Source organism: Bufo bufo, chromosome 1, assembly GCF_905171765.1.
Source record: "Bufo bufo chromosome 1, aBufBuf1.1, whole genome shotgun sequence".
NCBI lineage: Eukaryota > Metazoa > Chordata > Amphibia > Anura > Bufonidae > Bufo > Bufo bufo.
In genome coordinates this window covers 819,825,176-819,897,264 of record NC_053389.1, presented here as the reverse complement: position 1 = coordinate 819,897,264, position 72,089 = coordinate 819,825,176, and the positions used below count along the sequence as shown (strand labels likewise).

Here is a 72,089-nt window from a genome sequence, read left to right as displayed (position 1 = left end):
CTTAGTGTGGCCACAATGCTGCAGCCATTGTTGCTGACCATATTGCCCAGTTGGAGTTGGCGATGAGACAACCATCAGAATGTTTGCTGCTTGATGTACTTCAGCCAGACCGATCAGCTCCAACACTGCATGGCAACGTTTGACTTGACAAATATCATAGGAAGGAGGGGGAGTGAGAGTAACTCTGCCCTCTTGCTGTTGGTGATGGCAGGGTGTCTATGAAGGAAGAAGTGGAGGAAGCGGATAAGTGCCTGGTGTGGAGGGATCAAAAAGACCTGGCCTTGTTGCTGGGGTGTCTACTGTGTGGTGCACAGTGACAATTGCAAGGAGCAGCCCACTTTCTCAGTGGTGCGGGAGTACAAGACAGGGGTGGCTTTTTGAGAGAAATAACACCAGATAAGTATCTTACAGCAAGTGTGAACACATGCCATAAGCTCTCTAAAGGCAGCAGACTCTATTAAATGGTATGGCAGTGACAGCACCTCCAGCAACTTGGCCAGGTGAGAATTAAGCTTGTGCACCAACAGATTGCTGGGCGTGTAAAGTTGTTTTCTGGCCATATATTGATGGCTAACAATGGAGTGGAAGAGAAGAAATCTAAATGGAAGAGGTAGAAAGTGATGTCTATGATGTGAAAGACACCATAATGCCCATGTATGTGGCCTGATCAGGAAAAGGAGGAAACTTTTCTTGCAGTAGCTGGCAGCCACATCTGAAGGGGTGATGCTTCTTCACATGGTTCAATAGTGCTGTGGTACTTATGTTTTTGACTGCCCACAGCTTATTTTACCCTTTAGAGCTTGCAGAGGGCAATGCTTCTGTCTTCTGGCTGGAGAAAAACAGCCAGATGGGAGATACTCATGAAGATCTATCAGCGGCTGAGCTTGATATAGCTCTGGTAGGTTTTGGGTCTAATGCACCCATAGTTTCAGCGGCATCACCAGATCCTGAAGCAGATATGACCCTGGCAGTTCTTTGGAAGGTTCATCACCTCTGCTCTTCATTTCTGTCGCTGCAATCACCCTCCTCCTCTGATGTTGCCTCCTCCTTAGCACCCCAATCTTGCTTCCAGATCCTGTCCAACACAAAATCATCATTGGAGTCCTCATCCTCCCTGCCAGTATTATCAGATTGTGAGATATCATGGTGGGCAACTTCGCCCCTCTCCCCTACCCTACTCTTCCCTGACTTCTGCTGTTGCTGCCCCCACGCCAATTTAGTAGCTATGGGTGCCACTCTTACCACTACCAACACTGCTATGCATGGGGTCCCCAGCTTCCTCCTGAGCCTCCTCCTCAGGGCAGTCCAAATGCTGATTGTTCTCACACAAGTCATCAACAGGGAGTGAGGTTTTCTTGCCACTTCTTAGGGAAAAAAGAAGGGGTCCCACTAGTAAGGAGCAGTGAAGATAGACAGGACTCCAGTTAAAGGCTTCTCTAGGGATACAAGTAGAAGGAACAGGAGGAATGCTGTGACCCCTGGCTCCACAGCACTGTGATAGTCTCAGAAGTCACCTCCACATCATCCCGCTGTGACTGAAAGGAGGAGTAAGCCATCCTATCCACTATCTGGTCCTCTTTCTCCTCAATAAAAATGTTGTACCTTTCCAATCTTCTCTAATCTCCTCCTGGGCAGAAGATGTGTTTGATGCTGAGGAAACGCCTGAGCTAGTTGTCCCTCTCTCTCTCAGGAGGCCAGTGCCCTCCCTGGTCAAAGGCTGGAGGCCCATGGTCTGTACAGTAGCTCAGTAGTCTGTGTGGCTCCTTGGTTACAGGGCTGGTGACCCATGGTCTGAGGTCCAGCGTCCCCATCTCAGCGTCTTCTTCTAAGTACTCATGCAGACTGGCATGAGTCTCCCCCTCCAAGCACTGGCCCCTAACTGCAAAACACTAGGGGCTCTGACTGCTCTCCTTTTATACAGTTTCTGGCTGAACTAGAACCTTCTAGTATGAGGGGTGTAGTGGGAAGTTCAGCACAAACATTTATAAAGTTATATTCTCTTCTGTCATAGACTTACATTAGAGCTTAAATTATACTCAATGGCAAAGGCATTTTTCCCCGACAAAAACAGCTATTCAGACATAATAACTGGTGATAAGCAAACCCAGACCGCCACGTTCGGGACAGTACAAAGCATTATGATGGTACAAAACCCGAACACGGACTTTGGTGCCAAAATCTGTGTCCGTTGTTCATAGTTCAAACCCTTCCCGGCACATGACGTAATAGTTCGTCATGGCGGCAGATGCTTTTACAGCTATGCCGGCGATTAGCCCCTTCTATGCTGCAGTCAGTGCTGACCATGGCATAGAAAGTATTTGCGGCAGGCGAGGGAGCCCATCAGGTCCCCGCTGCTGTGGCGGATACCAGATGGGTGAGAAGACAGCCCGATGCCTATCAAGGCACGGACCTTCCTTCTACAGAAGCCAAGGAGATCCAGCCCTAACAGGCAATGCATTACGATAGAGATGTATTGTAATGCATTGCAGGGGGGGATCAGACCCCCAAAAGTTGAAGTCCCATAGTGGGACAGAAATAAAGTTTAAAAAAAAAAGTTCAAAAGTGTTTTAATAAAAAAAATAAAAATTCAAGTAAAAAAAAGTATGCATATTAGTTATTGCCGCCTCCCTAATGACCTGCTCTATAAAAATATCACATGACCTAACCCCTCAGGTGAACACTGTAGAAATAAATAAATAAAAACTGTGCCAAAACAACCAACTTTTTTGTCACCTCGCCCCATAAAGTTTATGATCAAAAGATCATATGTACCCAAAATGGTATCAATAAAAATGTCAACTCTTCCTGCAAAAGACAAGCTCCTACACAAGACTATCGGCTGAAAAATATAAAAAATATATTGCTCAGAAAATGGAGATGCAAAAACATATTTTTTTTTTCAAAAAATTTTATTCTGTAAAACTGAAACAAACAAACAAACAAATTAAGTAGACATATTTGATATCACCACGTCTGTAACAACCTGCTCTGTGAAAATAGCACATTATCTACTCTGTCAGATGAACATTGTAAAAAACAAAAAATGCAAACTGTGCCAGAACAGCCATTTTTTTGGTTACCTTGCCTCACAAAAAACGTAATATAGAGCGATTAAAAATCATATGTACCCCAAAATAGTACCAATAAAACTGTCACCTTATCCCAAAGTTTCCAAAATGGGGTCACTTTTTGGGAGTTTCTACTATAAGGGTGCATCAGGGGGGTGTCTAAAAACCAGTCCAGCAAAATCTGCCCTCAAAAATCCATACGGCGCTCCTTCTCTTTTGCGCCCTGCCTCATACCCTTACAGAAGCTTGCACCACATGTGGGGTGTCTCTGTAAACTGCAGAATCAGGGTAATAAATATTGAGTTTTAATTGGCTGTTTACCCTTGATGTGTTAAAGAAAAAATGGATTAAAATAGAAAATCTGCCATAAAAGTGAAATTTAGAAATGTCATCTCCATTTTACTTTAAAGACGATCTTTCATGCGATTTTATTAAGGGAGCTATATACCTGTACTTGCAGGGTACCCCCCGCTGATGCTGCCACCCTGCATAATTTTTTAAAATATGCCTCCTATGCCCCGCTGTGCCCTGCCGTATTTCTCCTGCTCAGTATGCTAATACTGAGCATCGGAGCAATGGGGAGGAGACACAGTCTTTCTCTGTGGGCGTCTCCTTCTCCCCTGGCTGTAGCGCTGTACAATTGCAGCGCAGAGCGTGACAGCTGCGATTGGACAGCGCTACAGCCAGGGGAGAATGAGACGACCACAGAGAAAGACTGTGTCTCCTCCCCATTGCTCCGATGCTCAGTATTAGCATACTGAGCAGGAGAAATCCAGCAGGGCACAGCGGGGCATAGGAGGCATATTTTAAAAAATCAAGCAGGGTGGCAGCATCAGCGGGGGGTACCCTGCAAGTACAGGTATATAGCTCCCTTAATAAAATCGCATGAAAGATCCACTTAAATTTTTGTGGAATATCTAAAGGGTTTACAAAGTTTGTAAAGTCTGTTTTGAATAACTTGAGGGGTAAAGTTTATACAATGGTGTCATTTATGGGGGTTTCTACTATGTAAGCCCCACAAAGTAACTTCAGACCTGAACTAGTCCTTAAAAAGTGGGTTTTGGAAATTTTCTTAAAAATTTTAGGAATTGCTCAAAATAAAAATAAATATTTTATGAGGTATCACTTTCTGTTTTAAAAGCAGAGAAATAGAAATTTTGAAGATTGGTAAATTTGGGATTTTTTTTCATAAATAAAGGTGAAATATATTGACTCAAGTTATGACTGTTATGAAGTACAATGTGTCACGGGAAAACAATCTCAGAATGGCTTGGATAAGTAAAAGTGTTCCAAAGTTATTGCCACATAAAGTGACACATGTCAGATTTGCAAAAAATGGCCTGGGCAGGAAGGTGTAAACTGGCCCGGGGTAAATGGGGTTAAATAAAGCTTGTTGAAAGGCTGCAGCTAGGCCAATCAACAATGTTTAAGCTGTGGGCACTTGGACGTTTTCACAGTCATGCCAGAAATGGCATGGCTGTGATTGGCCGGCGCACCATGTGACCATGCCTGCATAAATACTGGATCACATGATGTGCCGCCATTCTGCTCTAACTAGTGTAGGACAGGACGCTGTTACAAGCAGAGAGAGGGCTAGGCTTTTATTATAACTGTTCTAGTGACATTATTGATGGGTGCAATACAGCTCCTCTGCACCAGTGACAGGGAAATCCAATAGTTAATCAGTCTGTTAATTTTGTCGGTGAGACCTACCAATTTTTTTTTGTGGTGCTAAATAGTGTTGATCGCGAATATTCTAATTGCGAATATCGCCACTTTGAGAATTTGCGATAATGGGTGAAATCTCGTAGCAGCTCTGGGACTAGCCGGTTTGACGCACATCCCTTGCCTGGCGCATGTGCTGAATTTGGTGGTGCAGAAATTCATTCACAACTACCCCGACATGTCAGAGCTGCTGCATAAAGTGCGGGCCGTCTGTGCGCACTTCCGACGTTCTCATCCTGCCGCTCGGCTGTCTGCGCTACAGCGTAACTTCGGCCTTCCCGCTCACCGCCTCATATGCGACGTGCCCACCAGGTGGAACTCCACCTTGCACATGCTGGACAGACTGTGCGAGCAGCAGCAGGCCATAGTGGAGTTTCAGTTGCAGCAAGCACGGGTGAGTCGCACTGCGGAACAGCACCACTACACCACCAATGACTGGGCCTCCATGCGAGACCCGTGTGCCCTGTTGCGCTGTTTCGAGTACTCCACCAACATGGCCAGTGGCGATGACGCTGTTATCAGCGTTACAATACCACTTCTATGTCTCCTTGAGAAAACACTTAGGGCGATGATGGAAGAGGATGTGGCCCAGGACGAGGAGGAGGAGGAAGAGGGGTCATCTCTAACACTTTTAGGCCAGTCTTTTAGAAGTGGCTCAGAAAGAGGATTTTTGCAACAGCAGAGGCCAGGTACAAATTTGGCCAGCCAGGGCCCACTACTGGAGGAGGAGGAGGATGAGGAGGAGGATGGGGATGAAGCATGTTCACAGCGGGGTGGCATCCAACGCAGCTCGGGCCCATCACTGGTGCGTGGCTGGGGTGATACAGAGGACGCAGACGATACGCCTCCCACAGAGGACAGCTTGTCCTTACCTCTGGGCAGCCTGGCACACATGAGCGACTACATGCTGCAGTGCCTGCGCAACAACAGCAGAGTTGCCCACATTTTAACGTGTGCTGACTACTGGGTGGCCACCCTGCTGGATCCCCGTTACAAAGACAATGTGCCGTCCTTAATTCCCTCACTGGAGTGTGATCGGAAGATGCGCGACTACAGGCGCACGGTGGTAGACGCGCTCCTGAGAGCTTTCCCGACTGACGCCGGTGGACAAGTGGAAGCACAAGGCGAAGGCAGGGGAGGAGGAAGAGGTCGCCTACGCAACTGTGTCAGTGCCAGCACCTCAGAAGGCAGGGTTAGCAGGCCGACATGTGGAAAAGCTTTGTCACCTCGCCGCAACAACGGGCCCCAACTGCTGATATGGAGCGTGTTAGCAGGAGGCAGCATTTGAACAACATGGTGGAACAGTACCTGTGCACACGCCTACACGTACTGACTGATGGTTCTGCCCCATTCAACTTCTGGGTCTCCAAATTGTCCACATGGCCAGAGCTTGCCCTGTATGCCTTGGAGGTGCTGGTCTGCCCTGCAGCCAGTGTACTCTCTGAACGTGTATTTAGCACGGCAGGAGGCGTCATTACAAATGAACCAGGCTTGGATCCCTCAGGACTTGTCTGTACTTTGTGCAGAATAGACAGTTTTAACAGTCTCAACCATCCATCCTTGTACTCAAGTGCACTTATTCCTTTTTTATATGTCCCAATATTTTGGGGGATACCCCTATGTAAAAATGCAAAATAACACACATCTGTGTTGGCTACCTATTCCTCCTTCGCCGCTGCTTCCACCTAGACCGCCACGTGAGCCTACACGGCCACATCCACCCATTCACCGCCTCCTCAACCTCTTCCTCCTATGTTCTTTATTTTTTTAAGGTCTTTTATGTTTTTTTAATTCATTTCCCTATCCACATTTGTTTGCAGAGCATTTGCCATGCTCTTAAGCACATTTTGCTGCCTTTTGCAGCCCTTTAGCTCTTTCCATGACATTTTTACAGCCTTTTTAGTGCTCAAAAGTTCGGGTCCCCATTGACTTCAATGGGGTTCGGGTTCGGGGTCAAGTTCAGGTCAAGTTCGGGTGCCGAACCCGAATTTTTTTTTCAAGTTCGGCCGAACCTGCCGAACCCGAACATCCAGGTGTCCGCTCAACTCTAGTCCTGAGACATACAATTACATTACCGCCAATCTATGTACCCAAGGGTCTTAAGACCACGTTCCCTTATCTCATGGGGGTCCCAGCAGTCAGACCCCCATCAATCAGACACTTATCACCTGTGGTGTCATAGCTGTTTCACCTTTTCACATTCCCTATCCTTAAAGGTTTTCTTTGGGTGTAATTTTTTTTAAATTAAATTAAAATAAAAAATCTAACAAAATATGTGTCAAACTAAACTAGAAATGCTCGCCTGTTAAAGGGCCTGTGTCCACTTCTCTAGTTATCCTCTATCCACAGGATCGGGGATAACTAAGTGATCCGTGGGGGTCTGAACGCTGGAGCCCCCACTGATCCCCCTTCTTGATTGAATGGCAGGTGGAGCATATGCCCTGCCTCTCCATCCATTATCTATGGAGTCGCTGGAGATGGCGGAGTACAGCACTGGCTAATTCCATTGGTCCCGAAGAGAATAAATGGAGCAGCAGGGTGTATGTGTGGCCTGCCACACCATCAAAAAGGGGGAACAGGACCCGTTCCTGGGATCAGTGGGGGTCGCAGAATTGGACCCCACTAATATAGTTATGCCCTATGGTGTGGAGAGAATAACTTGAAAACCTGCACAACCCCTTTAAATCCTCCACCACTCCACCACCAGTATCTCTTTACATGGCAGCAGTGATGCCTGTAAATACGGAATATCATCACTGCCGCCATGTAAACCATACGTGTCAATACTGGAGAGTGTGACGCACTGTGCAGAAATTTTCAGTCATAAGTCCAACCCCCTTTGCAAGTCACAACCTTTAACAAATCCCAAGGGGGAAACTATAGCAAGCTGTTCTGAAACTCATCTGTTTGGGGCATAACCCACACCGCGCAGGAGCCGTGGGTGATCATGGAAGAACAGACGATGAGTGGTTGGTGCCAGTGAGCCCCAAGTCCGGCCTGGTGGTGTGCGAAAAATTACAAAATATTGTAGCACCTCTGGGCCTAGCTGGTTTGACACACATCCCTTGCCTGGCGCATGTGCTGAATTTGGTGGTGCAGAGATTACTGAAAAGTTACGCCGATATGTCAGAGCTGCTGCAGAATGTGCGGGCCGTCTGTGCGCGCTTTCGGCGTTCTCAACCTGCTGCTGCTCGCTTGTCTGCAGTGGAATGTAACTTCGGCCTTCCCGCTCACCGCCTCATATGCAATGTACTCACAAGATGGAACTCCACCTTGCACATGCTGGAGAGACTGTGCGAGCAGCAGCAGGCGATAGTGGAGTTTCAGCTGCAGCACGCACGGGTCAGTCACTCTGCGGAACATGTTAGAAATAAACATGTCAGAACTAATTTGCAGATGAAAATGCTGATGCAGCTGTGGAAGAGGTGATACAGTTGTACCATCGCTAGCGCTCCTATTTTTCCCATGTCGTTGCTTACGAAGCGCAATTTCTCCTACTTCTGCCCGAACTATATCTGCAATACACATAAAGGCCAGTAGATCTCAATGTCAACCTAAAGTAGTAATGACACTACACTATACTATGCCCCTTTGACTTGCTCCTCTGTAGATAACAGCTGCTAGTACCGACAATGAAATGAGAGTTCCCACGGGCATATGAGCCAATAACAGTGAAGTTCCCACGGTCATATGAGCCAATAACAGTGAAGTTCCCACGGTCATATGAGCCAATAGCGGTGAAGTTCCCACGGTCATATGAGCCAATAGCGGTGAAGTTCCCACGGTCATATGAGCCAATAGCGATGCTGTATCTGTAACTAGATATGAGCGAATTTCTCAAAAATTTGATTCGGATGGTTCATCGAATTTCCCCCAAAATGTTGATTTGATCCGAATTTATTTGTGATACCCTGATAGTGACATCATCACAGTGTGCTGACCCACCCCCTCAGTTGATGACTTAACTGAGGTCAAAGGTGAGGTCAGATCAACCATAAATAAAGGTGACGTCCATTATTCACATGTATCATCTGTGGGGATTCGATCTGGTAGGCAGGGTAAGCGGACGCAGTACTGAAGCACAAAACACAAGTTCAGTGTTTATTCACACAAGCAGGTTAACAAAAACAAAAGTCACCTTAGGTTTTTAGTCCTGGTCCTCAATTCACGCCATGTCGCGGGTACCGCTTAAGAAGGTCCAGTCCAGGTGTTTTATTCACACTGTGCTGTGGGTACCACGGAAGAGGGACAAGTCCAGGTGATCGTCAAACTGTCCTCCCAGACAGGCCGCAAGCCGACATCCAGCCACAGGCCTCACATACCACCTACTGCTGTCCCGCTAGCCTTTTAAGACAGTCAGCTGTCAGCAAAGCCCGGACGGGCATATGAGATCCGGTCCGGTGCTTTACCTCACCTGGGTGTTAATCAGTCCAGCAGCACATGCTGGGAGGAAAATACCTTCCTCTCCTCATCACACATCACATTTCAAAAATACATCAAATACATCAGATAAAACAGAAAGAAATGGCTCATGGGGTGTGGTATGTTGCCGTTACATAGCCCCTCCCAGCCTCAGGATGTATTCCAAGATGGAGGTTGCACGTGCAGGATGCGGCCAGCGCTGCTGATGGAAGAGGGGAGCAGACCCGGCCGAAGTACTGGCTGTGGCACATGCACACAGTTAGATGTTGTCACGGCAGACAGGATATAGAAACAAAGATAAATAAACAAACAAGTTTCTAGGCGAGAAGCTGGGGATCAAGGTCACCTCCTGATAAATCCCTACCAGTTCTCCCTATACTGCTAAGCCCACGTTCAGACCCATAAGGTGGGAATAACGTGTCCTTGTGCCTGGGCTGAGAATACCCTAAAAATCCCTAAGATGATGAAAGGGGAAATAGAGGCAGCCTGCTCCGTCCGAACCTTGAGGGGCAGGCGTCTCTCTGACAGCCTAGACAGCAAACCACAAGAGAACAAAAACCAACTTATCTTTTGAGCAGGAACAGCCAATCCTTCCTTCTTTGCAAACACAGAGCCAGACAGAAGCTATAACCCGCAGTGAACACTGGGAGTGGGTGTGATTTAAACTGAAACCAACGACCCCACCCAGTGCACCTGAAGGGAGGCGGATCTAGCTTGACTCCAAAACAAAACAAAAGGCTAGACAGGTGCTGCTAATCTGGCAGACCTCCGCACATAGCCTGAGCAGGGCATGACAGATGCAGCTCAGGAGAGGATTGCGCTTGTGCTGGGTATAGAAGGGCGGTGCGTTCTCCTTCACATGTTAGAGAATTGCTGTAGAATTCATATACTATATGCATAACTGGGGTTGTAATAATCACAATATTAAAGTGTTATTTGCGCTTGTGTAAGGTCACAGAGAGGGAGCTACACGTTCTCCTCCAGGATTAATGGCAATATCCATAGGTTGCCAGGGATGCCAGCTAGCGTGCTCACTAGGACAAGAATAAGGGGAATCAACAGAAGTAAAGCGCTAGTGATTACAGTATAAAGAACTACATAATGTGACATTTATGTGTTATTATTGGCACAATATGGCGCTGTGAAAGTATGTAATGGCAAATTATGCATAATATCAGCACTGACCAAGTGCAATAAAACAACAATTATGATTCTGGTGGTCACCCGACGGGTTAGGGAGGGCGAGTAGGGACTGGTGGTTCCCCCTTTCCCTATACCTCTTTTAAGGGGTGCATCCTGGCCACCGTTTGTGTCATGAAAAGGGGTGGTCAGGGAGGTTAATGGCCGGATCCTCCTGTGCTGGTTAAGGGGGGGCAGGTAGCCAAGCAGGGCATATATACCCCTGCCCCTGCATCTTCACTTTGTCTTTAGCGGAAGCGTCGTGGCCCTCCCTCCCCCTTATGGTGTAGGCGTAGGATGGAGTTTTTTCTTTTTGCTGGTTTCTCATGTTTTGGATTTGGTTGGGCTCATATCTGCGGTTTGTGGCATCCCCTGGTCAAGTTCATGAAGTCACAGCGAGCGGCAGGTGAATACAGTGGATAGGTGTTGGAGACAAATTGGGGTATCTTCCCGCTGGGGCTGGCAGACCGCCCTGTTTGGTTATGGTGTTCTTATGGTTTTGCCACTTTAATAAATAGCTGTGGCCGATCACCACCCAACAATAAAAGAGTTAAAGACAAAGAATGGTTGCCGGTGTCCTTTGTTTTGGGCTGGTATGGGAGGGGCCAGGTGTAATAATAGAGGTACCCCCCCTCCTTTTTTTTCCCCTTGGGTATTACCAACAGTCTGATGAATACATCAAGCCTTGCTGGCGGTTGCATGCCACTGTTGCTGTCTTTTTGCCTACCATCACGTTTCTATGCCTGCTGCTGCCACCATCATCATGCCAATGCTGCAACCTACCAACTATAATGTTCTGTACTGCTGCTGCCTCCATCATATCACTAATGCATTTTGCCAACATTCAAGGTCTGCATTCCTGCTGCCGCCGCCTCCATCGTGCTACCCCTGCCATCATGCCACTGCTGAGACCTGCTGACCATCATCTACTGTAAGGCTGCTGCTTCCTCCATCATGTTTCTGCCTTTTCAACAACATGTACCATATGTCTGTTGCTGCAGCCACCACGTCTCAGCTGCTGCTTCTCCTCACTGTTAAAGGGGTTTTCTCATCATAGACAATGGGGGCATTTTGCTAGGGGGCATATTGCCAGTGATGGGACCCGCACCTATATCGAGAACGGAGCCCCACAAGGTTGTGGCTGGAGGACTCCGGTCCGGCCACCACCAAGCCAGCTCCCTATAGAAGTGAATGGCAGCGCACCGCGCATGACTGGACACTGCTCCCATTCACTTCTATAGGCTCTACGGAAATAGCCGAGCCAGCGCTATTTTCTCGGCCCCATAGAAAATGAATGGAGGGTGGCTGCGCATACGCAGTGCGCCCTCCTTCACTTTTGGGACTCCATTCTGGATATAGGTGCTGGTCCCAGCAGTGGCGATATGCCCCCTAGCAAAATGCCCCCATTGTCTATGATGAGACAACCCCTTTAACAGATTGTGTTGCAGAGCTTGAGGAAGGGGGAAGGGGAGGGGGAAACTTCATAAAAAAAGAAAAGAGAAAATAGTTAAGATTTCCCCACAATTTTGAGTCCTATGAGGCTAGAAGGGCTTATATGCAAACTTTCAGGGCAATTGGAGCAACTTCGGTTTGGCCCAAATCGATTCAGGTCGGATTCAAACTTTTTTTTTACAAATTCAGCCAACCGGACCCAAAACAAATCTTGACAAGATCAGTCATCTCTAGCCCGAACCAATTTGGGTTTGAACTGGACATTTTTTTTTTAAATTAGCGAACCTGAACCAAACTTAATCTCGAGTGGTTAACTCATCTCTAGTGTGTACAGTGGCTTAACTAGAGTGTTATGGGCCCCAGTGCAAACTTTGGATCGGACCCCCCCATTTTTACAAAGAGGCGGCAGATTTTCTTTACACTAAGGGCTCTTTCACATGAGCGGATGCTGTGTGGGTAATCCGCTGCGTGAAAGATTGCCAAGCCCCGCTCCGGTCAGCAGAGACACAGAGCATTATAATGCTCTGTGCCTCTCTGTGAACAGTGAGATAAAGTTGTCACCATGATTTTGTAGCAAAAAGGTCACAGAGAGGCACAGAGCATTATCAATCATGTTAATGCTCCGTGTCTCTGCTGTCCGGAGCGGGGCTTGGCTCGCTTTCACGCAGTGGATTACTCGTACAGCATCCGCCCAATGCATGGCTACACTCACCCAGTCCTAATAAAATCTGGTCCTACCTCATCCAGGGTGTTGCTGCGTTGGCGTGATGTCCACTCGATCTCCAAAACAAGGTCCCTATGGTGATAGAGAAAAAAAGAATAATCACATAAGGCAGGGATGGTAACTGCCCCTGTGAAATCACCAGCAGGGGGCGCGGTGCTGGTCCAGTAAGACTGAGCCATGCCAATGTATAGCAGGGTAATCTAGGACAAGTTCTACCACACAGTACTAATGCCCACAGTGGTTATGGCCAGATATGTGCCCCCTCACAGTGGTTATGGCTAGATATGTGCCCCTCACAGTGGTTATGGCCAGATATGTGTCCCCTCACAGTGGTTATGGCCAGATATGTGTCCCTCACAGTAGTTATGCCAGATATGTGCCCCTTCACAGTAGTTATACCAGATATGTGCCCTTCACAGTGGTTATGCCAGATATGTGCCCCCTCACAGTGATTATGCCAGATATGTGCCCCCTCACAGTCGTTATGCCAGATGTGTGCCCCTCACAGTAGTTATGGCCAGATATGTGCCTCCTTACAGAGGTTATGGCCAGTTATGTGCCCCTCACAGTAGTTATGCCCAGTTATGTGCCCCCTCACAGTTGTTATGCCAGATATGTGCCCCCTCACAGTAGTTATTCCAGATTATGTGCCCCCTCACAGTAGTTATTTCAGATTAGGTGCCCCCCCACAGTAGTTATACCAGATTAGGTGCCCCCTCACAGTAGTTATTCCAGATTAGGCCGCCCCTCAATAAAGTGCCCCACTTTTGTGCCACCTCACTCTAGTTGTTTGCCCCCCTTTTGCAGCTTTATAGAAAAAAAATAACACATACTTACCCTCTTCCCTGAGACGCGCTCCCACACTCACATCGTGCTGCTGGCTGTGCTGGAGGCCGATTCCTGGACCTTCAGCGCTCCTCCCACAGCCAGCAGCGCGATGTGCGGCCAGCAGGGGGAGCACCTGAGGTCTCAAGAACAGTGAACCAGGGAGCGAGAGGGCTCCCTGCTTCACTCTGAAAACTAACAGCCCGGCAGTGACAAGAACTCCCGGGCCAGGTGAGTGCACCCCCCTCCTTCCTTGCCTCTGCGCCCCCTCATGTTTGAAGAGCACTCTGACGGGCCCAGAATTCTCACTGTACTTCATGCAGGATCCCGTCAGAGCACTCCCATTACATATGAGTGCAGCGGGCCCCCTTCCCCCGACGGTCGCGGTCGCACCCTCTGCGACCACGATCATTATGCCCCTAAGTGTGAACCAATAATTTTCTGAATAAAATGTGTTTTTCTAATCAAAGTCCACCATAACTGGAAATACAGAGTATTCTGTAAGCTTAGAAGGAAATATGCCTTCAATGGGAAAAAATGACTCAGGGTGGGCCATTTATATGGATACACCTTAATAAAATGGGAATGGTTGGTGATATTAACTTCCTGTTTGTGGCACATTAGTATATGTGAGGGGGGAAACTTTTCAAGATGGGTGGTGACCATGGCGGCCATTTTGAAGTCGGCCATTTTGAATCACACTTTAGTTTTTTTTATAGGAAGAGGGTCATGTGACACATCAAACTTATTGGGAATTTCACAAGAAAAACAATGGTTTTAACGTAACTTTATTCTTTCATGAGTTATTTACAAGTTTCTGACCACTTATAAAATGTGTTCAATGTGCTGCCCATTGTGTTGGATTGTCAATGCAACCCTCTTCTCCCACTCTTCACACACTGATAGCAACACCGCAGGAGAAATGCTAGCACAGACTTCCAGTATCCGTAGTTTCAGGTGCTGCACATCTCGTATCTTCACAGCATAGACAATTGCCTTCAGATGACCCCAAAGATAAAAGTCTAAGGGGGTCAGATCGGGAGACCTTGGGGGCCATTCAACTGGCCCACGACGACCGATCCACTTTCCAGGAAACTGTTCATCTAGGAATGCTCGGACCTGACACCCATAATGTGGTGATGCACCATCTTGCTGGAAAAACTCAGGGAACGTGCCAGCTTCAGTGCATAAAGAGGGAAACACATCATCATGTAGCAATTTTGCATATCCAGTGGCCTTGAGGTTTCCATTGATGAAGAATGGCCCCACTATCTGTGTACCATATACCACACCATACCATCAATTTTTTTGTTCCAACAGTCTTGGAGGGATCTATCCAATGTGGGTTAGTGTCAGACCAATAGCGGTGGTTTTGTTTGTTAACTTCACCATTCACATAAAAGTTTGCCTCATCACTGAACAAAATCTTCTGCGTAAACTGAGGGTCCTGTTCCAATTTTTGTTTTGCCCATTCTGCAAATTCAGATCGAATTTTCAAAATTGCATATCGAAAATAACACCTGTCACATTCTCCGTCCTGGCAGGAACAAATTCCTACCCAAATTCAATTTAGCACATTTGATTTTTCCAGGGCTTAGCTTCTTAGGAGCACATTTATTAAGACCCACGTTTTAGACGCCAGTCTTTATAAAGCCCTAAACTGGTGGAGGATCGAATGAGGCGCCAGTTTCTACACAACTTTGGCACATCCAGAACCAGTTCTAAACTTAAGACGGCTTCCCAACTGTCTTACATTCAGACCTTTTTTTATGAGACTAAAACGGGCATAGAAAATTTTAGACCTGGCGTGAGTGGGGCAAAGTCGCAGATAGCGGAGCAACTAACTGTTATGTCGCTATCTGCACCTGAAATACGCCTAATTTTTTGGTCTGTCTGTTCAGAAGATGAGCTACTGTACTTCTGAGTACACAGATTTTGTTTTACTTCTTACTAGTATGTGTTTCTCATCTTTTCTTTCTCTGTGTAAAACTTGTCTGCTAAAATGGGGAAATATTAAGCAAAAACTTTAATTTTAAATTCCCCAAAACTAAAGTTTATAGGACTGCGATCAGAGGAGATAAGGATGGGGTTTTTGAACTTTAACGTACCTGATCCTTTTGTTCTCGGGAAGATAAAGACTTGGCCACAAAAGTCAGGCAGCAGGTTCCTCCCCTTTCACTCTATTAAAAAACATGTGTGCGGATGATGACCGCTGTTTGACTGTCAGTTATCTCATGAAATATAGGACATGAGCACTAAAGTGAAAAGGGCTGACTAAACTCTAAGTTTGGCACCTAGCACACAGTATGACTGCCTAATACTGATGATTGGACTGCGTGGAGGAGCACACATTGTCAACTATAGCATTACATGAAAGAACACAAGGACCATGCCATTAACTACTAAAATATACATTGCATGCATACTAAACTTTTACATGCCTATTAACTTATATATTATTAATAGAGATTAGCAAATTGATTCTACCAATTTGGCATTCATCCCAAATTTCTTGTGATTTGTTTCAAACAAATTACACAAACAGAAAAACACGAACATGAAATGCAACACTGTTAATGTGATGCGCAATCCAGTTCCAAAAGGACAAAGAGTACTAGGTGTCTCAAGAGAAAACTGCCCTGGTTAGCTGAGTGGCTTTGTGGGTACTCTTAGAGGCTTTGAGGGTATTCTTAGTTTGTTTTTTTTTGCATACTAATTGACACATCTTTTGGATTTCTGGAAAATATATTTATATTAGGCTAACAGTTGCATATATGTTTCCTAGAAAGGAATATCAGCAATACTCCTCATGTATACTTGTTGGTCTCTCTAATAAGAAAGAGCACCCCCCAATAGTACCCTCCAAAGCCACTCAGCTAACTAGGGGCATTTTCTCTTGAGTTACCTAGTACTTTTGTCCTTTTGGAAGTAGAGCTGGATTGTATGTCTGATTCAGTGAATAAGGATATTGAGAAAATCAGTCCTTTGTGAAGAAGAACCGGATTGTTTTTTTCATTTCTAGTGGAGTCTTTTTTTGCTCTTTAATTTTCTAGAGCCCATATTTATTCTCAGAAAGGGTCTTAAGTGAATAGTAACTATACCCATTTTCATTGAAGCATATTTGTTTCAGGCAGAATCAATTAATTACGAGTCAAGTTTTTAGAAAAATTTGTTCATCTCTGATTGCTACTCCTCCTTACAGGAGCTCTTAACCAATGAAATCGTCTAATTCACTTATATAAGCATTTGCACTTACATTTTTAGCTGTTTTCCTCACATCTCCTCTCTTCCATTTTTTAGCACATTATGCACCTTTTTTTGCTTCTGAGAGCCCATTAGCTATGAACAGTATTGCCCAAGGGAAGTCCATGACAATCTCTTGGCTTTTGTTGAAGCAGTTCAGCATTAGAAAGGGAACATTCTTTTTCTCAGGACAGTGGGTAGTCCAAACCAATAGATTAGGTATACCAAGAGAAGGAAATTTGCATTTGAACACAAAATGGACCAGGTATCACGGTTGCTACTGGTTTCAGTAAATGTAAAATATGTATGGAATTGTCCCGGAGCTCCATTAGATATGAAATATAAATGTACCCTAGAACAGCGGTCCCCAACCGCCGGGCCGCGGCCCGGGACTGGGCCCTGGAAGATTGTTTGCCGGGCCGCGGCAATTAGGGTGGCCAGACGCTCCGCCCCGCACAACTCTCTCTCTGATTGGAGGCTGAATATAAATTCAGAATGTCTATTGGTCTCTGCAGCTGTCAATCACATCAGAGCGCCCTCACCCCTTCAATGTGCAGCAGCCTAAAGGACTCGCAGTATGCATGAGCCGCTCTGAGTTCCTCCCACCTGCTGAGTACATTCTTCAGACCAGCGTTAGCAACTGTCACCGAGACGCCGCTCACTCCCGCATCATGTGATGAGGATGGCCCGCCCCTTATATTACCTGTCATATGGTCAGTCACGTGGTCCGGTCATCTGCTATGAGAGCCATTATATCCATGGAAATGAAGATGTCGAGAGCGCGCGTGTCGCCTGTAGTAACCAGTAATGTGAGCTGTTGCAAGTATCTGTGGGGAGCATAGTGTGGAGGTCTCTGTGGGGATCATAGTGTGGAGGTCTCTGTGGGGATCATAGTGTGGAGGTCTCTGAGGGGATCATAGTGTGGAGGTCTCTGTGGGGATCATAGTGTGGAGGTCTCTGTGGGGAGCATATTGTGGAGGTCTCTGTGGGGATCATAGTGTGGAGGTCTCTGTGGGGATCATAGTGTGGAGGTCTCTGTGGGGATCATAGTGTGGAGGTCTCTGTGGGGATCATAGTGTGGAGGTCTCTGTGGGGATCATAGTGTGGAGGTCTCTGTGGGGATCATAGTGTGGAGGTCTCTGTGGGGATCATAGTGTGGAGGTCTCTGTGGGGATCATAGTGTGGAGGTCTCTGTGGGAAGCATAGTGTGGAGGTCTCTGTGGGGATCATAGTGTGGAGGTCCCTGTGGGGATCATAGTGTGGAGGTCTCTGTGGGGATCATAGTGTGGAGGTCTCTGTGGGGATCATAGTGTGGAGGTCTCTGTGGGGAGCATAGTGTGGAGGTCTCTGTGGGGATCATAGTGTGGAGGTCTCTGTGGGGATCATAGTGTGGAGGTCTCTGTGGGGATCATAGTGTGGAGGTCTCTGTGGGGATCATAGTGTGGAGGTCTCTGTGGGGATCATAGTGTGGAGGTCTCTGTGGGAAGCATAGTGTGGAGGTCTCTGTGGGGATCATAGTGTGGAGGTCCCTGTGGGGATCATAGTGTGGAGGTCTCTGTGGGGATCATAGTGTGGAGGTCTCTGTGGGGATCATAGTGTGGAGGTCTCTGTGGGGAGCATAGTGTGGAGGTCTCTGTGGGGATCATAGTGTGGAGGTCTCTGTGGGGATCATAGTGTGGAGGTCTCTGTGGGGATCATAGTGTGGAGGTCTCTGTGGGGATCATAGTGTGGAGGTCTCTGTGGGGATCATAGTGTGGAGGTCTCTGTGGGGATCATAGTGTGGAGGTCTCTGTGGGGATCATAGTGTGGAGGTCTCTGTGGGGATCATAGTGTGGAGGTCTCTGTGGGGATCATAGTGTGGAGGTCTCTGTGGGGATCATAGTGTGGAGGTCTCTGTGGGGATCATAGTGTGGAGGTCTCTGTGGGGATCATAGTGTGGAGGTCTCTGTGGGGAGCATAGTGTGGGGGTCTCTGTGGGGATCATAGTGTGGAGGTCTCTGTGGGGAGCATAGTGTGGAGGTCTCTGTGGGGATCATAGTGTGGAGGTGTCTGTGGGGATCATAGTGTGGAGGTCTCTGTGGGGATCATAGTGTGGAGGTCTCTGTGGGGATCATAGTGTGGAGGTCTCTGTGGGGATCATAGTGTGGAGGTCTCTGTGGGGAGCATAGTGTGGAGGTCTCTGTGGGGATCATAGTGTGGAGGTGTCTGTGGGGATCATAGTGTGGAGGTCTCTGTGGGGATCATAGTGTGGAGGTCTCTGTGGGGATCATAGTGTGGAGGTCTCTGTGGGGATCATAGTGTGGAGGTCTCTGTGGGGATCATAGTGTGGAGGTCTCTGTGGGGATCATAGTGTGGAGGTCTCTGTGGGGATCATAGTGTGGAGGTCTCTGTGGGGATCATAGTGTGGAGGTCTCTGTGGGGATCATAGTGTGGAGGTCTCTGTGGGGAGCATAGTGTGGAGGTCTCTGTGGGGAGCATAGTGTGGAGGTCTCTGTGGGGATCATAGTGTGGAGGTCTCTGTGGGGAGCATAGTGTGGAGGTCTCTGTGGGGATCATAGTGTGGAGGTCTCTGGGGTTAATAACTACTGTGAAGTAGGGACTGCTGAAAGGGGTAAATAAATACTGTGAAGACTGCTGAAGGGGTTAATAACTACTGTGAAAGGGAGAAGTACCTTGTGTTTTGTTGTGCACATGAATCAGTGAGCGCCGACCAGCACACGCTAAGCCCCGCCCACCCCATAAGCCCCACCCAAGAACCCCACCCGGTCCCTGGGAAAATTGTCTTGCATGAAACTGGTCCTTGGCGCAAAAAAGGTTGGGGACCACTGCCCTAGAATACATCTCTCATCAGTTGATTGATGATAATGTCCAGAACCTAATGTTATGAATGAAATCCACATAATGTAGGTTGGCAGAAGGGACATAAGTCACATCTTGCTTCTCTGTGTGAAAGCTGCTTCAATTGAGCAACTAGTGTGACACATGGAGCGTTCTTCTCAAGCTTCCTGGTCTCCCAGGTTCAAAGTGAACTTTTGTTTAAACACCATCTGTGACATAGTCTATTATACATTCACATTTAAGAATTACATATTTATTTTAGAGATGAATAGTTATTTGAATAGTCACTCACTACTTATAACTTCATATAAGTCCTAGCATATACATTGTTATGTTGTCAGCTGGTGAGGCGGAACCACTAACTGCTTCTCCAGTAGAGCTGTAGGTCTTGCAGTAGCACAGATAGGCTGTGCCATATAGCAGGGCTCTAGGAAGTATTGTAGTAACCAATCGGTAAGCTCGGATGTAGCTAAGCTGAACTCTAGGATGTAGCAAAGTCATATAGTAGAAATGAAGGGTCATCATTGAAGAGCTGAAGAAGTGCTGCAGCAGAGCTTTGAGGACTGGTTTAGCAAAGTTGGATGGCTGGTGTAGAGTGAGATAGCTATTCTAGCAGAGCTGAGCTGGAGAGCCAACGTAGCAGAGATTTGGAGAGATGACGTAGCAAAGCTAATGTAGCAGAACTGAGATGAACAGTATGAATTGCAGAACACAGGAACAATCTGTATAATCAGATGACATCCTCCACCTCAGCTAGGTTTATATAAAGAGACTCACATGGTGCTGGATCTGGGACTAGTTACTAAAAGCAGTCCTCTTATTTATTTATATTTTTTCTGAACGCTGTATTACACTGGCCGATATTTCGGACGATAATCGCTAAAGAGCATTCGCCTGAGCGCTTGTTAGCAATCATCTTGAAATGTAATGCTACCTCCGATTGCTTACAAATGAGTGCTTGCCGGTGACAGATCGTGCTAATAGCGATGCGCTTCTGGCACACCATTAGACAGTATGGGGATGAGCGACAGAATAGCGATCTCTCCTCCTCTGCTGTGGAGGGAATCTTTCCCCCCAGGCTACTGATTGAAATCGAGCATACATCGCACCCCAAATCAGTCCATATACACCAAGTTCATACTGCCGCCACCTGTTTAATTCAAGGTAATGAAAAAAAACATAATCTGCTCCCCAGCAGTCAAACAACTAACTATTCTGTGAATAGCTATGGATTCTTACAGCACAAAGACTAAACAATGCTAAAGTTTTATGCAAAATGGTCAGCACTTAAAAAAGTTCAAAAATAAAACAATTTATAAAGAACTGCCATCACAAAATAAACAAGAGAAATAATGATGTACTTTACACTTACAAGTTACAGCTTCTTCATTCTTGAGGATAATGGGACACACTCAGTCTTGGCTGACCATAAAAAAGTGAACTCCAATTATTGTTTTTAATGTGTTTTATAATTTCATTTATTGGTTAATATTTGAGAACCACCAAGTAATGTATTAGGCAAAACCTGAGATAATAATAGATAGTGAATAATAATGGGGGAAGTCCACAAATACTAAATGTCCCCACAATAATAAGTTGGGGGATGTAGACAAAAATATGTCCATTTGCCATTCATAGACGTTTATGTAAACCAACACTGACCCCCCCCCCCTCCCATGCCTGGATCCGCAATACTGACAGTAATTACCTGGTCCTTGATGCCGGTTTCCTTCCTAGATTGCTCCACGACCATCTTGTCAGCATTGTGGGTCGGGGCATTGTAGAGGGGGCTTGTTCAGTGTTGGGTAACCCTGTTAAGTGTTACACCTTGCACTTTCTATTGGCCAAAATACAAATCCCCGCAGCTTTTGCCATATTGATCATCACACGTGCAAAGGTTTATTGCCTTTTCTCCAGAAATTAACAATTTTGTGGCCTACGACATATAGACATGATACTTTTGATTATATGGTTACATTAGAATAACTTATTCAAATCTATGTCTTTTAATAGTAATCACAAAGAGAAATACTAATATGGCAGGGTGGTAGAAAAAATGCAATGCTGAACATAGAGTAAGGAGATTGAAGCTTTTGAAGATATGATTTTTATTTCAATTTTGCTGGTATTAAATGTCAAACCACATTTTTTTTTATCTCCTATGAGAATTGACTTTTAAATGTCCCAAATGCTTTAATGATGTGTGAGTTTCTTAAGCTGTATATCACTGGATTTATCAATGGGGTCCCAACAGTGTACAGCAATGACAAAAACTTTTTCATATTCAGTAATTTTCCTTTGGTTGGAAGTATATAAACACCAAATAAGGTTCCACAGAATATGAAGACCACAGTGAGGTGGGAGCTACAGGTGGAGAAGGCTTTCTGTCTACCAGTAAATGAAGGAATCTTTAGAATGACAATGATGATATAACTATAGGACATAATAATTATTATGAAAGAACTGAGAAGAACTGGTCCAGTTATTAATATAATTTCCAACTGGACACCACTGGTATCTGAACACGATAGCTCGAGTACTGGAGGCATATCACAGAAAAAATGGTCGATTGTGTTTGGTCCACAATATTCTAGCAAGGATGTTGATGTAATTTCAACTGTCGAAAAAAAAAAACCCAGCAACCAACTGATGACGATCAACTTCAGGCACAAATTGTGATTCATGATGGTGGTATAACGTAATGGGTTACAGATGGCCAAATACCTGTCATAAGACATGACTGTCAGAAGAAAACACTCTGAACCTTCGCAGAGGGCAAATATAAATAACTGGGCAATGCAGGCATCAAAGGAAATGATCCCAACTTTATGCAGTAGAACATGGAGCAGACTAGGCACAATGTCTGTGGTCAGCAAGACGTCAGCTATAGATAGTTGTGTGAGGAAAAAGTACATGGGCTGGTGAAGTTCTCTGACGTGTGTCACCAGGGTTACCATGAGGAGGTTTCCACATAACGTCAGACAGTAGACAATAAGGAAAATGGTAAAGAGAACATAATTTAGATTTTGTGAGCTTTTAAATCCTAACAAATGTATTTTAGTAATCATGGAAATATTTGGTCGGAACATGGCCTGAAAATGAATTAAGCATTTTATATTTTAAAATAAAGCAAAATCAATACACACAGAAGATGTGGGAACTGAAAATAAGAGACAATGGAAGGAAGTCCTATCAAATATCTTTCCATGGACAAATATTCCTATAATGCTGGCTAAAACCAGACAAAATGTGAAAATAAAAATTTGAAATAAAACATTACAACATAAAGAACGAAGACACATACAGATATACCATCGCTAGCGCTCCCTTCAGAATCGGGGCAGCGCAAAGCGATTTCCAATTAAATTAGCAAACCCGAATCGCGTAAATAGCCATTGAGAAAATTCAGGGTGCAATGTTGGTTTGTGAACACCAGATGGCGCATTGCACTACAGTCAGTTAGTTCCCGTGCGCTATACAGTGTCTCTGTACACACTGATTTTGTGCGCTCCACCGACTTTCCCCGTGTGTAGTGTGTGTCTGCCAGCCTTAGGATGTGCTGTCATTAGTCCTCCTTATGATGTGCAGTGTGTGAGGCTGGTGGTCACAGGTCATGGCTCTGCCAGCTCTCCAGGGCACAGGATTCCTGCTGGAGACCCTTTCACTGCTGGTGCCCTGGAGAGCTGGCAGAGCCATGACCTGTGACCACCAGCCTCACACACTGCACATCATAAGGAGGACTAATGACAGCACATCCTAAGGCTGGCAGACACACACTACACACGGGGAAAGTCGGTGCAGTGCTGGTAGATTCACTGCAAACACAATCCTCGTATTTTTTTGAATAAAAATGAATAATTTGATTTTTAATTATGAATAATTAAAAAAACAGAGGCGCTGAACTGAACTATAGAAAGTACAATACAGAACTGTAAATAACCGATCTCACCACTTCATCCCCTGAGCAAATAATTGAATGCTGGTAGAAAGGGGATTAAAAGGTTAATCGACAGGAGGCCAGTGAGGCGCTGCTCAACACCTATTGTCATTGTATTTAATTAATATAAAAAAAAAATGGTAGCATCTCTGTATCCTAATAACAGTAATCTGCCATTTTCTTCACTGCCAGGTCTTTTTATAGCTCTGGATCGCTCAATACAGAATATTTAGCCAATCACATTCTAGTTCCCATGGTCATGGGAACCAATCACAGGCCGGTTCTCTGGCAATCCAGCTTAATTGGTGATGACAGCTTGTCAAAACAATTATGTCATATTGGTTAACAAGGTATTTAACCTTAATTTCCGTGAGAACCGGCCTGTGATTGGTTCCTATGACCGTGCTATAAAAAGACCTGGCAGTGAAGAAAATGGCAGATTACTGTTATTAGGATACAGAGATGCTGCCATTTTTTTTTATATTAATTAAATACAATGATATTAGGTGTTGAGCAGCGCCCCACTGGCCTCCTGTCAATTAACCTTTTAATCCCCTTTCTACTAGCATTTTTCAGTAGTAAAATTTTATATATATATGTGTATATACATGTGTGCATATATGTGTATATATGTGTGTGTGTCTGTGTATACATGCATGTATGTATATATATATATATATATATGTTTGTGCGTGTATATAAATATATCTATCTATATATATATATATATATATATATATATACAGTACAGAGCAAAAGTTTGGACACACCTTCTCATTCAAAGAGTTTTCTTTATTTTCATGACTATGAAAATTGTAGATTCACACTGAAGGCATCAAAACTATGAATTAACACGTGGAATTATATACATAACAAGCAAGTGTAAAACAACTGAAAATATGTCATATTCTAGGTTCTTCAAAGTAGCCACCCTTTGCTTTGATTACTGCTTTGCACAGTCTTGGCCTTCTCTTGAAGAGCTTCAAGAGGTAGTCCCCTTAAATGGTCTTCCAACAGTCTTGAAGGAGTTCCCAGAGATGCTTAGCACTTGGCCCTTTTGCCTTCACTCTGCGGTCCAGCTCACCCCAAACCATCTCGATTGGGTTCAGGTCCGGTGACTGTGGAGGCCAGGTCATCTGGCGCAGCACCCCATCACTCCCCTTCATGGTCAAATAGCCCTTACTTTCAAAGTTTTCCCAATTTTTCAGCTGACTGACTGACCTTCATTTCTTAAAGTAATGATGGCCACTCGTTTTTCTTTACTTAGCTGCTTTTTTCTTGCCATAATACTAATTCTAACAGTCTATTCAGTAGGACTATCAGCTGTGTATCCACCTGACTTCTCCTCAACGCAACTGATGGTCCCAACCCCATTTATAAGGCAAGAAATCCCACTTATTAAACCTGACAGGGCACACCTGTGAAGTGAAAACCATTTCAGGGGACTACCTCTTGAAGCTCATAAAGAGAATGCCAAGAGTGTGCAAAGCAGTAATCAAAGCAAAAGGTGGCTACTTTGAAGAACCTAGAATATGACATATTTTCAGTTGTTTCACACTTGTTTATTATGTATATAATTCCACATGTGTTAATTCATAGTTGTGATGCTTTCAGTGTGAATCTACAATTTTCATAGTCATGAAAATAAAGAAAACTCTTTGAATGAGAAGGTGTGTCCAAACTTTTGGTCTGTACTGTATATATATATATTTATATATATATATATATATGGGTAAATATATATATATATATATATATATATATATAATAATTATATTATTATTATTTATATTATAATATAACTTAAAATATATTTTTATATTTGGAAAAAAATGCATTGCTAGTTATCAATAATATCAGTTTTTACATTTCTATGAAGTCATGCATTGCTAGTGGAACTATGTATATACACAATATACTGCTGCACTGGATATAAATATAACATAAAACACTTCTGAGGAATTAAGCTTATATTAGCAAATCGAATGTTAGTCAGTTCCTGTAAAGAGCCTTTGTTCTGCTAAAGAAAGTACTGTATGCACTACTCCCTTTTTTTTCTTGGAGAGCAATAGATACCTGAATATACAACTCACCTAAAGAATTATTAAGAACACCATACTAATACGGTGTTGGACCCCCTTTTGCCTTCAGAACTGCCTTAATTCTACGTGGCATTGATTCAACAAGGTGCTGATAGCATTCTTTAGAAATGTTGGCCCATATTGATAGGATAGCATCTTGCAGTTGATGGAGATTTGAGGGATGCACATCCAGGGCACGAAGCTCCCGTTCCACCACATCCCAAAGATGCTCTATTGGGTTGAGATCTGGTGACTGTGGGGGCCATTTTAGTACAGTGAACTCATTGTCATGTTCAAGAAACCAATTTGAAATGATTTGAGCTTTGTGACATGGTGCATTATCCTGCTGGAAGTAGCCATCAGAGGATGGATACATGTTCTCATTCTGTTTACGCCAAATTCGGACTCTACAATTTAAATGTCTCAACAGAAATCGAGACTCATCAGACCAGGCAACATTTTTCCAGTCTTCAACAGTCCAATTTTGGTGGGCTTGTGCAAATTGTAGCCTCTTTTTCCTATTTGTAGTGGAGATGAGTGGTACCCGGTGGGGTCTTCTGCTGTTGTAGCCCATCCGCCTCAAGGTTGTGCGTGTTGTGGCTTCACAAATGCTTTGCTGCATACCTCGGTTGTAACGAGTGGTTATTTCAGTCAACGTTGCTCTTTTATCAGCTTGAATCAGTCGGCCCATTCTCCTCTGACCTCTAGCATCCACAAGGCATTTTTGCCCACAGGACTGCCGCATACTGGATGTTTTTTCCTTTTCACACCATTTTTTGTAAACCCTAGAAATGGTTGTGCGTGAAAACTGTGCCAGTAACTGAGCAGATTGTGAAATACTCAGACCGGCCAGTCTGGCACCAACAACCATGCCACGCTCAAAATTGCTTAAATCACCTTTCTTTACCATTCTGACATTCAGTTTGGAGTTCAGAAGATTGTCTTGACCAGGACCACACCCCTAAATGCATTGAAGCAACTGCCATGTGATTGGTTGACTAGATAATTGCATTAATGAGAAATAGAACAGGTGTTCCTAATAATTCTTTAGGTAAGTGTATATATGTAGTTACAAACATATAATATATATATATATATATATGTATACACAGACACACACACATATATACACATATATGCATACATGTATATCAAATGAACTTTACTGGGGCTCTGAATAGGGTTGCATCCCCCTCCACCCTACAGGGATCTTGCTGTCTGTGAATAAGATTGCTCGCTATCTCTCTACACACTGATGCCCTGCCCTCCCATTCACTAAAAGCCCGGAGACAAAAGGAACTGCTGGAGACTAGGGATGAGCGAACCCGAACTGTATAGTTCGTACCGAATTTTGGGGTGTCCGTGACACGGACCCGAACCCGAACATTTTCGTAAAAGTCCGTGTTCGGGTTCGGTGTTCTGCGCTTTCTTGGCGCTTTTTGAAAGGCTGCAAAGCAGCCAATCAACAAGCGTCATACTACTTGCCCCAAGAGGCCATCACAGCCTTGCCTACTATTGGCATGGCTGTGATTGGCCAGTGCAGCATGTGACCCAGCCTCTATATAAGCTTGGGTCACGTAGCGCTGCACGTCACTCTGCTGATACAAGTGTAGGGAGAGGTTGCAGCTGCGACGTTAGGGCGAGATTAGGCAGTGATTAACTCCTCCAAAAGACTTCATTCTGTCATCGATCTGTGGCTGTGGATCATTGAAGTGCTAGTATTGACTTGCTCACTTTTTTGAGGCTGCCCAGAGCGTTTTTAGATCACTTTTTTTCTGGGGTGATCGGCGGCCATTTTGTGACTTTGTGGTGTGCCAGCACAAGCTATCACCAAGTGTATTTAACCATCAATAGTGTGGTTATTTTGTGCTATATCCTACATCAGCTGCAGGCTGAACCTGTGTCACCCAAGTGCATTTAACCATCAACAGTCTGGTTATTTTTTGGCCATATACTACATCTGGTGCAGGCTGAGCCTGTGTCACCCAAGTGCATTTAACCATCAACAGTGTGGTTATTTTTTGGCCATATACTACATCAGGGGCAAGTTGAGCCTGTCACCCAGCGCCTAAAAAATAGACCTGACATTTCTATTCAACCAAATCTGTACTGTTTTAGCTGGTCAAGTTATTTGTAGTGACCGTAAAAGCACACTTTTTTTTCTGGGTTGAAAAACTATTCCCAAATTTGCCATTCTCAAAATAACTAGTTTCTGGTATTTGAGGCCTACTTGAAATCTATCCCAAAAAGTATATCTTACATTGAAGGTACTGATAGTGTCATTCAGAAAAACCTAAGACACACGCTAGCGTGCTGATAGAAGTCTGATTCTGTGATTAAACCTTAACCTGTCACACAGCGCAAAAAAAAAACAGGTCTCACATTTCTATTCAAGCAAATCTGTACTGTTTTAGTTGGTCAAGTTATTTGTAGTGACCGTAAAAGCACACTTTTTTTTCTGGGTTGAAAAACTATTCCCAAATTTGCCATTCTCAAAATAACTAGTTTCTGGTATTTGAGGCCTACTTGAAATCTATCCCAAAAAGTATATCTTACATTGAAGGTACTGATAGTGTCATTCAGAAAAACCTAAGACACACGCTACCGTGCAGATAGAAGTCTGATTCTGTGATTAAACCTTAACCTGTCACACAGCGCAAAAAAAAAACAGGTCTCACATTTCTATTCAAGCAAATCTGTACTGTTTTAGTTGGTCAAGTTATTTGTAGCGACCGTAAAAGCACACTTTTTTTGCTGGGTTGAAAAACTATTCCCAAATTTGCCATTCTCAAAATAACTAGTTTCTGGTATTTGAGGCCTACTTGAAATCTATCCCAAAAAGTATATCTTACATTGAAGGTACTGATAGTGTCATTCAGAAAAACCTAAGACACACGCTAGCGTGCAGATAGAAGTCTGATTCTGTGATTAAACCTATACCTGTCACACAGTGCAAAAAAAAACAGATCTCACATTTCTATTCAAGCAAATCTGTACTGTTTTAGTTGGTCAAGTTATTTGTAGTGACCGTAAAAGCACACTTTTTTTTCTGGGTTGAAAAACTATTCCCAAATTTGCCATTCTCAAAATAACTAGTTTCTGGTATTTGAGGCCTACTTGAAATCTATCCCAAAAAGTATATCTTACATTGAAGGTACTGATAGTGTCATTCAGAAAAACCTAAGACACACGCTACCGTGCTGATAGAAGTCTGATTCTGAGATTAAACCTTAACCTGTCACACAGTGCAAAAAAAAAACAGGTCTCACATTTCTATTCAACCAAATCTGTATTGTTTTAGCTGGTCAAGTTATTTGTAGTGACCGTAAAAGCACACTTTTTTTTCTGGGTTGAAAAACTATTCCCAAATTTGCCATTCTCAAAATAACTAGTTTCTGGTATTTGAGGCCTACTTGAAATCTATCCCAAAAAGTATATCTTACATTGAAGGTACTGATAGTGTCATTCAGAAAAACCTAAGACACACGCTACCGTGCAGATAGAAGTCTGATTCTGTGATTAAACCTTAACCTGTCACACAGCGCAAAAAAAAACAGGTCTCACATTTCTATTCAAGCAAATCTGTACTGTTTTAGTTGGTCAAGTTATTTGTAGCGACCGTAAAAGCACACTTTTTTTTCTGGGTTGAAAAACTATTCCCAAATTTGCTATTCTCATAATAACTAGTTTCTGGTATTTGAGGCCTACTTGAAATCTATCCCAAAAAGGATATCTTACATTCAAGGTACTGATAGTGTCATTCAGAAAAACCTAAGACACACGCAACCGTGCAGATAGAAGTCTGATTCTGAGATTAAACCTTAACCTGTCACACAGTGCAAAAAAAAACAGGTCTCACATTTCTATTCAAGCAAATCTGTACTGTTTTAGCTGGTCAAGTTATTTTTGTAGTGACCGTAAAAGCACACTTTTTTTTCTAGGTTGAAAAACTATTCCCAAATTTGCCATTCTCAAAATTGTGGTCAACGGGAACAATGAGGAAAACATCTAATAAGGGACGCGGACGCGGATGTGGACATGGTCGTGGTGGTGTTTGTGGACCCTCTGGTGCTGGGAGAGGACGAGCCGTTCTGCCACAGCCACACGTCCTAGTGTACCAACTACCTCAGGTCCCAGTAGCCGCCAGAATTTACAGCCATATTTGGTGGGGCCCAATGCCGTTCTAAGGATGGTAAGGCCTGAGCAGGTACAGGCATTAGTCAATTGGGTGGCCGACAGTGCATCCAGCACGTTCACATTATCTCCCACCCAGTCTTCTGCAGAAAGCGCACAGATGGCGCATGAAAACAAAGCCCATCAGTCTGTCACATCACCCCCATGCATATCAGGGAAACTGTCTGAGCCTCAAGTTATGCAGCAGTCTCTTATGCTGTTTGAAGACTCTGCTGCCAGGGTTTCCCAAGGGCATCCACCTAGCTCTTCACCAGGGGTGGAAGAGATAGAATGCACTAACGCACAACCACTTATGTTTCCTGATGATGAGGACATGGGAATACCACCTCAGCACGTCTCTGATGATGACGAAACACAGGTGCCAACTGCTGCGTCTTTCTGCAGTGTGCAGACTGAACAGGAGGTCAGGGGTCAAGACTGGGTGGAAGACGATGCAGGGGACGATGAGGTCCTAGACCCCACATGGAATGAAGGTCGTGCCACTGACTTTCACAGTTCGGAGGAAGAGGCAGTGGTGAGACCGAGCCAACAGCGTAGCAAAAGAGGGAGCAGTGGGCAAAATCAGAACACCCGCCGCCAAGAGACTCCGCCTGCTACTGACAGCCGCCATCTGGGACCGAGCACCCCAAAGGCAGCTTCAAGGAGTTCCCTGGCATGGCACTTCTTCAAACAATGTGCTGACGACAAGACCCGAGTGGTTTGCACGCTGTGCCATCAGAGCCTGAAGCGAGGCATTAACGTTCTGAACCTTAGCACAACCTGCATAACCAGGCACCTGCATGCAAAGCATGAACTGCAGTGGAGTAAACACCTTAAAAACAAGGAAGTCACTCAGGCTCCCCCTGCTGCCTCTTCTGCTGCTGCCGCCTCGGCCTCTTCTGCTGCTGCCGCCGCCTCGGCCTCTTCTGCTGCTGCTGCCGCCGCCTCGGCCTCTTCCTCTGCCTCTGGAGGAACGTTGGCACCTGCCGCCCAGCAAACATGGGATGTACCACCAACACCACCACCTGCGTCACCAAGCATCTCAACCATGTCACACGGCAGCGTTCAGCTCTCCATCTCACAAACATTTGAGAGAAAGCGTAAATTCCCACCTAGCCACCCTCGATACCTGGCCCTGAATGCCAGCATTTCTAAACTACTGGCCTATGAAATGCTGTCATTTAGGCTGGTGGACACACACAGCTTCAAACAGCTCATGTCACTTGCTGTCCCACAGTATGTTGTTCCCAGCCGCCACTACTTCTCCAAGAGAGCCGTGCCTTCCCTGCACAAACAAGTGTCCGATAAAATCAAGTGTGCACTGCGCAACGCCATCTGTGGCAAGGTCCACCTAACCACAGATACGTGGACCAGTAAGCACGGCCAGGGACGCTATATCTCCCTAACTGCACACTGGGTAAATGTAGTGGCGGCTGGGCCCCAGGCGGAGAGCTGTTTGGCGCACGTCCTTCCGCCGCCAAGGATCGCAGGGCAACATTCTTTGCCTCCTGTCTCCTCCTCCTCCTACTCAGCTTCCTCCTCCTCTTCTTCCACCTGCTCATCCAGTCAGCCACACACCTTCACCACCAACTTCAGCACAGCTCGGGGTAAACGTCAGCAGGCCATTCTGAAACTCATATGTTTGGGGGACAGGCCCCACACCGCACAGGAGTTGTGGTGGGGTATAGAGCAACAGACCGACGAGTGGTTGCTGCCAGTGAGCCTCAAGCCCGGCCTGGTGGTGTGCGATAATGGGCGAAATCTCGTTGCAGCTCTGGGACTAGCCGGTTTGACGCACATCCCTTGCCTGGCGCATGTGCTGAATTTGGTGGTGCAGAAGTTCATTCGCAACTACCCCGAAATGTCAGAGCTGCTGCATAAAGTGCGGGCCGTCTGTTCGCGCTTCCGGCGTTCACACCCTGCCGCTGCTCGCCTGTCTGCGCTACAGCATAACTTCCGCCTTCCCGCTCACCGCCTCATATGCGACGTACCCACCAGGTGGAACTCCACCTTGCATATGCTGGACAGACTGTGCGAGCAGCAGCAGGACATAGTGGAGTTTCAGCTGCAGTACGCACGGGTCAGTCGCACTGTCGATCAGACATACTTCACTACCAATGACTGGGCCTCCATGCGAGACCTGTGTGCCCTGTTGCGCTGTTTCGAGTACTCCACCAACATGGCCAGTGGCGATGACGCCGTTATCAGCGTTACAATACCACTTCTATGTCTCCTTGAGAAAACACTTAGGGCGATGATGGAAGAGGAGGTGGCCCAGGAGGAAGAGGAGGAAGAGGGGTCATTTTTAGCACTTTCAGGCCAGTCTCTTCGAAGTGACTCAGAGGGAGTTTTTTTGCAACAGCAGAGGCCAGGTACAAATGTGGCCAGACAGGGCCCACTACGGGAGGACGAGGAGGACGAGGATGAGGAGGAGGTGGAGGAGGATGAGGATGAAGCATGTTCACAGCCGGGTGGCACCCAAAGCAGCTCGGGCCCATCACTGGTGCGTGGCTGGGGGGAAACACAGGACGATGACGATACGCCTCCCACAGAGGACAGCTTGTCCTTAACTCTGGGCAGCCTGGCACACATGAGCGACTACATGCTGCAGTGCCTGCGCAACGACAGCAGAGTTGCCCACATTTTAACGTGTGCGGACTACTGGGTTGCCACCCTGCTGGATCCCCGGTACAAAGACAATGTGCCCACCTTACTTCCTACACTGGAGCGTGATAGGAAGATGCGCGAGTACAAGCGCACGTTGGTAGACGCGCTACTGAGAGCATTCCCAAATGTCACAGGGGAACCAGTGGAAGCCCAAGGCAAAAGGCAGAGGAGGAGCAAGAGGTCGCCAACGCAGCTGTGTCACGCCCAGCTCCTCTGAGGGCAGGGTTAGCATGGCAGAGATGTGGAAAAGTTTTGTCAACACGCCACAGCTAAGTGCACCACCACCTGATACGGAACGTGTTAGCAGGAGGCAACATTTCACTAACATGGTGGAACAGTACCTGTGCACACCCCTCCACGTACTGACTGATGGTTCGGCCCCATTCACCTTCTGGGTCTCCAAATTGTCCACGTGGCCAGAGCTAGCCTTTTATGCCTTGGAGGTGCTGGCCTGCCCGGCGGCCAGCGTTTTGTCTGAACGTGTATTCAGCACGGCAGGGGGCGTCATTACAGACAAACGCAGCCGCCTGTCTACAGCCAATGTGGACAAGCTGACGTTCATAAAAATGAACCAGGCATGGATCCCACAGGACCTGTCCATCCCTTGTGCAGATTAGATATTAACTACCTCCCCTTAACAATATATTATTCTACTCCAGGGCACTTCCTCATTCAATACTATTTTTAATTTCATTTTACCATTATATTGCGGGGCAACCCAAAGTTGAATGAACCTCTCCTCTGTCTGGGTGCCGGGGCCTAAAAGTGTGACAGTGGCCTGTTCCAGTGGTGGGTGACGTGAAGCCTGATTCTCTGCTATGTCATGAAGACAGATTCTGTGCTGACATAAGGCCAGATTCTCTGTTACGGGACCTCTCTCCTCTGCCTGGGTGCCTGGGCCTAAATGTGTGACAGTGGCCTGTTCCAGTGGTGGGTGACGTGAAGCCTGATTCTCTGCTATGACATGAAGACAGATTCTGCGCTGACATAAGGCCAGATTCTCTGTTACGGAACCTCTCTCCTCTGTCTGGGTGCCGGGGCCTAAATGTGTGACAGTGGCCTGTTCCAGTGGTGGGTGACGTAAGGCCTGATTCTCTGCTATGACATGAAGACTGATTCTGCGCTGACATTAGGCCAGATTCTCTGTTACGGGACCGCTCTCCTCTGTCTTGGTGCCGGGGCCTAAATGTGTGACAGTGGCCTGTTCCAGTGGTGGGTGACGTGAAGCCTGATTCTCTGCTATGACATGAAGACTGATTCTGCGCTGACATAAGGCCAGATTCTCTGTTACGGGACCGCTCTCCTCTGTCTGGGTGCCGGGGCCTAAATGTGTGACAGTGGCCTGTTCCAGTGGTGGGTGACGTGAAGCCTGATTCTCTGCTATGACATAAAGACTGATTCTGCGCTGACATAAGGCCAGATTCTCTGTTACGGGACCGCTCTCCTCTGTCTGGGTGCCGGGGCCTAAATGTGTGACAGTGGCCTGTTCCAGTGGTGGGTGACGTGAAGCCTGATTCTCTGCTATGACATGAAGACTGATTCTGCGCTGACATAAGGCCAGATTCTCTGTTACGGGACCTCTCTCCTCTGCCTGGGTGCCTGGGCCTAAATGTGTGACAGTGGCCTGTTCCAGTGGTGGGTGACGTGAAGCCTGATTCTCTGCTATGACATGAAGACTGATTCTGCGCTGACATAAGGCCAGATTCTCTGTTACGGGACCTCTCTCCTCTGCCTGGGTGCCTGGGCCTAAATGTGTGACAGTGGCCTGTTCCAGTGGTGGGTGACGTGATGCCTGATTCTCTGCTATGACATGAAGACAGATTCTGTGCTGAAATAAAGCCAGATTCTCTGTTACGGGACCTCTCTCCTCTGCCTGGGTGCCGGGGCCTAAATGTGTGACAGTGGCCTGTTCCAGTGGTGGGTGACGTGAAGCCTGATTCTCTGCTATGACATGAAGACTGATTCTGCGCTGACATAAGGCCAGATTCTCTGTTACGGGACCGCTCTCCTCTGTCTGGGTGCCGGGGCCTAAATGTGTGACAGTGGCCTGTTCCAGTGGTGGGTGACGTGAAGCCTGATTCTCTGCTATGACATGAAGACTGATTCTGCGCTGACATAAGGCCAAATTCTCTGTTACGGGACCTCTCTCCTCTGCCTGGGTGCCTGGGCCTAAATGTGTGACAGTGGCCTGTTCCAGTGGTGGGTGACGTGATGCCTGATTCTCTGCTATGACATGAAGACAGATTCTGTGCTGACATAAGGCCAGATTCTCTGTTACGGGACCTCTCTCCTCTGCCTGGGTGCCTGGGCCTAAATGTGTGACAGTGGCCTGTTCCAGTGGTGGGTGACGTGAAGCCTGATTCTCTGCTATGACACGAAGACTGATTCTGTGCTGACATGAAGCCAAATTCTCTGCTATGGCATGAAGAGACTGATTCTGTGCTGACATGAAGCCAGATTCTTTGCAATGGCATAAAGAGACTGATTCTCTGCTGACGTGAAGCCAGATTCTCTGCTATGGGACCTCTGTCCAATTGATATTGGGTCATTTTTATTTTTTTAATTTTTATTTTAATTCATTTCCCTATCCACATTTCTTTGCTGGGGATTTACCTACATGTTGCTGCCTTTTGCAGCCCTCTAGCTCTTTCCTGGGCTGTTTTACAGCCTTTTTAGTGCCCAAAAGTTCGGGTCCCCATTGACTTCAATGGGGTTCGGGACGAAATTCGGGTCGGGTTCGGATCCCGAACCCGAACATTTCCGGGAAGTTCGGCCGAACTTCTCGAACCCGAACATCTAGTTGTTCGCTCAACTCTACTGGAGACCCTTTTTTCCTGCTGGACCCTTTTTTTCCTGCTGGAGACCCTTTCACTGCTGGTGCCTTTCACTGCGCTTCTGGTTATACTGCCGCTCAGAGCTAGGTACTGTAGAACTGTGATGGAAGCAAGGGGATGAAAGGGTTAATGGGCCTTATGACAGGAGGTCAGGGGGACGCTCCAGAACATCCAGGGTAAATTTTTTTAAAAAAGGACAGTATCTCTGCCTCCCAAAAAATGTAGACTGCCATTTTCTTTTCTGACTGGTCCTTATATAAATGAATCAATAAAATATATGTAAATGTATGTAAATAGGAAAAATGCAAAAATAATAATTTAAAAATGTATGCAAGTTTTTCACAAATAAAAATACTGGGTTGCTCAACCAGGAGTAATAATGGATAGGTGCACTGCTAAAAGACTCACCCAATCTAGTTGTAAATAAATAAATAAATAATAACAGGCAACACTTACAAGTGAAGTACGTGTTTATTAACTAAAATCAGGACAATAGCTAAAATAATGACCAGCAATGAAAAATAGCAATGAATAAAAAATAGCAATACATATAAAATAGTGATAGATCCAGGAGCATGCACAAACAAATAAATTAATATCCCATAAATAGGTCCTTCACTAACTGCCTGCTGTCTCTGTTATATGGCAAATTCCATTAAAAGATCGAAGCGCTGACATTGATAGTTACTTACCAACTACTGCCACCTTGTCTATACTGCAACAAATTGCTGTGAACTTGGATACATATATATATATATAGTCTCTATTCTCCTATTCTATGCTGCTACAATTATATTAGAATATGGAAGTGAACTGAACTTGTCTTATTCCCCTCTGTGAATTGGAACATTATCTAACTCAGGTGCTGCTACATAAACTATGATATTTATGGGATATTCATTTATTTGTTTGTGTATGCTCCTGGATCTATCACTATTTTAAATTTATTGCTATTTCTTATTCATTGCTATTTTTTATTGCTGGTCATTATTTTAGCTATTTTCCTGATTTTAGTTAATAAACACGTACTCCACTTGTAAGGCCCCTTTCATACGGGCGAGATTTCCACGCGGCTGCAATGCGTGAGGTGAACGCATTGAACCCGCACTGAATCCGGACTCATTCATTTCTATGGGGCTGTGCAGATAAACAGTGATTTTCACGCATCACTTGTGCGTTGCGTGAAAATCGCAGCATGCTCTATATTCTGCGTTTTTCACGTAACGCAGGCCCCATAGAAGTGAATGGGGTTGCGTGAAAATCGCAAGCATCTGCAAGCAAGTGCGGATGTGGTGCGATTTTCACGCACGGTTTCTAGGAGAAGATCGGGATGGAGACCCAATCATTATTTTTTTCCCATATAACATGGTTATAATGGGAAATAATAGCATTCTTAATACAGAATGCATAGTACAATAGGGCTGGAGGGGTTAAAAATAAAAATAAAATAATTTAACTCACCTTAATCCACTTGTTCGCGCAGCCCGTCTTCTCTTCTGTCTTCTTCTTTGAGGAATAGGACCTTTGATGACGTCACTGCGCAATTGTAGAGAAAGAGATCCAACATTAAGAATAGCAAGAATAGGTGTGGGAATTGTCCTGGCAGAAGGGCGGAAGGGGGTCGGTGAGGGGTGCCGTGAAGGAGGAAATGATCAAAAGGCTTTGCTAAATACAAATGTATCCATACTGTACATGTTGTTTTTCGATACTGTATTAACATTCAGCCACTATAGGAACATAGCTAATAAATACACTCTGTATCCACTACATTATATATCTGTATACTGTACACTGCTCCATTACATATCTGTATAAAACACTTCATTATACAGTACAGACCAAAAGTTTGGACACACCTTCTCATTCAAAGAGTTTTCTTTATTTTCATGACTATGAAGGCATCAAAACTATGAATTAACACATGTGGAATTATATACATAACAAACAAGTGTGAAACAACTGAAAATATGTCATATTCTAGGTTCTTCAAAGTAGCCACCTTTTGCTTTGATTACTGCTTTGCACACTCTTAGCATTCTCTTGATGAGCTTCAAGAGGTAGTCCCCTGAAATGGTCTTCCAACAGTCTTGAAGGAGTTCCCAGAGATGCTTAGAACTTGTTGGCCCTTTTGCCTTCACTCTGCGGTCCAGCTCACCCCAAACCATCTCGATTGGGTTCAGGTCCGGTGACTGTGGAGGCCAGGTCATCTGGCGCAGCACCCCATCACTCTCCTTCATGGTCAAATAGCCCTTACTTTCAAAGTTTTCCAAATTTTTCGGCTGACTGACTGACCTTCATTTCTTAAAGTAATGATGGCCACTCGTTTTTCTTTACTTAGCTGCTTTTTTCTTGCCATAATACAAATTCTAACAGTCTATTCAGTAGGACTATCAGCTGTGTATCCACCTGACTTCTCCTCAACGCAACTGATGGTCCCAACCCCATTTATAAGGCAAGAAATCCCACTTATTAAACCTGACAGGGCATACCTGTGAAGTGAAAACCATTTCAGGGGACTACCTCTTGAAGCTCATCAAGAGAATGCCAAGAGTGTGCAAAGCAGTAATCAAAGCAAAAGGTGGCTACTAGAATATGACATATTTTCAGTTGTTTTACACTTGTTTGTTATGTATATAATTCCACATGTGTTAATTCATAGTTTTGATGCCTTCAGTGTGAATCTACAATTTTCATAGTCATGAAAATAAAGAAAACTCTTTGAATGAGAAGGTGAGTCCAAACTTTTGGTCTGTACTGTATATCTGTACACACCGCTCTATTATATATCTGTATGCAGCAGACCGCAAAAAATCCGGTACAATGTATCACCAGGTGTTATCCAAATCTAATCCACTTGTATCACAGATCTAAAGACATAATGGAGCGGTGTATACAGATATATTATAGAGCTACATATGCAAATATATAGTGTAATATTCTCGATGTACTGAATCATAATTGTGATCGATACATAAATATATGAATAAAACAATGAGGTGCGGACACTTTGCTGATTAGAGGGGGTTGGACCTTGTGCTGCATAAAAAGGAATGGTTTTAATATGTGTGTTATGTCTTGATGAAGGGCTGGATTCTGTAGCCCGAAACATGTTACTACACCTTTTTCCTGTGATTTTGGTGGATTTTATATGATGAGCCAATAAAGAACTATTTTTTTACTCCACAAGAAGCTGGATTCTCTCTTTCTATAAATATATGAATGTACAGTTAGTCCATTATACAGTAGTTTATTATTTTTTATTTATTTTTAACCCCTCCAGCCCTATTTTTTATCCCCTCCAGCCCCTCCTCGCCCGTGTGAAAGGGGCCTTAGATCCTAATGTAGCCATACTGAGAGTGGGGGGTAGGGTGTAAAGTAACACCATATACAGTAATATATATTTGTACTCTATGTATTTTTTTTTATTTAATTAGGCGATTAGACTATCTTTCTATGCTTATTTTTTTTATTTTTTTTTACATTTTTAATCATTAGTAGTATGTTATCTCACAGTGCTATTTATTAAATAAACTTAGATGTAAGACCAGCAGAGGTGTGCACACCAAAAGGTTTTACTTTTAGATTGATAAATAGATAGATAGCTTAATAATATCATACTTGGTTTGGATTGCACCAGTATGATATTAATAAGCGCTATAGCTGGGTTATATTACTGCCTGTGTAATTTTAACATATTCTTATATGTACTGAACATATTTTTTAAATAAAAAAAATACATACAGTACAAATATGTTTTCTATACCATAGATATCAATATCCTCTGTAATAGCATGCCCTTTGTACAGGCGTTTCCTTGGTGAACAATGAATAGGAAATTTGGGGGGTGGGTGCGCGCATTGTACGGCAACTGGGTTAATGGAAATTCAATGCCACAGTCTTTGTACTCCTTCCTCCTCTTTTCTACCTATCTATCTATGTACATTATACTGTACAAAACACTATATCTAATTCACACTTTTATTAGTCTTGTAATCTCCAGTGTACTGTATATACTATCTGATAAATAATGTTGATTTATTGATATCTATGGTATAGAAAACATATTTGTACTGTATGTATTTTTTTTTATTTAAAAAATATGTTCAGTACATATAAGAATATGTTAAAATTACACAGGCAGTAATATAACCCAGCTATAGCGCTTATTAATATCATACTGGTGCAATCCAAACCAAGTATGATATTATTAAGCTATCTACCGTATTTATCGATCTAAAAGTAAAACTTTTTGGTGTGCACACCTCTGCTGGTCTTACATCTAAGTTTATTTAACAAATAGCACTGTGAGATAACATACTACTAATGATTAAAAATAAAATTAAAAAATAAGCATAAAAAGATAGTCTAATCGCCTAATTAAATAAAAAAATACATACTGTACAAATATGTTTTCTATACCATAGATATCAATAAATGAACATTATTTATCGCTATAATGGCAAATACATAAATGCAGTTCAGTACCTATCTCCCCACATCCTTGTTATTTATAAGTACATGTATTGCATGAGGATCACACGTAAAATAAGTGCTGTGAGTTCAGAAAGGATCCAAAGTCTCTATTAAGTTGAAATAAAGTGTATTCACAGTGTCCCACACTAACAAGCAGGTAGGTATCAGAAAAATGTGGGCTGGATCGGGTCATATCTCATGTCCATAGCAATACCCATATATACGGGTCAATAAAAAACAAAAGGACAGTATTTCGGCTTTAAACATAAAGGGGACTGCCATTTTCTTTTCTGGCTGGTCCTTATATACCCCGGAGGGGTGTTTTCATTGGCTGAAGGAGTCACATGCCCTCCTCTGTCCATTCACATTACTAAAAATAGGTTTCATTCATAGAATACTGAATAGGCAGCCAATGGGATACATTTTGAAACCAGTGTTTTGACAACCTGTCATCAGCAATTAACCTTAATTACCTGGGGACTGTCCCTGATTGGCTCTCGTGACCGTGGGAAAATGTATCCGATTGGCTGCAGTATTCTATGAATGAAACCTAGTGTTATTAATGTGAATGGCCATTAGGACTCTGCCTGGCATAGCATTACCACGGCAAAACTAAAATTAGCAAAATGTCAGAAATGAAAAGATTGATTCACCCAGACGCAATTATCATTTAAAAGTGATTGATTGAGGTGCTGCAGTTGGGTGATTTATTTTGCATCCCATATACATAATTAAAGTAGTGAAGCGGAGGTGAGGCGCTGTATATGTTTGTTTTAATAAAAAGGCTCAGACGGCTCCATTTCCAGGGACCTCCCCGGACTACGTCTCTATATCGCATAAGGCTTTTTTATTTTACGCTCACGCATTTCATAGAAAAGTTTAACATAAGAAGGGGGGGATTGCACTTTTAAACGCTTTGGGCTGCCGTTCTGCTTTTGAAAGTACCAAAGCTGGCAGAGATCACCGAGCTGAGTTTGTCCTTTACACTTTTACATAGTCACTCGATTCGCTGCAGCTCTGCTACATCTGTGAGCAAGTATTACTCTCCTTCTTAACCTAAAAACACTGCCGATACCATATAATACATCATGATGATAGCGAAACGGGTAAGGGTTACAGTATATCCAGATTCGAATACTGCTGCTTCATTTTGTACTTTGGCTCAACACTGCCATCTACTGGGCATGTTATGTATTGCTATTGTGAAGAAGAGAAAATCACGTTTCGTTTGTAACTATATGCAAAAAAGAGGAGCGCTAACGATGTTGCATCTGTATAAACTGATACAATAACCTGGTAATGTATAATTCTTTGTATGTCAGACCCTGTTTTGGTAAATATTGTTTAGCTCATTCTCAAATACGGAGAAAAAGAGATGGATCGCACATCGACCTGCCTTGCATTGATTTATTGCTTCCTTCAGCAAAATTTATAAACATCTCTATTGAAGCACTTCCTATATGTTTTGAACAAGGTGACCTCTATTGACTAGGTCCCCACTCTAATTTGACACAGAGCCACATGGTGACCATCTCTGCCACAACACTGTCTCTGCAAAAGGCGAGACCAGGCAGCCAGGGTTGTAGCTATTACAGGATGCAGGGGAAGTGGCTAGTTTGGGGCCCAGACCCACAAAGGTCCTCCTCAGGAGGAAGACTAAAAGATTTTAGTCTCAGGGCCCCCTGAGCATTATGATACAATAACATTATATACAGAAACACTGTAGGAAATGGATGGAGCGGCTGCCGGGCCTCATCTGAGAGCTTGATCTTAACTAGTCACAGGAGTGGGGGTTACACGTGAGTTGGGATTTGTGAAGAAGTTGCTGGGGGAGGGGGATCATTCAAAAATTTGCTGTGCGGCCAAGTCAACTGTAGTAACGCTGACTGTTATCAGCCCAAGCCCCCATGGCACTGGGCCACAGCAACCCACAGATATAGCATAGCAACAACAGCCACCATGCAGCACTGCACAATGTGAACGTGGCTCAAAGGTTCATCTCTCCGTGAGGTCTCAGAAACCTAAACTGAGACAGGGTAGGAGCTTATTAACCCTTGGGCAGCCTCCTGCTAATTAAAGGACATGGGTTGAATGGGAGGAATGCAGATACCACAAACAAATGAGGAACAAATTACAAACATAATTAGATGTGGAGAGAGATATACTGATTCTACATCCACATGTGATGCATTGATCTATTTCTTCTCTAAGAACAATGTATAAACATCTCTATTGAAGAGACTGCCTAAGGGTTAAGAAAGTCCTTCTCATCCTCAGTTTGGATTTTGAGACCACATGGGGAGGAGAGGAGAGCTTTTAAGATCTGTTCACTTTTCTGTGCAGTGCTTCGTGGTAGCTGTTGCTGCTATGATGGTGGGGCCCAGTTCCATGAGGGCTTAGCTTGACAGCATTGGTGTTGTTGGCATGCTGGGTCTCTCTGCCTGCAGGTGCTGTGTTGAAGCGTCAGTGGATGCCATGTGGCACTCTGTCAAATTAGAATAGGGACCAGTTCCATAGAAATCACCTTGACGTGGTGAGTGGGTCTACTGTATGCATCTTGATCAAAACATATACAAAGTGGCTCAATAGAGATGTTTATAAATGGCGCTCAGAGAAGCTGTAGTTCAATTCATGGCATCTGGCTGTGCGATCCTTATGTTTTCTCTCCACTTTTGAGCATTATGTAGCTCATTCACAAGAACGATTTTTTTTTAGAAAAGAAAGAGAGAAAAAAAAAACATGAGAAAAATGTAGTATACAAAACAAAGAAAATAATAAAAAAATTATTAGAATACATATATTATTTTTTTAGATCATTTTACCAAATTATAAACAAATAATTTTATGATTAATATACATACTGTAGAAGAAAACTGATGTGACGGCTCTGACAAACGTGTTAGCTTTTCCCGTTCAGCCTTTACCTCTATTATTTATATTGTAATGCAGAACATAATTTAACACTCGGGAATATGAGAAACGCATAATTATTCTCCTGTGCTTTATTAATTTGTAAGAAAAATCAGATCTGGGGACTGTTATATGTCAATATTAAATTTACACTAAGTCAAGAAACATCTGCTGTCCAACTGGATATGCTGTAAATATACAGTAGGTATAATAAAAGATGGGTCATTGGGAAAGATAAAAGGGATATATGGCTTAAGATGGGGTAATACACATTTGAAATTTTAAAATAATCCAAACAAAGAAAGAAAACAGGGAAATGTAATTTTAGCTACTAAAGATGAATATGTTACTCAACTCATCCATTTGCTTGTGGAAAGGCCATCACAGCCATCTTGATTAAAGAAAACACAGCAAATATTGCACACTGACCTTTGTTCCCTGTAGCACTGAGAGGAACATCAAGCACAGCTCTGCTTAAAGTGTATTGGTTGTGACTGGTTAGTGTAGCACAACTACCATTCCCCTCATTGGGAAATGAGCAACAGTTACCCGACAAAATTCGAATTTTGTTGGAGGTATTCATAACTTGATGTCTTGTAGTGACTGCACACAGATCATTTAAAGAGACATTGCTTCTTTTTTTCTGTACATGAGCCATCTACAGTTCATAAATGTTTTAAATCCATTTTCCCCAGCATCACCAGAAGAATATATTGCCACAAAAAAAAAACTGCTGAAAGTTTTATACTGTTTATAAGTGTACAAATAATCTTATGTTAGTGTGTCAATACCAGTGTACAGTGTGTTTATAGAAGGAGATGTGTAATTGTAAATGGACCGTTGTTTCTTATGGAAAAAAATTTATAAAATTGTCAACCATTTATAAGGCCCCTTTCACACAAGCAATATTTCCACACGGGTGCAATGCGTGATGCGAACGCATTGCGCCCGCATGAAATCCTGACCCATTTATTTCAATGGTGCTGTGTACATGTGCGTTGATTTTCACGCAGCACTTGTCCCCATAAAATCAGTGATGTGTTTTATAGAGTTTACATACTCAACTCATCCATTTGCTTGTGGAGAGGCCATCACGGCCATCTTGATTAAAGAAAACACAGCAAATATTGTGCACTGACCACACAGATCAATTAAAGAGACAGGTTTTTTTTTTGTGCATGAGCCTGCCTATTTTTCCACAAACCTGTTGCAAACCATTTACAGTTCATAAATGTTTTAAATGCATTTTCCTAGCATCATCAGCAGAATATAGTGTGCAGTACAGATCTGAAAAGATGGATTCGACAGGATGTTCCCGGCCGCTAAAGCCCACCAGAACTATTTCACTCAAGTGTGAAATGTACCAAAAAACTAAGGAAATTTGTCTCATAGATGCATCCATTTTTAATCAGTTTCTGTGAGTCAGTGTAGTGCACTATCTCTTCATGAAAGACAACAAAAGCCATTGAAAAGCCTTTGAAAGAGTGAATTTAACACAACATTGCATCAAAAGACTAAATAAGAATGGATACATCTGTACCTGTAATTTTGTTTTCCTTCAGTCTGATAGGTAGCGAAGAGTTGGACATTTTGTCCCCCAGACTACACCTCAGGACCAGCCCACTTGGAATAATAAATTAAGCATTAGCATAATTAACTGCTGGTGCTATACGGGCCTCTCTCATAGCTCACCCATGAGTAAAAAAATAGAGACAATTAGCTTCAAGAATTATTAGGAGGATATGTATGTGTTGCCTGTTGGACTGGAAGGAAGCAAAATTATAATTAGGGCAAATTTTCCTGTTTCTCCTCAGGCAGCAAAGATACAAATAACAAAATAAGAAAGGGAGGGTTAATCTTGCAGAGCTACACTAAATTATGTGAGGCAAAATAGAAATCTAGAGGTCTTCACATTGAGCCTGTAGAGATACGCAAATTTTTATCTCGAATATTACAACTTCGAGAATTTGCGAATATTTAGAATATAGTGCTATATACAGTCAGGTCCATAAATATTGGGACATCGACACAATTCTAACATTTTTGGCTCTATACACCACCACAATGGATTTGAAATGAAACTAACAAGATGTGCTTTAACTGCAGACTGTCAGCTTTAATTTTCAGGGTATTTACATCCAAATCAGGTGAACGGTGCAGGAATTACAACAGTTTGCATATGTGCCTCCCACTTGTTAAGGAACCAATAGTAATGGGACAATTGGCTTCTCAGCTGTTCCATGGCCAGGTGTGTGTTATTCCCTCATTATCTCAATTACAATGAGCAGATAAAAGGTCCAGAGTTAATTTCAAGTGTGCTATTTGCATTTGGAATCTGTTGCTGTCAACTCTCAAGATGAGATCCAAAGAGCTATCACTATCAGTGAAGCAAGCCATCATTAGGCTGAAAAAACAAAACAAACCCATCAGAAAGATAGCAAAAACATTAGGCGTGGCCAAAACAACTGTTTGGAACATTCTTAAAAAGAAGGAACACACTGGTGAGCTCAGCAACACCAAAAGACCCGGAAGACCACGGAAAACAACTGTGGTGGATGACCGAAGAATTCTTTCCCTGGTGAAGAAAACACCCTTCACAACAGTTGGCCAGATTGAGAACACTCTCCAGGAGGTAGGTGTATGTGTGTCAAAGTCAACAATCAAGAGAAGACTTCACCAGAGTGAATACAGATGGTTCACCACAAGATGTAAACCATTGGTGAGCCTCAAAAACAGGAAGGCCAGATTACAGTTTGCCAAACGACATCTAAAAAAGCCTTCACAGTTCTGCAACAACATCCTATGGACAGATGAGACCAAGATCAACTTGTACCAGAGTGATGGGAAGAGAGAAGAGTATGGAGAAGGAAAGGAACTGCTCATGATCCTAAGCATACCACCTCATCAGTGAAGCATGGTGGTGGTAGTGTCATGGCGTGGGGATGTATGGCTGCCAATGGAACTGGTTCTCTTGTATTTATTGATGATGTGACTGCTGACAAAAGCAGCAGGATGAATTCTGAAGTGTTTCGGGCAATATTATCTGCTCATATTCAGCCAAATGCTTCAGAACTCATTGGACGGCGCTTCACAGTGCAGATGGACAATGACCCAAAGCATACTGCAAAAGCAACCAAAGAGTTTTTTAAGGGAAAGAAGTGGAATGTTATGCAATGACCAAGTCAATCACCTGACCTGAATCCGATTGAGCATGCATTTCACTTGCTGAAGACAAAACTGAAGGGAAAATGCCCCAAGAACAAGCAGGAACTGAAGACAGTTGCAGTAGAGACCTGGCAGAGCATCACCAGAGATGAAATCCAGCGTCTGGTGATGTCTATGCATTCCAGACTTCAGGCTGTAATTGACTGCAAAGGATTTGCAACCAAGTATTAAAAAGTGAAAGTTTGATTTATGATTATTATTATGTCCCATTACTTTTGGTTCCTTAACAAGTGGGAGGCACATATGCAAACTGTTGTAATTCCTGCACCGTTCACCTGATTTGGATGTAAATACCCTCAAATTAAATCTGACAGTTTGCAGTTAAAGCACATCTTTTTAGTTTCATTTAAAATCCATTGTGTTGGTGTATAGAGGCAAAAATGCTAGAATTGTGTTGCTGTCCCAATATTTATGGACCTGACAGTATTAGATTTTTTGAATATTCGTTATTTTTTCCATTTGAACACATGATTCCTCCCTGATTCTTGCTTGTAGGCCAATAAGTCATTGGCCCACAAGCAACTTAAGCAGGGAGGAATCATGATTCAGATGGAAAAAAAAGACGAATATTCTAAAAAACAAATATATTTGTTTTTGACCTATGCCTGTATTAATGGTGTAATATTTGCATATTACACGATCATTACTATGCTGATTTTCGATAAAAAAATAAGAATGTAGAATATAACAAATATTCGAATTCGCGAATATTCAACAAATATTCTAAAAAATATTTGCAAAATATTGCGAATTCGAATATTGCCCCTGCCGTTCATCACTATTGGGCTTTATCTACTCAAGAACTGGAAGCTGACTGGGTATATTAGGCACTTTCTAGAAAAGGATAACTTTCCTCTTCCTGATAACAGAAACGGATTGGCCTCCTGGCATCCCAAGAATAAAGATTATTTTAGAAGACAGCAGGTAGGCATGTTTTCTTTTAATGTCTTCCATAAAAGAGAGACCTTTGGTACCAATGAGGGCAAGTCACAGAGAAAATATTGCAAGAAGAAAGGTAAGGACTAGAGTTGAGCGGACACCTGGATGTTTGGGTTCGACGGGTACGGGCAAACTTAGTAACATAGTACATAAGGCCGAAAAAAGACATCTGTCCATCCAGTTCGGCCTGTTATCCTGCAAGTTGATCCAGAGGAAGGCAAAAAAAAAACCTGTGAGGTAGAAGCCAATTTTCCCCACTTTAGGGGAATAAAAAAATCCTTCCCGACTCCAATCAGGCAATCAGAATAACTCCCTGGATCAACGACCCCTCTCTAGTAGCTATAGCCTGTAATATTATTACACTCCAGAAATACATCCAGACCCCTCTTGAATTCCTTTATTGTACTCACCATCACCACCTCCTCAGGCAGAGAGTTCCATAGTCTCACTGCTCTTACCGTAAAGAATCCTCTTCTATGTTTGTGTACAAACCTTCTTTCCTCCAGACGCAGAGGATGTCCCCTCGTCACAGTCACAGTCCTGGGGATAAATAGATGATGGGAGAGATCTCTGTACTGACCCCTGATATATTTATACATAGTAATTAGATCTCCCCTCAGTCGTCTTTTTTCTAAAGTAAATAACCCTAATTTTGATAATCTTTCAGGGTACTGTAGTTGCCCCATTCCAGTTATTACTATAGTTGCCCTCCTCTGGACCTTCTCCAGCTCTGCTATGTCTGCCTTGTTTACAGGAGCCCAGAACTGTACACAGTACTCCATGTGTGGTCTGACTAGCGATTTGTAAAGTGGTAGGACTATGTTCTTATCACGGGCATCTATGCCCCTTCTGATGCAACCCATTGGCCTTGGCAGCAGCTGCCTGACACTGGTTTTTGCAGCTTAGTTTGGTGTTTATTGAAAATTCCTAGATCCTTTTCCATGTCAGTGTTACCGAGTGTTTTACCATTTAGTATGTACAGGAGACTTGCATTTTTCCTTCCCATGTGCATAACCTTACATTTGTCAGTGTTAAACCTCATCTGCCACGTATCTGCCCAAGCCTCCAATCTATCCAGATCCCTCTGTAGTAGTATACTGTCCTCTTCAGTATTAATTACTTTACCCAGTTTTGTGTCATCTGCGAAGATTGATACTTTACTATGCAAGCCTTCTACAAGATCATTAATAAATATATTGAAGAGAATAGGGCCCAATACTGACCCCTGAGGTACCCCACTAGTGACAGTGACCCAATCTGAGTGTGTACCGGTAATAACCACCCTCTGTTTTCTATCATTGAGCCAGTTACTTACCCACATACAGACGTTTTCTCCCAGTCCGAGCATTCTCATTTTATATACTAACCTTTTATGTGGTACAGTGTCAAATGCTTTGGAGAAGTCCAGATATACGACATCCATTGATTCGCCGCTGTCAAGTCTAGAACTTACCTCCTCATAGAAACTGATTAAATTAGTTTGGCATGACCGATCCCTCACGAAGCCATGCTGATATGGCGTTATTTGCTTATTTCCGTTGAGATGCTCTAAGATAGCATTTCTCAGAAAACCTTCAAACTGTTTACCCACAACAGATGTTAAACTTACCGGCCTATAGTTTCCAGGCTCTGTTTTTGGACCCTTTTTGAATATTGGCACCACATTTGCCATGCGCCAATCCTGTGGGACATTCCCTGTCAGTATAGAGTCCGCAAATATCAGAAATAAGTGTCTGGCTATGACATTACTTAATTCCCTTAGGATATGGGGGTGTATGCCATCCGGTCCTGGCGATTTGTCTATTTTAATCTTTTTAAGTCGCTGTTGTACTTCTTCCTGGGTCAGACAGGACACTTTTAATGGGGAATTTATTTCAACATTCTGCATGTCATCTGACAGTTTATTTTCCTCAGTGAATACATTGGAGAAAAAAATATTTAACAGCTTTGCTTTCTCCTCGTCGCTCTCTGCGACTCCCCCCTCATTACTCTTTAAAGGGCCGACACCTTCAGATTTATACTTTTTAACATTTATATAATTGAAGAACATTTTAGGGTTAGTTTTACTCTCTTTGGCAATTAATCTCTCGGTCTCTCGCTTTTATTTGTTTTTTACATGTTCTATTTTTTTCCTTATAGTTTTTCAGTGCTTCCGTGCTACCCTCCTGTTTTAGTGTTTTATATGCTTTCTTTTTGTCATTTATTGCTTTCTTTACAGTTCTATTTATCCACATTGGTTTCTTTTTGTTCCTTAACCTTTTATTCCGATACGTTATGTACCTCTCACAATGAGATTTTAGGATGTTTTTAAAGATATCCCATTTTGTGGCTGTATTTTTATTTTTGAGGACTTTGTCCCAGTTAGTTAGGCCTATGGCCTCTCTTAGTTGGCTAAATTTAGCTTTTTTTGAAATTTGGTATTTTTGTTCCTCCCTGTAGAAACGCTCTTTTGAATGATAATTGGAAGGTTATTACTTTATGGTCACTATTTCCCAGGTGTCCCCCAACCTGCACGTCTGTTGTTCTGTCAGGCCTATTGATTAATACTAAGTCCAGTATGGCCGTCCCTCTAGTCGGGTCCTGAACCAGTTGGGAGAGGTAATTGTCTTTGGTTATTGTCAAGAACCTGTTTCCCTTATGAGATATACAAGTTTCAGTTTCCTAGTCTACTGTATATCTGGGTAGTTGAAGTCCCCCATAATAACCACCTCATTATGATTTGCCGCCTCGTCTATCTCGTTTAGTAGTAGATTTTCTGTGGACTCTGGTATATTAGGTGGTTTATTGTAAACTCCTATTAGTAATTTATTGTTGCTTTTAGCTCCATGTACCCACAGTGACTCCACATGTTCATGTCCCTCACTTATATCTTCACGGAGCGTGGGCTCATAAAAATTTTTGAGTTTGGGACCCGAACAACCCCGAACCCGAACCCCATTGAAGTCAATGGGGACCCGAACTTTTGAGCACTAAAATGGCTGTAAAAATGTCATGGAAAGGGCTAGAAGGCTGCAAATGGCATCAAAATGTGGTTAAGAGCATGGCAAGTGCTCTGCAAACAAATGTGGATAGGGAAATGACTTTAAATAACATAAAATACATAAAAATAAAAAATAATAATCTTGATCTAGGAGGACGATATGGAGTAGGTGGTTGATGAGGCGGTGGATGTGGCGTTGTAGGTGGAAGCGGCGGTGGAGGAGGAGGAGGTAGCCTACACTGCTTTTCGGTTTTAAATTTATTTTTTATTTTTATTTTTTAAATTAGGGTACACCCTAAAACATTGGGAAATATAACCTGTGATAACCCACTCTAGTCGTGCTAAACACACGTTCAGACAATACACTGGCTGCAGGGCAGGCCAGCACCTCCAAGGGGTAAAGGGCAAGATCAGGCCAGGTGCCTAATTTGAAGACCCAGAAGTTGCAGGGGCTGACCCCTGTCAGTCAGTTCGTGTAGGCGTGTGCACACTGCCCCACCATGTTGCATGTCCCCGTGATGTTCACGATCCAATTTGATATCTGCTCTATCAACTTTTGATGCTCTTTTATGCGCCTACCATGGTGATCACGGATGGAAGGGGAATCAGGGTTCCAGGCCAGAGAGGGAGCCTGAGAAAAGGATACCACATGCAAGGGAGGTCAATAGATTAAATTAGAGAGGGAGCGGACGGCAATTACCCACTCCCGAATCGGGGAGGTAGTGACGATAAATAACAATACAGGACTCTTAAGATGCCCTGTTATTCGAATGATTAATAAAAAATTATAGGGAATGTCACTGTGGTATTTTTGATTTGTAAACATTAGCCAGGAGAGGCCCTGCTGCCGCTTTGTTGACTCTAGCTAACTTCTGCCTGGTCGCACGTCCCTGTGACATCCACAATCCATTTGGATATCTTCTCTATAAACTTTTGATGTTCTTTTCTGAGCCTGCCATGTTGATCACAGTTATCGGCAAATCAGGGTTCCACGCCGGAGAGGGAGCGTGAGAAAGAGAAACCACATCCAAGGGAGATAAATGTATAAAAAAATATTTGGATCGAGCGAAAATATTGAAAAAGTAATTGAGGCGCAAATGTGGGACAAATTGCTGAAGCGCAAATGTGGGAAAAGTTATTGAGGTGCAAATGTGGGAAAAATTACTGAAGCGCAAATGTGGGAAAAGTTATTGAAGTGCAAATGTGGGACAACTTGTTAAAGTTTAAGCATTGAATGAAAGGAGGGGCGCGCATCAATTAAAGAAGAATTTCTGAAATTTTATTCCCTTTCACCTATGCAGAGCAGGGGAATTTCACCTGAAAATGTAACAGACTTTTTTTTTTTTTTTGTTTAACCTGTCTACTAGGTATAGCAGTGGTACATCACACTGAAAAAATTGGTGAATTTCACCCGAAAATGTAACTGACAATTTTTTTATATTTTTTTTACCTGTCTACTAGGTATAGTAGTAGTACATCACACCCAAAAATTGGTGAATACCACCCAAAAATGTAACAAAGCAGTGAAATGACATAAAATAAAATAAAATACGTACAAAATGTTTTAAAAAAAATTTGACTTATGAGGTGGAGTTCCATATGGAGTAGGAGTTTAAGGAGGCGGTGGTTGTAGCGATGTAGGTGGAAGCGGCAATGGGAGGAGGATGAGGTAGCCAACACTGGTTTTTGGTTTTAATTAAATATATATTTTTTAAATTAGGGTACACTCCAAAAGAGTGTGAAATATCCAAAATACAAGAATAAGCAATTGCGCTGTAGTATAACAATGGCTGGTTAAGGCCGGTATACATGTCTATTCTGCACAAGGTACAGACAAGTCCTGTGGGACCCATGCCTGGTTCATTTTAATAAACTTGAGCTTGTCCGCATTGTCTGTGATGACGCCCCTTGCCTTGCTAAACACACGTTCAGATAATACACTGGCTGCAGGGCAGGCCAGCACCTCCAAGGCGTAAAAAGCAAGCTCAGGCCATGCGCCCAATTTGGAGACCCTGAGGTTGAAGGGGGAAGACCCGTCATTCAGTACGTGTAGGCATGTGCACACATACTGCTCCACCATGTTGGTGAAATGCTGCCTCCTGCTAAGACGTTCCATATCAGCTGGTGGTGCTGGTTGTTGTGGCCTGCTGACAAAGCTTTTCCACATTTTGGCCCAGGTGCGTTGGCGACCTCTTCATCTTACTCTGCCTTCACCTTGTGCTTCCACTATGCCCCCGCTGTCAGGTGGGAATGCCACCAGCAGATCGTCTAATAGCGTGCGCTTGTACTTGCGCATCTTACGATCACGCTCCAGTGACGGAATTAAGGACGGTACATTGTGTGGCCACCCAATAATCAGCAGAAGTTAGAATGTGGGCAACTCGGCGGTCGTTGCGGAGACACTGCAGCATGTAATCGCTCATGTTTGCCAGGCTGCCCAGAGGCAAAGAAAAGCTGTCCTCTGTGGGAGGTGTATCATCTGTGTGCTCTGTATCCCCCCAGCCATGCACCAGTGATGGCCATGAGCTGGTCTGGGTGCCACCCTGCTGTGAACATGGTTCCTCCTCCTCCATCTCCTCCTCCTCGTCATCCTCCAGAACTGTGCCCTGGCTGGACAATAGTGTACGTGGCGTTTGCGGGTGCAGGAACCCACCCTTGGAGCCACTTGTGAATGACTGGCCGGAAAACCTACCAAATGATCCCTCTTCCTCCTCCTCCTCCTGTTCCACATCCTCTTCCATCATCGCCAGCAGCGTTTTTTCAAGGAGGCATAGAAGTGGGATAGTTAAGCTGAGAACGGCGTTATCGGCACTGGCCATGTTAGTGGAGTACTCGAAACAGCGCAACAAGGAATACAGGTCTCGCATGGAGGCCCAGTCATTGGTGATGAAGTGGTGCTGTTCCACAGAGCGACTTACCCATGTGTGCTGCAGCTGAAACTACACTATCGCCTGCTGCTGCTCGCACAGTCTGGCCAGCATGTGCAAGGTGGAGTTCCACCTTGTGGGCACGCCGCATATGAGGCGGTGAGCGGGAAGGCCAAAGTTACGCTGCAGCGCTGACAGGCGAGCAGCAGCAGGCTGAGAACTACGAAAGCCGGCCCGCACTTTATGCAGCATCTCTGACATATCGGGGTAATTTTTAAGGAATCTCTGCACCACCAAATTCAGCACATGCGCCAGGCAAGGGATGTGCATCAAACCGGCTAGTCCCAGAGCTGCTACGAGATTTTGCCCATTATCGCACACCACCAGGCCCGGCTTGAAGCTCACTGGCACCAACCACTCATCGGTCTGTTGTTCAAGGCCCGTCCACAGCTCCTGCGTGGTGTGGGGTTTGTCCCCCAAATAGATAAGTTTTAAAACTGCCTGCTGTCGTTTACCCCTGGCTGTGCTGAAGTTGGTGGTGAAGGTGTTACAGTGACCGGATGAGGAGCTGGTAGAGGATGAGGAAGCGGAGTAGGAGGAGGAAGCAGCAGGAGGCAAACTGAAGCGCCCTGCAATCCTCGGTGGTGGAAGGACATGCGCCAAATTGCTATCCGCCTCAGGCCCAGTCACCACTGTATTTATTCAGTGTGCTGTTATGGAGATATAATGTCCCTGACCGTGCTTACTGGTCCACGTATCCGTAGTTAGGTGCACCTTGACACAGATGGCGTTGCGCAGTGCACACCTGATTTTGTCCCCTACTTGGTTGTGCAGGGAACGGATGGCTCGCCTGGAAAAGTAGTGGCGGCTGGGCACGACGTACTGTGGTACAGCCACCGCCATAAGGCATTTAAAACTCTCTGTCTCCACCAGACGGAATGACAGCATTTCAAAGGCCAGTAATTTAGAAATGCTAGCATTCAGGGCTAGGGATCGCGGGTGGGTAGGGGGTACTTCCTCTTCCTCTCCAGTGTTTGGAAGATGGAGAGCTGAACGCTTCCTTGGGACATTGTGAAGATGCTTGGTGACCCAGGTGGTGGTATTGCTGGCAGATCCTCTGTTTGCGGCGTGGCAGGTGGCACTGTCACTCCAGAGGTGGATGAAGAGGCCGAGACTGGAGCAGAAGAGGAAGCAGGAGGAGCCAGAGACCTTTCTTGGCTTTTGAGGTGTCTACTGCACTGCAGCTCGTGCTTTGCACTTCGGTGCCTGGTCATGCAGGTTGTGCTCAGGTTGAAAACTTTATGCCTCACTTCAGGCTCTGACTGCACAGCGTGAAAACCACTCGTGTCTTGTCGTTAGCACATTGTCTGAAGAACTGCCACGCCAGGGACTCCTTGGAGGTCAAAGGTGAGGTCAGATCAACCATAAATAAAGATGACGTCCATTATTCACATGTGTCATCTGTGGGGATTCGCTCTGGTAGGCAGGGTAAGCGGACGCAGTACTGAAGCACAAAACACAAGTTCAGTGTTTATTCACACAAGCAGGTTAACAAAAACAAAAGTCACCTTAGGTTTTTAGTCCTGGTCCTCAATTCACGCCATGCCGCGGGTACCGCTTAAGAAGGTCCAGTCCAGGTGTTTTATTCACACTGTGCTGTGGGTACCACGGAAGAGGGACAAGTCCAGGTGATCGTCAAACTGTCCTCCCAGACAGGCCGCAAGGCGACATCCAGCCACAGGCCTCACACACCACTTACAGCTGTCCCGCTAGCCTTTTAAGACAGTCAGCTGTCAGCAAATCCTGGACGGGCATATGAGATCCGGTCCGGTGCTTGACCTCACCTGGGTGTTAATCAGTCCAGCAGCACATGCTGGGAGGAAAATACCTTCCTCTCCTCATCACACATCACATTTCAAAAATACATCAAATATATCAGATAAAACAGAAAAAATGACTCATGTGGTGTGGTATGTTGCCGTTACATAGCCCCTTCCAGCCTCAGGATGTATTCCAAGATGGAGGCTGCACGTGCAGGATGCGGCCAGCGCTGCTGATGGAAGAGGGGAGCAGGCCCGGCCGAAGAACTGGCTGTGGCACATACACACAGTCAGATGTTGTCACGGCGGACAGGATATAGAAGCAAAGATAAATAAACAAACAAGTTTCTAGGCGAGAAGCTGGGGATCAAGATCACCTCCTGATAAATCCCTACCGGTTCTCCCTATACTGCTAAGCCCACGTTCAGACCCGTAAGGTGGGAATAACATGTCCTCGTGCCTGGGCTGAGAATACCCTAAAAATCCCTAAGATGATGAAAGGGGAAATAGAGGCAGCCTGCTCCCTCTGAACCTGGAGGGGCAGGAGTCTCTCTGACAGCCTAGACAGCAATCCACAAGAGAACAAAAACCAACTTATCTTTTGAGCAGGAACAGCCAATCCTTCCTTCTTTGCAAACACAGAGCCAGACAGAAGCTATAACCCGCAGTGAACACTGGGAGTGGGTGTGATTTAAACTGAAACCAATGACCCCACCCAGTGCACCTGAAGGGAGTTGGATCTAGCTTGACTCCAAAACAAAACAAAACAAAAGGCTAGACACGTGCTGCTAATCTGGCAGAAATCTTCACATAGCCTGAGCAGGGCATGACAGATGCAGTTTAGGAGAGGATCGCGCCTGGGCGGTGCGTTCTCCTTCACATGTTAGAGAATTGCTGTAGACTTCATATAGTATATGCATAACTGGGGTTGTAATAATCACAATATTAAAGTGTTATTCGCGCTTGTGTAAGGTCAGAGAGAGGGAGCTACACGTTCTCATCCAGGATTAATGGCAATATCCATAGGTTGCCAGGGATGCCAGCTAGCGTGCTCACTAGTACAAGAATAAGGGGAATCAACAGAAGTAAAGCGCTAGTGATTACAGTATAAAGAACTGCACAATGTGACATATATATGTTATTATAGGCACAATATGGCGCTATGAAAGTATGTAATGACAAATTATGCATAATATTAGTACTGACCAAGTGCAATAAAACAACAATTATGATTCTGGTGGGCACCCGATGGGTTAGGGAGGGTGAGCAGGGACTGGTGGTTCCCCCTTTCCCTATCCCTCTTTTAAGGGGTGCATCCTGACCACCATTTGTGGCATGGAAAGGGGTAGTCAGGGAGGTTAATGGCCGGATCCTCCTGTGCTGGTTAAGGGGGGCGGGTAGCCAAGCAGGGCATATATACGCCTGCCCCTGCATCTTCACTTCATCTTTAGCGGAAGCGCCGTGGCCCTCCCTCCCCCTTTTGCTGGTTTCTCATGTTTTGGATTTGGTTGGGCTCATATCTGCGGTTTGTGGCATCCCCTGGTCAAGTTCATGAAGTCACAGCGAGCGGCAGGTGAATACAGTGGATAGGTGTTGGAGACAAATTGGGGTATCTTCCCGCTGGTAGTCCAGCAGCTGGCAGACCGCCCTGTTTGGTTATGGTGTTCTTATGGTTTTGCCACTTTAATAAATAGCTGTGACCGATCACCACCCAACAATAAAAGAGTTAAAGATAAAGAATGGTTGCCGGTGTCCTTTGTTTTGGGCTGGTATGGGAGGGGCCAGGTGTAATAATAGAGGTACCCTCCCTCCTTTTTTCCCCCTTGGGTATTACCAACATTCTGATGAATACATCATGCCTTGCTGGCGGTTGCATGCCACTGTTGCTGTCTTTTTGCCTACCATCACGTTTCTATGCCTGCTGCTGCCACCATCATCATGCCAATGCTGCAACCTACCAACTATAATGTTCTGTACTGCTGCTGCCTCCATCATATCACTAATGCATTTTGCCAACATTCAAGGTCGGCATTCCTGCTGCTGTAAACTCCATCGTGCTACCCCTGCCATCATGCCACTGCTGAGACCTGCCGACCATCATCTACTGTAAGGCTGCTGCTTCCTCCATCATGTTTCTGACTTTTCAACAACATGTACCATATGTCTGTTGTTGCAGCCACCACGTCTCAGCTGCTGCTTCTCCTCACTGTTAAAGGGGTTGTCTCATCATAGACAATGGGGGCATTTTTCTAGGGGGCATATTGCCAGTGATGGGACCCGCACCTATATCGAGAACGGAACCCCACAAGGTTGTGGCTGGAGGACTCAGGTCCGGCCACCACCAAGCCGGCTCCCTATAGAAGTGAATGGCAGCGCACCGCGCATGACTGGACACTGCTCTCATTCACTTCTATGGGCTCGACGGAAAAAGCCGAGCCAGCGCTCGGCTATTTTCGCCGGCCCAAAAGAAAATGAATGGAGGGTGGCTGCGCATGCGCAGTGCGCCCTCCTTCTCTTTTGGGACTCCGTTCTCGATATAGGTGCTGGTCCCAGCAGTGGCGATAAGCCCCCTAGCAAAATGTCCCCATTGTCTATGATGAGACAACCCCTTTAACAGATTGCGTTGCAGAGCAATGAGGAAGGGGGAAGGGGAGGGGGAAAATTCCTAAAAAAGAAAAGAGAAAATAGTTAAGATTTCCCCACAATTTTGAGTCCTATGAGGCTAGAAGGGCTTATATGCAAACTTTAAGGGCAATTGGAGCAACTTCGGTTTGGCCCAAATCGATTCAGGTCGGATTCAAACTTTTTTTTTACAAATTCAACCAACCGGACCCAAAACAAATCTTGACAAGATCAGTCATCTCTAGCCCGAACCAATTTGGGTTTGAACTGGACATTTTTTTTTTAAATTAGCGAACCTGAACCAAACTTAATCTCGAGTGGTTAACTCATCTCTAGTGTGTACAGTGGCTTAACTAGAGTGTTATGGGCCCCAGTGCAAACTTTGGATCGGGCCCCCCATTTTTACAAAGAGGCGGCAGATTTTCTTTACACTAAGGTCTCTTTCACATGAGCGGATGCTGTGTGGGTAATCTGCTGCGTGAAAGATTGCCAAGCCTCGCTCCGGTCAGCAGAGACACAGAGCATTATAATGCTCTGTGCCTCTCTGTGATCAGTGAGATAAAGTTGTAGCAAAAAGGTCACAGAGAGGCACAGAGCATTATCAATCATGTTAATGCTCCATATCTCTGCTGTTCGGAGCGGGGCTTGGCTCGCTTCACGCAGTGGATTACTCGTACAGCATCCGCCCAATGCATGGCTACACTCACCCAGTCCTAATAAAATCTGGTCCTACCTCATCCAGGGTGTCGCTGCATTGGCGTGATGTCCACTCGATCCAAAACAAGGTGCCTATGGTGATAGAGAAAAAAAGAATAATCACATAAGGCAGGGATGGTGACTGTCCCTGTGAAATCACCAGCAGGGGGCGCAGTGCTGGTCCTGTAAGACTGAGCCATGCCAATGTATAGCAGGGTAATCTAGGACAAGTTCTACCACACAGTACTAATGCCCACAGTGGTTATGGCCAGATACCGTATGTGTCCCTCACAGTAGTTATGGCCAGATATGCGCCCCATCACAGTAGTTATACCAGATATGTGCCCCCTCACAGTGGTTATGGCTAGATATGTGCCCCTCACAGTGGTTATGGCCAGATATTTGTCCCCTCACAGTGGTTATGGCCAGATATGTGTCCCTCCCAGTAGTTATGCCAGATATGTGCCCCTTCACAGTAGTTATACCAGATATGTGCCCCTCACAGTGGTTATGCCAGATATGCGCCCCCTCACAGAGGTTATGCCAGATATGTGCCCCCTCACAGTAGTTATTCCAGATTATGTGCCCCCTCACAGTAGTTATATCAGATTAGGTGCCCCCTCACAGTAGTTATTTCAGATTAGGCCGCCCCTCAATAAAGAGGCCCACTTTTGTGCCACCTCACTCTAGTTGTTTGCCCCCCTTTTGCAGCTTTATAGAAAAAAATTAACACATACTTACCCTCTTCCCTGAGACGCGCTCCCACACTCACATTGTGCTGTTGGCTGTGCTGGAGGCCGATTCCTGGGTCTTCAGCGCTCCTCCCACAGCCAGAAGCGCGATGTGCGGCCAGCAGGGGGAACACCTGAGGTCTCAATAACAGTCAACCAGGGAGCGGAGAGGGCTCCCTGCTTCACTCTGAATACTAACAGCCCGGCAGTGACAAGAACTCCCGGGCCAGGTGAGTGCGCCCCCCTCCTTCCTTGCCTCTGCGCCCCCTCATGTTTGAAGAGCACTCTGACGGGGCCCAGAATTCTCACTGTACTTCATGCCGGATCCCGTCAGAGCACTCCCATTACATATGAGTGCAGCGGGCCCCCTCCCCCCGCCGGTCGCGGTCGCACCCTCTGCGACCACGATCATTATGTCCCTGAGTGTGCACCAATAATTTTCTGAATAAAATGTGTTTTTCTAATCAAAGTCCACCATAACTGGAAATGCAGAGTATTCTGTAAGCTTAGAAGGAAATATGCCTTCAATGGGAAAAAATGACTTGCAATATTTCCACAATACTTTAATATACTTAAAAATAGTGATATAAAATTGCATATCTAAAATAACACCTGTCACATTCGCCGTCCTGGCAGGAACCTGCCCAAATTGAATTTAGCACATTTGAATATTTCCAGGGCTTAGCTTCTTAGGAGCACATTTATTAAGACCCGCGTTTTAGATGCCAGTCTTTATAAAGCCCTAAACTGGTGGAGGATCGAATGAGGCGCCAGTCTCTACACAACTTCGGCACATCCAGAGCCAGTTCTAAACTTAAGACGGCTTCCTAACTGTCTTACATTCAGACCTTTTTTTATGAGACTAAAACGGGCATAGAAAATTTTAGACCTGGCGTGAGTGGGGCAAAGTCGCAGATAGCGGAGCAACTAACTGTTATGTCGCTATCTGCACCTGAAATACGCCTAATTTTTTGGTCTGTCTGTTCAGAAGATGAGCTACTGTACTTCTGAGTACACAGATTTTGTTTTACTTCTTACTAGTATGTGTTTCTCATCTTTTCTTTCTCAGTGTAAAACTTGTCTGCTAAAATAGGGAAATATTAAGCAAAAACTTTAATTTAAAATTTCCCAAAACTAAAGTTTATAGGTCTGCGATCAGAGGAGATAAGGATGGGGTTTTTGAACTTTAACGTACCTGATCCTTTTGTTCTCGGGAAGATAAAGACTTGGCCACAGAAGTCAGGCAGCAGGTTCCTCCCCTTTCACTCTATTAAAAGACATGTGTGCGGATGATGACCGCTGTTTGGCTGTCAGTTATCTCATGTAATATAGGACATGAGCACTAAAGTGAAAAGGGCTGACTAACCTCTAAGTTTGGCACCTAGCACACAGTGTGACTGCCTAATACTGATGATTGGACTGCGTGGAGGAGCACACATTGTCAACTATAGCATTACATGAAAGAACACAAGGACCATGCCATTAACTACTAAAATATACATTGCATGCTTACTAAACTTTTACATGCTTATTAACTTATATATTAATAATAGAGATTAGCAAATTGATTCTACTAATTTGGCATTCATCTCAAATTACTTGTGATTTGTTTCAAACAAATAACACAAACAGAAAAACACGAACATGAAATACAACACTGTTAATGTGATGCGCAATCCAGTTCCAAAAGGACAAAGAGTACTAGGTGTCTCAAGAGAAAACTGCCCTGGTTAGCTGAGTGGCTTTGTGGGTACTCTTAGAGGCCTTTAGGGTATTCTTAGTTGTTTTTTTTTTGCATACTAATTGACACATCTTTTGGATTTCTGGAAAATATATTTATATTAGGCTAACATTTGCATATATGTTTCCCAGAAAGGAATATCAGCAATACTCCTCATGTATACTTGTTGGTCTCTCTAATAAGAAAGAGCACCCCCCAATAGTACCCTCCAAAGCCACTCAGCTAACTAGGGGCATTTTCTCTTGAGTTACCTAGTACTTTTGTCCTTTTGGAAGTAGAGCTGGATTGTATGTCTGATTCAGTGAATAAGGATATTGAGAAAACCAGTCCTTTGTGAAGGAGAACCGGATTGTATTTTTCATTTCTAGTGGAGTCTTTTTTTGCTCTTTAATTTTCTAGAGCCCATATTTATTCTCAGAAAGGGTCTTAAGGGAGTAGTAACTATACCCATTTTCATTGAAGCATATTTGTTTCAGGCAGAATCAATTAATTACAAGTTTTTTTAAAAAATTTGGTGAATCGAACATTAAATTAATTTAAAGAAATTTGTTCATCTCTGATTGCTACTCCTCCTTACAGGAGCTCTTAACCAATGAAATGGTCTAATTCACTTATATAAGCATTTGCACTTACATTTTTAGCTGTTTTCCTCACATCTCCTCTCTTCCATTTTTTAGCACATTATGTACCTTTTTTTGCTTCTGAGAGCCCATTAGCTATGAAAAGTATTGCCCAAGGGAAGTCCATGACAATCTCTTGGCTTTTGTTGAAGCAGTTCAGCATTAGAAAGGGAGCATTCTTTTTCTCAGGACAGTGGGTAGTCCAAACCAATAGATTAGGTATACCAAGAGAAGGAAATTTGCATTTGAACACAAAATGGACCAGGTATCACGGTTGCTACTGGTTTCAGTAAATGTAAAATATATATGGAATTGTCCCGGAGCTCCATTAGATATGAAATATAAATGTACCCTAGAATACATCTCTCATCAGTTGATTGATGATAATGTCCGGAACCTAATGTCATGAATGAAATCCACATAATGTAGGTTGGCAGAAGGGACATAAGTCACATCTTGCTTCTCTGTGTGAAAGCTGCTTCAATTGAGCAACTAGTGTGACACATGGAGCGTTCTTCTCAAGCTTCCTGGTCTCCCAGGTTCAAAGTGAACTTTTGTTTGAACACCATCTGTGACATAGTCTATTATACATTTACATTTAAGAATTACATATTTATTTTAGAGATGAATAGTTATTTGAATAGTCACTCACTACTTATTATTTCATATAAGTCCTAGCATATACATTGTTATCTTGTCAGCTGGTGAGGTGGAACCACTACCTGCTTCTCCAGTAGAGCTGTAGGTCTTGCAGTAGCACAGATAGGCTGTGCCATATAGCAGGGCTCTAGGAAGTATTGTAGTAACCAAACGGTAAGCTCGGATGTAGCTAAGCTGAACTCTAGGATCTAGCAAAGTCATATAGTAGAAATGAAGGGCCATCATTGAAGAGCTGAAGAAGTGCTGCAGCAGAGCTTTGAGGACTGGTTTAGCAAAGTTGGATGGCTGGTGTAGTAGAGTGAGATAGCTATTCTAGCAGAGCTGAGCTGGAGAGCCAACGTAGCAGAGAATTGGAGAGATGACGTAGCAAAGCTAATGTAGCAGAACTGAGATGAACAGTAGGAATTGCAGAACACATGAACAATCTGTATAATCAGATGACATCCTCCACCTTAGCTAGGTTTATATAAAGAGAGGCACATGGTGCTGGATCTGGGACTAGTTACTAAAAGCAGTCCTCTTATCTTTGAATTTTTTCTGAACGCTGTATTACACTGGCCGATATTTCGACCGATAATCGCTAAAGAGCATTCGCCTGAGCGCTTGTTAGCAATCATCTTGAAATGTAATGCTGCCTCCGATTGCTCACAAATGAGTGCTTGCCGGTGTCAGATCGTGCTAATAGCGATGCGCTTCTGGCACACCATTAGACAGTATGGGGATGAGCGGCAGAATAGCGATCTCTCCTCCTCTGCCGAGGAGGGAATCGCTGCATTTAAAAGTCTCCTCTGCTATCTAGCAAGCGATTGCCTGGAGGGAATACCGGCTTAGTACAAATATCCTGTATGCATAACTTTTTAGAACAAAATTCACTTCTAAATTGACTGCTGATTTAGACATAGTAAGGCTGCCACTTAGTGGCTCTGTTTACTGTAGCCACCCATTAGTCTCTCACTGCTACACCTACAACTGCCTACATTATGCTGCCTGACCAAGCTGCTATCCTTCAGCCTCACAAACATCCTTTGACCCCAATATAATCTATCTCTACTCACTCAGTCTTGCTCTAACTTTCCCCCCAGGCTACAGATTGAAATCGAGCATACATCGCACCCCAAATCAGTCCATATACACCAAGTTCATACTGCCACCACCTGTTTAATTCAAGGTAATGAAAAAAACATAATCTGCTCCCCAGCAGTCAAACAGTTAACTATTCTGTGAATAGTTATGGATTCTTACAGCACAAAGACTAAACAATGCTAAAGTTTTATGCAAAATGGTCAGCACTTAAAAAAGTTCAAAAATAAAACAATTTATAAAGAACTGCCATCATAAAATAAACAAGAGAAATAATGATGTACTTTACGCTTACAAGTTACAGCTTCTTCATTCTTGAGGATAATGGGACACACTCAGTCTTGGCTGACCATAAAAAAGTGAACTCCATTTATTGTTTTTAATGTGTTTTATAATTTCATTTATTGGTTAATGTTTGAGAACCACCAAGTAATGTATTAGGCAAATCCTGAGATAATAATAGATAGTGAATAATAATAATGGGGGAGGTCCACAAATACTAAATGTCCCCACAATAATAAGTTGTAGACAAAAATATGTCCATTTGCCATTCATAGACGTTTATGTAAACCAACACTGACCCCCCCCCTCCATGCCTTGATCCGCAATACTGACAGTAATTAACTGGTCCTTGATGCCGGTTTCCTTCCTAGATTGCTCGACGGCCATCTTGTCAGCATTGTGGGTCGGGGCATTGTAGAGGGGGCTTGTTCAGTGTTGGACAACCCTGTTAAGTGTTACACCTTGCACTTTCTATTGGCCAAAATAGAAATCCCCTCAGCTTTTGCCATATTGATCATCACACATGCAAAGGTTTATTGCCTTTTCTCCAGAAATTAACAATTTTGTGGCCTATGACATATAGACATGATACTTTTGATTAAATGGTTACATTAGAATAACTTATTCAAATCTATGTCTTTTAATATTAATCACAAAGATAAATACTAATATGGCAGGGTGGTAGAAAAAATGCAATGCTGAACATAGAGTAAGGCGATTGAAGCTTTTGAAGATATATTTTTAATTTCAATTTTGCTGGTATTAAACGTCAAACCACATTTTTTTGATCTCCTACGAGAATTGACTTTTAAATGTCACAAATGCTTTAATGATGTGTGAGTTTCTTAAGCTGTATATCACTGGATTTATCAATGGGGTCCCAACAGTGTACAGCAATGACAAAAACTTTTTCATATTCAGTAATTTTCCTTTGGTTGGAAGTATATAAACACCAAATAAGGTTCCACAGAATATGAAGACCACAGTGAGGTGGGAGCTACAGGTGGAGAAGGCTTTCTGTCTACCAGTAAATGAAGGAATCTTTAGAATGACAATGATGATATAACTATAGGACATGATAATTATTATGAAAGAACTGAGAAGAACTGGTCCAGCTATTAATATAATTTCCAACTGCACACCACTGGTATCTGAACAGGATAGCTCGAGTACTGGAGGCATATCACAGAAAAAATGGTCGATTGTGTTTGGTCCACAATATTCTAGCAAGGATGTTGATGTAATTTCAACCGTCGCCAAAGAAAAACCCAGCAACCAACTGAGGACGATCAGCTTCAGGCACAAATTGTGATTCATGATGGTGGTATAACGTAATGGGTTACAGATGGCCAAATACCTGTCATAAGACATGACTGTCAGAAGAAAACACTCTGAACCTTCGCAGAAGGCAAATATAAATAACTGGGCAATGCAGGCATCAAAGGAAATGATCCCAACTTTATCCAGTAGAACATGGAGCAGACTGGGGACAATGTCTGTGGTCAGCAAGACGTCAGCTATAGATAGTTGTGTGAGGAAAAAGTACATGGGCTGGTGAAGTTCTCTGACGTGTGTCACCAGGGTTACCATGAGGAGGTTTCCACATAACGTCAGACAGTAGACAATAAGGAAAATGGTAAAGAGAATGTAATTTAGATTCTGTGAGCTTTTAAATCCTAACAAATGGATTTTAGTAATCATGGAAATATTTGGTCGGAACATGGCCTGAAAATGAATTAAGCATTTTATATTTTAAAATAAAGCAAAATCAATACACACAGAATATGTGGGAACTGAAAATAAGAGACAATGGAAGGAAGTCCTATCAAATATCTTTCCATGGACAAATATTCCTATAATGCTGGCTAAAACTAGACAAAATGTGAAAATAAAAATGTGAAATAAAACATTACAACATAAAGAACGAAGACACATACAGATATACCATCGCTAGCGCTCCCTTCAGAATCGCGGCAGCGCAAAGCGATTTCCAATTCAATTAGCAAACCTGAATCGCGTAAATAGCCATTGAGAAAATTCAGGGTGCAATGTTGGTTTGTGAACACCAGATGGCGCATGGAACTACAGTCAGTTAGTTAGTTCCCGTACGCTATACAGTGTCTCTGTACACACTGATGCCGTGCGCTCCAGGGAAGCAGCAGTAAAAGGGTCTTCAGAAGGAATCCTGTGCCCTGGAGAGCTGGCAGAGCCATGACCTGTGACCACCAGCCTCACACACTGCACATCATAAGGACACACACGGGGAAAGTCGGTGCAGCGCTGGTAGATCACTGCAAACACAATCCTCGTATTTTTATGAATAAAAATGAATAATTTGATTTTTAATTATGAATAATTAAAAAAACTGAGGCGCTGAACTGAACCATAGAAAGTACAATACAGAACTGTAAATAACCAATCTCACCACTTCATCCCCTGAGCAAATAATTGAATGCTAGTAGAAAGGGGATTAAAAGGTTAATCGTCAGGAGGCCAGTGGGGCGCTGCTCAACACCTAATGTCATTGTATTTAATTAATATAAAAAAAAATGGCATCATCTCTGTATCCTAATAACAGTAATCTGCCATTTTCTTCACTGCCAGGTCTTTTTATAGCTCTGGATCGCTCAATACAGAATATTTAGCCAATCACATTCTAGTTCCCACGGTCATAAGAACCAATCACAGGCCGGTTCTCTGGCAATCCAGCTTAATTGGTGATGACAGCTTGTCAAAACAATTATGTCATATTGGTTAACGAGGTATTTAACCTTAATTTCCGTGAGAACCGGCCTGTGATTGGTTCCCATTACCGTGCTATAAAAAGACCTGGCAGTGAAGAAAATGGCAGATTACTGTTATTAGGATACAGAGATGCTGCCATTTTTTTTTATATTAATTAAATACAATGACATTAGGGGTTGAGCAGCGCCCCACTGGCCTCCTGTCGATTAACCTTTTAATCCCCTTTCTACTAGCATTTTTCAGTAGTAAAATTTAATATATATATGTGTATATACATGTGTGCATATATGTGTATATATGTGTATATATGTGTGTGTGTCTGTGTATACATGCATGTATGTATATATATGTTTGTGCGTGTATATAAATATATCTATATATATACATTTTTTTATATATATATATATATATATATATTTAGAGATATACAGTACAGACCAAAAGTTTGGACACACCTTTACATTCAAAGAGTTTTCTTTATTTTCATGACTATGAAGGCATCAAAACTATGAATTAACACATGTGGAATTATATACATAACAAACAAGTGTGAAACAACTGAAAATATGTCATATTCTAGGTTCTTCAAAGTAGGCACCTTTTGCTTTGATTACTGCTTTGCACACTCTTGGCATTCTCTTGATGAGCTTCAAGAGGTAGTCCCCTGAAATGGTCTTCCAACAGTCTTGAAGAAGTTCCCAGAGATGCTTAGCACTTGTTGGCCCTTTTGCCTTCACTCTGCGGTCCAGCTCACCCCAAACCATCTCGATTGGGTTCAGGTCTGGTGACTGTGGAGGCCAGGTCATCTGGCGCAGCACCCCATCACTCTCCTTCATGGTCAAATAGCCCTTACTTTCAAAGTTTTCCCAATTTTTCGGCTGACTGACTGACCTTCATTTCTTAAAGTAATGATGGCCACTCGTTTTTCTTTACTTAGCTGCTTTTTTCTTGCCATAATACCAATTCTAACAGTCTATTCAGTAGGACTATCAGCTGTGTATCCACCTGACTTCTCCTCAACGCAACTGATGGTCCCAACCCCATTTATAAGGCAAGAAATCCCACTTATTAAACCTGACAGGGCACACCTGTGAAGTGAAAACCATTTCAGGGGACTACCTCTTGAAGCTCATCAAGAGAATGCCAAGAGTGTGCAAAGCAGTAATCAAAGCAAAAGGTGGCTACTTTGAAGAACCTAGAATATGACATATTTTCAGTTGTTTCCCACTTGTTTGTTATGTATATAATTCCACATGTGTTAATTCATAGTTTTGATGCCCTCAGTGTGAATCTACAATTTTCATAGTCATGAAAATAAAGAAAACTCTTTGAATGAGAAGGTGAGTCCAAACTTTTGGTCTGTACTGTATATGTGTATATATATATATTATAATTATATTATTATTATTTATATTATAATATAACTTGAAATATATTTTTATATTTGCAAAAAAATGCATTGCTAGTTATCAATAATATCAGTTTTTACATTTCTATGAAGTCATGCATTGCGATTGGTAGTGGAACTATGTATATACACAATATACTGCTGCACTGGATATCAATATAACATAAAACACTTCGGAGGACTTAATCTTATATTAGCAAATCGAATGTTAGTCAGTTCCTGTAAAGAGCCTTTGTTCTGCTAAAGAAAGTACTGTATGAACCACTCCCTTTTTTTTCTTGGAGAGCAATAGATACCTGAATATATACATGTAATTACAAACATATAATATATATATATATATATATATATATATATATATATTCATAGAAAATCAACGCAGCACTCTTCTTGTAAAAAACACAGTGTCTTTATTCACACATGTGACACAAAATAGGCAACGTTTCAATCCCCTTCCGGGATCCTTCTCAAGCCTGGCTTTGATTTTCTATGAATATACAAGCCTGTTGTCAAAGGCGAGACGATTGCATCGGATAATCTCTAAAGTGATTGCTGCCGGAATTCACATACTATATATACACTGCGTGCAGAATTATTAGGCAAATGAGTATTTTGACCACATCATCCTCTTTATGCATGTTGTCTTACTCCAAGCTGTATAGGCTCGAAAGCCTACTACCAATTAAGCATATTAGGTGATGTGCATCTCTGTAATGAGAAGGGGTGTGGTCTAATGACATCAACACCCTATATTAGGTGTGCATAATTATTAGGTAACTTCCTTTCCTTTGGCAAAATGGGTCAAAAGAAGGACTTGACAGGCTCAGAAAAGTCAAAAATAGTGAGATATCTTGCAGAGGGATGCAGCACTCTTAAAATTGCAAAGCTTCTGAAGCGTGATCATCGAACAATCAAGCGTTTCATTCAAAATAGTCAACAGGGTCGCAAGAAGCGTGTGGAAAAACCAAGGCGCAAAATAACTGCCCATGAACTGAGAAAAGTCAAGCGTGCAGCTGCCAAGATGCCACTTGCCACCAGTTTGGCCATATTTCAGAGCTGCAACATCACTGGAGTGCCCAAAAGCACAAGGTGTGCAATACTTAGAGACATGGCCAAGGTAAGAAAGGCTGAAAGACGACCACCACTGAACAAGACACACAAGCTGAAACGTCAAGACTGGGCCAAGAAATATCTCAAGACTGATTTTTCTAAGGTTTTATGGACTGATGAAATGAGAGTGAGTCTTGATGGGCCAGATGGATGGGCCCGTGGCTGGATTGGTAAAGGGCAGAGAGCTCCAGTCCGACTCAGACGCCAGCAAGGTGGAGGTGGAGTACTGGTTTGGGCTGGTTTCATCAAAGATGAGCTTGTGGGGCCTTTTCGGGTTGAGGATGGAGTCAAGCTCAACTCCCAGTCCTACTGCCAGTTTCTGGAAGACACCTTCTTCAAGCAGTGGTACAGGAAGAAGTCTGCATCCTTCAAGAAAAACATGATTTTCATGCAGGACAATGCTCCATCACACGCGTCCAAGTACTCCACAGCGTGGCTGGCAAGAAAGGGTATAAAAGAAGAAAATCTAATGACATGGCCTCCTTGTTCACCTGATCTGAACCCCATTGAGAACCTGTGGTCCATCATCAAATGTGAGATTTACAAGGAGGGAAAACAGTACACCTCTCTGAACAGTGTCTGGGAGGCTGTGGTTGCTGCTGCACGCAATGTTGATGGTGAACAGATCAAAACACTGACAGAATCCATGGATGGCAGGCTTTTGAGTGTCCTTGCAAAGAAAGGTGGCTATATTGGTCACTGATTTGTTTTTGTTTTGTTTTTGAATGTCAGAAATGTATATTTGTGAATGTTGAGATGTTATATTGGTTTCACTGGTAAAAATAAATAATTGAAATGGGTATATATTTGTTTTTTTGTTAAGTTGCCTAATAATTATGTACAGTAATAGTCACCTGCACACACAGATATCCCCCTAAAATAGCTAAAACTAAAAACAAACTAAAAACTACTTCCAAAAATATTCAGCTTTGATATTAATGAGTTTTTTGGGTTCATTGAGAACATGGTTGTTGTTCAATAATAAAATTAATCCTCAAAAATACAACTTGCCTAATAATTCTGCACTCCCTGTACAGTACAGACCAAAAGTTTGGACACACCTTCTCATTCAAAGAGTTTTCTTTATTTTCATGACTATGAAGGCATCAAAACTATGAATTAACACATGTGGAATTATATACATAACAAACAAGTGTGAAACAACTGAAAATATGTCATATTCTAGGTTCTTCAAAGTAGCCACCTTTTGCTTTGATTACTGCTTTGCACACTCTTGGCATTCTCTTGATGAGCTTCAAGAGGTAGTCCCCTGAAATGGTCTTCCAACAGTCTTGGAGGAGTTCCCTGAGATGCTTAGCACTTGTTGGCCCTTTTGCCTTCACTCTGCGGTCCAGCTCACCCCAAACCATCTCGATTGGGTTCAGGTCCGGTGACTGTGGAGGCCAGGTCATCTGGCGCAGCACCCCATCACGCTCCTTCATGATCAAATAGCCCTTACTTTCAAAGTTTTCCCAATTTTTCGGCTGACTGACTGACCTTCATTTCTTAAAGTAATGATGGCCACTCGTTTTTCTTTACTTAGCTGCTTTTTTCTTGCCATAATACAAATTCTAACAGTCTATTCAGTAGGACTATCAGCTGTGTATCCACCTGACTTACAAGTGGAGGACGTGTTTATTAACTAAAATCAGGACAATAGCTAAAATAATGACCAGCAATAAAAAATAGCAATACATATAAAATAGTGATAGATCCAGGAGCATGCGCAAACAAATAAATGAATATCCCATAAATAGGTCCTTCACTAACTGCCTGCTGTCTCTGTTATATGGCAAATTCCATTAAAAGATCGAAGCGCTGACATTGATAGTTACTTACCGCGCGGCTGCAATGCGTGAGGTAAACGCATTTCACCCGCAATGAATCCGGACCCATTCATTTCTATGGGGCTGTGCAGATAAGCAGTGATTTTCACGCATCGCATCCACATGGTTATAAGGGAAAATAATAGCATTCTTAATACAGAATGCATAGTACAATAGGGCTGGAGGGGTTAAAAATAAAAATACAATTATTTAACTCACCTTAATCCATTAGTTCGCGCAGCCGGCTTCTCTTCTGTCTTCTTCTGTGCTGTGCACAGGAAAAGGACTGTGGTGACGTCACTACTCTCATCACATGGTCCGTCACATGATCCATCACCATGGTAACAGATCATGTGATGGACCATGTGATGAGTGCAGTGACGTCATCAAAGGTCCTATTCCTCAAAGAAGAAGACAGAAGAGAAGCCGGGCTGCGCAAAGTGGATTAAGGTGAGTTAAATGATTTTTTATTAATTTTTAACCTTTCCAGCCCCATTTTTAACCCCTCCAGTCCCTCCTCGCCCGTGTGAAAGGGGCCTTAGATCCTATTGTAGCCATACTGAGAGTGGGGGGTAGGGTGTAAAGTAACACCATATACAGTAAACAATGTATTGTCATGGCCATGGTCGTGACTCCTGAACCGCATGCGGTTGCCTGCGGTTTGGTTTGATTGTTCAACCACAGGTGAGGGCCGCTAGTGTGTAGCCTCACTTGTGGTTGCCACGGGCAACAAGTCATTTGGTATTGTCGCAGTAGAGCAGCCTGAGCTGGTGCTAGGCAGCTTGCGGCAATGTGCATGCGGTTGCACCTAGCAACCTCTCTGTTAGGTGTGTGTGTGTATGTTATGCACTTTGTATGTCTGGTGTGCACTAGGTTTATGTTAGGTGTGCACTGTGACACTTCCCTTCACCGTGGCTGCCCGTGGCAACATTTGGTATGTGTACATGTGGTGGCAGTGTCTCGGCCTTCTGGCTGACTCCCAGGACATGGTTGCCACCCATGTCGTTTCCTGCGGTAACAGCTACAGTGTGATGTGCTTTTGGACACTTCCCCTTTAAGTGGTTTCACTCCCTGTTAGTGTTGGAAGGGTTAATTCCCTCTCCTGTGTGTGTCTGTGTGGGTGTGGCCACTTTGGGCTATAAAGCCTCTTTGGAGATCTGAAGCTGAGGGGTTCTTCAGCCATGCTTTGCAGGAGCAACCCTCCTGGTATTTCCATCTGCCAGTGGGGGCCACACTTGTGGTCATAAACAAATTGTGATGTATTGTTTATACACGATGTTATGAGGATGTGTTTGTGTGTCGTGTCTATTCTTTGCAGCGTATGGTTTCCTGGTGTCCTGTGTGGTGTGTGTGCTCTGTCGTTTGTGTTTGTGGACAGCAGCACTGATACTTGGGTCCCAGGCCCTGTGTCTGTGGCAGGTGGGTGTTAGTACTAGTTGCACTTACCTGCCATTGCCATATGCCTGTTTCCGTTTCCCCTGTCTTTATAGTTTGGCCATCTTTAGACTCCTATTTCTCCATGTCCAGGAGGAACAGGTAGTCTACCCAGCTCCTAGCGTAGGGACCGGCGGAGGGCAAGTAGGGACCCGAGGTTCCAGAGCATGAGTCCTCCTACCTTCAAGGTCGGCTCATGTCGTTAGGAGTTAGGGTCAGATTAGGGAGGCAATAGGAGGTGACCTGCTCCCTAGTTCTGTGGTTCTGGCCAAGATGTGACTACCATCCTCTGTCATCGCACGGCTGAGGGTTTTCCCCATCCTCAGCCGTGACATGTATACCACGTTCAATCGACCAAACCAAATCCCTTTAGGGGTCTCTATCTAATATTAAAATATATATCTTTATTTCATCATTCTTAAAACATAAGTGTAATAGAAAAAAATATGTTTAAAATTGTCAGTGTGCAGCGGGGTTTTATATCTACTGAACTAGTAGCTGCGAGTAATTACCAGCGGCAACCAAGGGATCCTGTCCCCTTATTCAGTAATTATGATATTTATATTTCTGTGGCAGACAGGTTGATGTCAATAGTTAGTGAGGATAGATATATTGCATAATCGTACTGTGCCAAAATTGAGTCTGGCAGGGATATGATTGAGTCTCGCACACTGACAATTTTAAACATATTTTTTTTATTACACTTATGTTTTAAGAATGATGAAATAAAGATATATATCTTAATATTAGAT

General features: G+C 43.7%; 2 protein-coding genes across 2 annotated transcripts; both read right to left on the bottom strand.

The window, feature by feature from the left end:
* Window positions 1–21,635: 21,635 nt before the first annotated feature.
* On the bottom strand, window positions 21,636–22,565 carry LOC120989321 (olfactory receptor 11L1-like). Its single transcript, XM_040417358.1, has one exon. It carries the CDS (start codon window positions 22,563–22,565, stop codon window positions 21,636–21,638), a length of 930 nt encoding a protein of 309 aa, XP_040273292.1.
* Window positions 22,566–63,606: 41,041 nt separating this feature from the next.
* On the bottom strand, window positions 63,607–64,536 carry LOC120989315 (olfactory receptor 11L1-like). The gene has a single exon (XM_040417346.1). It carries the CDS (start codon window positions 64,534–64,536, stop codon window positions 63,607–63,609), a length of 930 nt encoding a protein of 309 aa, XP_040273280.1.
* Window positions 64,537–72,089: the final 7,553 nt, after the last annotated feature.

Coding starts and splice junctions, on each gene's coding strand:
- LOC120989321 (XM_040417358.1), bottom strand. CDS start 22,565: ATGTTCCGACCAAATATTTCCATGATTACTAAAATACATTTGTTAGGA.
- LOC120989315 (XM_040417346.1), bottom strand. CDS start 64,536: ATGTTCCGACCAAATATTTCCATGATTACTAAAATCCATTTGTTAGGA.